The sequence below is a fragment of the Nicotiana tomentosiformis genome, chromosome 5 (genome assembly GCF_000390325.3).
Source record: "Nicotiana tomentosiformis chromosome 5, ASM39032v3, whole genome shotgun sequence".
In the NCBI taxonomy this organism is placed as follows: Eukaryota; Viridiplantae; Streptophyta; class Magnoliopsida; order Solanales; family Solanaceae; genus Nicotiana; species Nicotiana tomentosiformis.
In genome coordinates, this window is record NC_090816.1 from 45,743,547 (window position 1) to 45,815,635 (window position 72,089).

The window sequence follows — 72,089 nt, forward strand, 5'->3', positions numbered from 1 at the left end:
GAAAAGTCACCATCAATACTCGGAATCCGAACGAAGCAAAATTAGGACCAAATTGGGAAGGACCATACCAGGTGCTCGAGAACGTTGGAAAAGGATCATACAGGCTCGGCATCATAAATGGCAAACAGCTATCAAGCAGTTGGAATGTATCATATCTAAAATGGTACTACTGCTAAGGCACGACCTTTCCATATTCATCTAACTAATCCATGCAGAAGTCCGAACAAGAGCTGAAAAAGATCTTTCGATCAAGAGCACGCATTGCACTCTTTTTCCCTTAGACCGGTTTTCTCCCAAATGGGTTTTTCGGCAAGGTTTTTAATGAGGCAACCATCGATCGTGCTGCACTTTCAACAATATCCGAGGCCTCTTTCCGACAAACCTCGAATACCGGGGGAGTATCCGGGCCCTCAAATACATCGAGTTCAGATGCAAGATAGTCATCTCACAACAAGGTTCCAACAGGAAAAATTGTAAGAGCCAACTGGTCAAAATGAACCATGCTCATATAGATCGGCCCAAACATAAACACATGTGCAATGACTTGAGATTTATTATGGAACCAGAATTAAGATTCACTCGACTATTAAGCCTACGGGCTACTATTATTCTTAGTTTGAGCAAAGCACTCACTCTACAATTTAAGCCTACGGGCTACTTACATTTCGAGTTCGAAACATTCACTCGACTGTTAAGCCTACGGGCTACTGTTATTCTAAGTTCGAGCAAAGCACTCACTCTATCATTTAAGCCTACGGGCTACTTACATTTCGAGTTTGAAACATTCACTCGACTATTAAGCCTACGGGCTACTGTTATTCTGAGTTCGAGCAAAGCACTCACTCTACCATTTAAGCCTACGGGCTACATACATTTCGAGTTCGAAACATTCACTCGACTATTAAGCCTATGGGCTACTGTTACTCCGAGTTCGAGCAAAGCACTCACTCTACCATTTAAGCCTACAGGCTACTTAAATTTCGAGTTCGAAACATTCACTCGACTATTAAGCCTACGGGCTACTGTTATTCTGAGTTCGAGCAAAGCACTCACTCTACCATTTAAGCCTACGGGCTACTTAAATTTCGAGTTTGAAACATTCACTCGACTATTAAGCCTACGGGCTACTTACATTCCGAGTTCGAAATAATCACTCGAATATTAAGCCTACGGGCTACTGTTATTCTGAGTTCGAGCAAAGCACTCACTCTACCATTTAAGCCTACGGGCTACTTACATTTCGAGTACGAAATATTCACTCGACTATTAAGCCTACGGGCTACTGTTATTCCAAGTTCGAGCAAAGCACCCACTCTACCATTTAAGCCTACGGGCTACTTACATTTCGAGTTCGAAACATTCACTCGACTATTAAGCCTACGGGCTACTGTTATTCCGAGTTCTAGAAAAGCACTCACTCTACCATTTAAGCCTACGGGCTACTTATATTTCGAGTTCGAAACATTCACTCGACTATTAAGCCTACGGGCTACTGTTATTCCGAGTTCGAGCAAAGCACTCACTCTACCATTTAAGCCTACGGGCTACTTACATTTCGAGTTCGAAACATTCACTCGACTATTAAGCCTCCGAGCTACTGTTACTCCGAGTTCGAGCAAAGCACTCACTCTACCATTTAAGCCTACGGGCTACTTAAATTTCGAGTTCGAAACATTCACTCGACTATTAAGCCTACGGGCTACTTACATTCCGAGTTCGAAATAATCTCTCGAATATTAAGCCTACGGGCTACCTTTTTCTCAAGTTCGAGCAAGCACGCACTCGACCATTATGCCTACGGGCTACAATATTTCAAGTTCCAAACATTCACTAGACTATTAAGCCTACGGGCTACTGTTATTCCAAGTTCGAGCAAAGCACTCACTCTACCATTTAAGCCTACGGGCTACTTACATTTTGAGTTCGAAACATTCACTCGACTATTAAGCCTACGGGCTACTGTTATTCCGAGTTCGAGCAAAGTACTCACTTTACCATTTAAGCCTACGGGCTACTTACATTTTGAGTTCGAAACATTCACTCGACTATTAAGCCTACGGGCTACTGTTACTCCGAGTTCGAGCAAAGCACTCACTCTACCATTTAAGCCTACGGGCTACTTAAATTTCGAGTTCGAAACATTCACTCGACTATTAAGCCTACGGGCTACTGTTATTCTGAGTTCGAGCAAAGCACTCACTCTACCATTTAAGCCTACGGGCTACTTAAATTTCTAGTTCGAAACATTCACTCGACTATTAAGCCTACGGGCTACTGTTACTCCGAGTTCGAGCAAAGCACTCACTCTACCATTTAAGCCTACGGGCTACTTAAATTTCGAGTTCGAAACATTCACTCGACTATTAAGCCTACGGGCTACTGTTATTCTGAGTTCGAGCAAAGCACTCACTCTACCATTTAAGCCTACGGGCTACTTAAATTTCGAGTTCGAAACATTCACTTGACTATTAAGCCTACGGGCTACTTACATTTCGAGTTCGAAATAATCACTCGAATATTAAGCCTACGGGCTACCTTTATCTCAAGTTCGAGCAAGCACGCACTCGACCATTACGCCTACGGGCTACAATATTTCAAGTTCCCCTTCTTCACGGACCTTAGCCAAATCCGCTTGGAGGTCCTTTATGGCCTCGTCCTTTTGGCTGCAAAGAAGCCGCAGGGCATCTCTCTAACCTGAGACCTTCCGGAGCTCAGCCTCACACTGGCTAAGATCGAATCGAAACCTACTAATGGCCTGCACAGTAAGAAACACGAGTCAAGTATGGAAAAGAACAAATAAACGAAGTATGGAAGAATCATTACCTGAGTAATGAAACGCTGAGCCTCCTCTAATAAAAGAGAAGCGTCACCGATATCGGAACCATCGTCGACTCCAGTAAAACAATCCCTGAAAGGATCCCCTGCATCAGAGCATGCGCCGATATCGGGAGTCTTCAATTCTCGAGCTTCCTTCAGTGCCTCCTCAGAAAAAGATGGAAGAGAAGGAGAATCACCCATTGTCATAGCCCCGACCAAATAGCTCGGAGTACTCTGGTCGAGATTCTGGTCTTCGAGAATAACCCCGACAGGCACAACCGCCATCGGCTCGGGAGCTCTGGTAACCTCGATGGCCTCCATAGACCAGACTACCAAAGCCGAGGAGCTATTTTCTTCTTCTTCTCTCAGTCGTTGGACCGAGTCAATCGAAAGGGCAATTGTTTTTCTCTTCACCCTGCGAGTTTTGGGCTTGGGGTCCCCCGACCGAGAGGAAGCTTTTCGCTTCTTATCTTCCCCCTGTTTAGGGACCTGGGACTTGTTTCCTTCTTCGCTGCTCGAAGGCCTCGCGGCATCCCTGGTTATGCCTACACAAGAGGAAATCGGTAACGAATAGAATGCAAAGAATACTTCGAAGGAAACAAGAAGCAAACCTCACCATGGTTCTTGGCCTCCCATCTGCCTTTTTCCAAATCACGCCAAGCGCGCTCGGCATAAGAGGAGGTCGAGGCCAGCTTCCGAACCCAGTCCTCGAGGTCGGGCACCGCTTGTGGCATCCAAGGGGCAGCTGAACATCAGGGAAGGACATCAGAAAAAATCGGAAAAGCACCTAAAAAGTGAACAAAAATCACTTACGGTCAAAATTTCATTCTTCAGGGAACGACATCTTCTCCTCCGGAATGAGATCGCGGTTCCTCACTCGGATATAACGACCCATCCAACCTCGATCCTTATCTTCATCGATGCTCGACATCAACGCCTTCGATGCCCGATGATGAAGTCTGATTAGCCCTCGAAAGATCTGAGGCCGATACAGTCGTATGAGGTAGTTCAGAGAAAAATCCAACCCCCCGGCTTTGATGGAGAAGAAGCACAATAAGATCACTATACGCCATAAAGAGGGATGGATTTGGCCAAGGGTGACTTGATACCTTTTGCAGAAATCAATAATTACTGAGTCGACAGATCCCAGTGTGAAGGGATAAGTGTAAACACTTAAAAACCACTCCACGTAAGTGGTAACATCCTCATCGGAAGACAGAATTTGCAACACGATCTCGGAACCCCAGTTGCAGTCTTTTCGGACGGCCTCGAGGTGATCCTCCGTTATAGAGCATGTATACATCGATACGTGTTCGCATCGACCCGGAACGGAGGAAGGGTTCTCCACCTTAAAATCAGTTTTCAAAATGCATGGGCCAGGAACATAGTCATGAACTTACGGCTCCGCCGGCGCCTTATCATCAGACGGCCGTGAGGAAGAGGCTTTTTCCTTTTGAGGTACGGTTTTGGAAGTTTTCGCCATTGATATGAAAGGAAAGAGTGCAAAGGAGGAAATAGACAACACCAAAATTCTGGTATGGACGACCCATAATAGCGAAGTAAAGAGGATAAATAGGAAAGTCTGGAAGAGGAGAAGGCGCAAAAATGGTAAAAGTTGTGTGGAAAGATTATTTATAGACTAAGGCCTGACGATTCGGTATCAGCGGTGGCCGACCACCATCTGACACATATTAAATGCCTCGGTAAAACCGAGCCGATGGGACAGCTATCACATACGTCGAGATCGGGTTCAATAGAAACATCAACATAAATTTGATCGAGCCGCAGAAAAATCATATCGTTCCTCACCATATACTTTACGAGAAACGAGGGGACTATCTGTGTACGGTCAAAATCGATTCTCAGTCATAAAGACCGGTCGAGACAATGACGTTTCAATCGAAGGGTATCCGCATGGCGAGCTCGGACGAATTCCGAAGTAGAGACGTCGAGCTTCGAGCTATAAGATCAATCAACCGCAAAACTCGATATCATTATCGAGCCCGCGTCCGAATCGGACTACGGGGTAACGCCTATCGACACAGGCCCCGAATATCGATGCTCCAAGGCAGAACCGAGCTCGAACTAAGATTGGGGATTCGATCCAGCACCAAGCTCGAGTCAGTGCCAAGCTCGAAGACAAGAGCCGTTACAACCGCACCAAGGGAGAGAATCTTGGCGAGAATCAAGGGAGAGACAAACCATCATGGATTTTCCACTATATGTATTATTTTATGTTGTTATAGATAAAGTAGTGACCCTCTACTATAAAAAGGGAGATAGACTGCAATAGAGAGGTGAGGACATATTAAGATTTCATTGTGCTTGTTCTTCTAATATTTTTCAGTCTTCCCGTCCATCATTTCCCATTTCATAGCAAAAAATACATGTATCATCATTTTGTATCAAAGAAATTTGCATACCCTTAGAACCATATCTAAATTTAACGTTATCCGATTTTTCGGGTAAACACAGCTCAACCACCAAACACAGCACCTTTCTCTGCTGAAAAACAACCCGAAACTCCATGAAAATTAGTCACTAAAGTCACCAAAATCCAGCGGAAATCACTTCAAAAACCGTCCGAATCCCATCCCCTTTTCCCACAAAAAGAGCAGCTCCAAAAGGTTGAGTTCGGGCACCGTCGAGGTACCGATCGTTGGCTTCTTTTGTTGTTCAAGGTCCGTTCGGGTCTTCTGGATTTGTATGGTTGTTCAATTTCTCTTTGTATATAAAAGAAAGTGTTGCTCGCTAAAGGTCCATCTTTACTCTTCTTCATTACTATTTTATTCGGTGTTTGTAGTTTGACTCATGTCGGCAACTCTCGATTTATTTTTGGTAATTGTCTTTTTGTTAGCATGTTTTCTTAATTGAATTTCTCGTTTTCCTTGATATCTGTTGGTATGTTGCATTGAGTTATGATGATGGGAAACAAATTGCTAAACCTTTTTAACATAAGAATTAGGTGAGTAGAACTTCATTTTAATTGGACCTTGACTAAAGTTAATTGAGTGGGCCTCGAATGTTGCTCGTAAGTTAGAAGAGTCAGCCGTGGGCCAAGGCATTTAGGTTTTCAATAATATGATCCAAAAAAGGCATAATTCTGACGAGTTCAAAATCTTAAACCTATGTAGTATTTCTTCCAAAATAAGAATAGTTTCCATAATTCATGTGACCTCACAATAAATCTCAAAGTAGTAGGGAACAATACAAAAGTGTTACCGTGCTTTTTGGCACGCTTTTAATCAATTCATCGTGATTATGTATACGTTCGCGTGACATAATTACGATTTTCAAAATTAAAATCAAGGTATGGGTTCGCGCAACTTTGGGTGCAACAATCTTAATAATAAAGTATTCTTAATTGTGTACACGTACACATACGCTTGACATGATTTTGACACACCAAACAAAACGAATACATGTATGCGTTGTCACACCTCCTTTTTTCCGAGTGAATAAGGGATAGAGAGTTTTTCCAATTTAAGTAACATTATTCGAAATGAGATTATTTATTTATTCAGAGTCGCCACTTGAAATAATTTATGGTGTCCCAAGTCACCGATTTATTTTAGAATCCCAAATCGAGGAAAATTGACTCTTATTTATGGTCTGCGAACACAGAATACCGGGTAAGAAATTTTGTTAACCCGAGAGAAGGTGTGGGGCACTCCCGAGTTCCGTGGTTTTAGCACGGTCGCTCAACTATTAATAATTGGCCTATTTATCTGATTTAATACATGTTTTGAACCTATATGTGCATTTTTATTCATTTTACCGCTTTTATTACATTACTGCATTTTAAACTTTTATGGAATTAATATGAGACGAGTTACGTTGTCGTACACTCGTTGTTTATACATATCGCAAATCGCGTCACGAGAAACACACCCGCAATCTACAACGTGCTTAATTTTATTTATTATTGTTTGAAGTTGTGGTCGAGTCACGTGAAACGCACACTCGAATGGGGGATTACGTATCGTGACCATGCCACGGGAACCGTACCCACAGTCACGATGATTTATTATTAATCGCACCTAAAGCAAGCTACGATGTTCGAATATTATTCAATTACTAATTTTGAGATTATTGTAAGGTCATATGTAATTATTTGTGGAAGAATTGGATTTATTATTTATAGAAAAGTGGGCTAGTTTAGAGAAAGATGGGCCAGCTATGTTATTTATTACTTTGGGTCTGATGAGACTAAATCTTTTGGTCCAAAATTTTTTCTTCTCCAACAGCCCAAAAAAAAAATTTCCTTAGAAACAAATTGTGGCCGAAGCAAATTATCCAACACACTATCCCATATTCTGTACATTTTTAAACAAAACTAATGACACCGCAATCTCATGAAACAAGCCAAATTACGGTGATTCAATAGACCCTTTATCCGGTTATATCAACTCAAAACAAAATTTTGTAACTCTAAAATTAACATCATGGTCCAATAAACTTATGAACAAGGAAACAATCATATTCAAATGATCCAAATATTAATAGAGTGAACTACTACTTTATGCTACCCAATAATCACACCAATTGTCAATAGACAAGAAGGTAAATGGACAATTATAATTAGTGAAGAAAGGAAAATAACGGACCTTTGATATAAATTAACAGAGATGAAATTACAAGAGCGCTAAACAATTCGACGAGTGTTGACTGGAGCTTTCACCGGCCACGAAACCTCGAACAACAAATCGTGACTTGCAACCCCGATCGACCTTGTAAGACCGATGATTTAGTGGCTTGTTTTTTGCTAGGTTTAAGGCTATTTTTTGGGAGGGTGATTTTGTTGGATTTTTTGAAAGAAAGACGAAAAAAGAATGAAGTGAGTAGAAATTTCCTTATCCTAGAAGAAAAAAATAAAGTTCTCTCAATTCCTTCCTCCCTATTTTTTTTCTCTTTCTTTCCTCATTGTTTTCTTCACATTTCTCTTCTATTTATAGAAAACTTTTTCGGAATTTTCAGATTTTTTTATTTTTATTTTTATTTTTAATTAAAAAGAATTTTCACTTCCCATTTTTCTTATTTTTTAAAAAAAATAATTTCCCACTTTCCTTTACTTTTATTTTTTAAATTTCTTAGTTTTTTTACTTTTATTATATTTAAATTCTCACTTTTATACTTTTTTTTTATTTTTCACTTATTTAACTTTTCTTTTTTTATTTCCCACTTATTTTACTTTTTTTAAAAAATAATTCAGCTACCCTTACTTTTATTTTTTAAAATATTTCACTTTCTTTTACTTTTTTATTAAATAATTTCCACCTACTTTTACTTTTACTTTTTAATTTTATATTTCTACTTTTCCTATTTTTTAATTTCCATGCGAAATTTGTTTTAAAAAAAATAAATAATAACAATTAATTTTCGGTTTTTAATTCATTTTATTTAAAAATAATAATAAAAATAATACTAATAGTAATAATTGACATTTAATATATATATTTTTAGCTTTGTTACACTTATATATATATATATATATATATATATATATATATATATATATACAAAGCTAAAAATATATATATTAAATTTCTGAAAATATTTACATAGTAGAAGGTGATAAAAATTCAAATATAGTAAAAAAATTAGGTGCTCACAGCTGCCCCTCTTTGCTTGGAAACATGAAGTGTTTTCACGCAAAGACTAGGTGAGCCATGTGACTATTTTTTGACCAAACCATTATTCAAAAGGAAAAGAAATAAAAGATAGGGTGCAACCGAGTCTTGGTTTTGGACATCCTACATATCCCGGGTTATAGGGGAATCAGGTCGAGTGTAGTTCAAGGAGAATGGTGGAATGATGAGTTGAGGAGTCGAGTGAGGTTCCGTCGAGGCTCCGGTCCGCGATTCTGCTATAATATCAAAATAAAAAAGAAACTAAACAGGCCTATCAGTTACGAGTTACAAGATTCCTATCTATGAGTCTTCTGAAACTTGATCTTGAGTCTTGACTGGTTCTTCATGCATACTCTGATCTAAACCTTGATACTCGCTACCTGTAGGTTCTAGTTCATTGTTCTATAGCTTCTTTTAATCAAAACGGGACTCCAATGCTCGTGGCTTCAATCATGTCTTGAGCATTCCACATCTTTTCAACTGCTTTTGCATTTTGGATTCACTTATTTTTTATTTTATTTTATTTTAAATTGAGACTTCTTCTTTTGGTCATCTCGAACCTTGTGCCTCGAGGTAAAACCTACTCAGACACCAAAACAAACAAACGAACGAAATTTTTTCTGCCCCAGTTTTCACTAGGAAAATTTCGTGAGTTATTGTAACAAAATTCTAAACTACTTTTTTATTGAAAGCAATAAAAGGTCGGGAGTGGTGTACCCTGAAAAAGTCATGTTTTTATTTTTGGATGGTGTTCTTTTATTGTCAAAGGATATCTCAACTAAGAATTGGTGTACCTTATATTGGGAAAATGTGGCTAGGGAATGGGATACCCTATATTGGCAAAGATATCGGGGAGTGGTGTACCCTATATTTAAGATCAAATCAACTAGGGAGTGGAGGCCCTATGTCTAAAATAATATCAACTAGGGAGTGGAGACCCTATGTTGGAAAAGACGACTAGGGAGTGGAGACCATATATCTAAAATAACATCAACTAGGGAGTGGAGACCCTATGTTGCAAAAGCGACTACGGAGCGGAGACCCTATATCTAAAAACATCAACTAGGGAGTGGAGACCCTATGTTGGAAACGAAACTAGGGAGTGGAGTCCCTGTATCTAAAAATCATCAACTAGGGAGTGGAGACCCTATATTGAAATTCATCAACTAGGGAGTGGAGACCCTATGTTTGAAAAGAGACTAGGGAGTGGAGACCCTATGTCTAAAATATCAATAAACTAGGGAGTGGATACCCTATGTTAGAATAGCGACTAGGGAGTGAAGACCCTATGTTGGAAAAGGCGACTAGGGAGTGGAGACCCTATGTTTGAAAAGAGACTAGGGAGTGAAGACCCTATGTCTAAAATATCAATCAACTAGGGAGTGGATACCCTATGTTAGAAAAGCGACTAGGGAGTGGAGACCCTATATTGGAAAAGGCGACTAGGGAGTGGAGACCCTATGTCTAAAAATAAAATCAACTAGGAAGTGGAGACCCTATGTTGGAAAAGCGACTAGGGAGTGGAGACCCTATGTCTAAAAATCATCAACTAGGGAGTGCAGACCCTATGTTGGAAAAGACGACTAGGGAGTGGAGACACTATGTCCAAAATAACTTCAACTAGGGAGTGGAGACCCTATGTTGGAAAAGCGATTAGGGAGTGAAGACCCTATGTCTAAAAACATCAACTAGGGAGTGGAGACCCTAGGTTGGAAAAGCGACTAGGGAGTGGAGACCCTATATCTAAAATAAAATCAACTACGGAGTGGAGACCCTATGTTGGAAAAGGCGACTAGGGAGTAGAGACCTTATGTCTAAAATAAAATCAACTAGGGAGTGGAGACCCTATGTTGGAAAAGCGACTAGGGACTGGAGACCCTATGCCTAAAAATCATCAACTAGGGAGTGGAGACCCTATGTTGGAAAAGCGACTAGGGAGTGGAGACCCCATGTCTAAAAACATCAACTAGGGAGTGGAGACCCTATGTTGAAAAAGCAGACTAGGGAATAGAGACCATATGTCTAAAAATATCAACTAGGGAGTGGAGACCCTATGTTGGAAAAGAGACTAGGGAGTGGAGACCCTATGTCTAAGAATCATTAACTAGAGAGTGGAGACCCTATGTTGAAAAATCATCAACTAGAGAGTGGAGACCCTCTGTTGGAAAATCATCAACTAGGGAGTGGAGACCCTATGTTGAAAAATCATCAACTAGGGAGTGGAGACCCTATGTCTAAAAATATCAACTGAGGAGTGGAGACCCTATGTTAGAAAAGAGACTAGGGAATGGAGACCTATGTCTAAAATAAAATCAACTAGGGAGTGGAGACCCTATGTTGGAAAACGACTAGGGAGTGGAGACCCTATGTCTAAAATAAAATCAACTAGGGAGTGGAGACCCTATGTTGGAAAAGCGACTAAGGAGTGGAGACCCTATGTCTAAAAATCATCAACTAGGGAGGGAAGACCCTATGTTGGAAAACGCAGCTAGGGATTGGAGACCCTATACTACCATGATTTTATTTTATTTTGTTTTCTTTCTTTTTAATTTCATATATTTTTTTAAGATAATGAGTAAAATGCGGGAAAGAATTTGGAGAAGACTTCCCTTTTGCAGTAGTTACTGCAAAACTGTTTCTAGCCTTTGCGTAATTTCGTTTTGGTTGCACCTACTTCTTGCAAGGTTGCTTTTAGATTGCACTTGTTTCCCTATTTTTTTCAAACAAAGAACAATTTGTCAGTTTGAAATGGTGGTTGGTTTTGTGGCCTTAATTGTTTCAGTCACTTGGTCTCAGTTTTTTCAGTTATAACTGGTTGTATCCTGAATATCGATTGCATTTCTAACCTCGGAGAACCTCTGGCTTTTCCGGACTTTGCCATGATGGTTAGTCATGTGGGACTTAATCTTTTCAACTTTTATTTTGCCCTTGTGAGCATTTGACTTTGAATTTCCTCTTTCAACAGTTTCTGATTTCGAAACATCGGCCAACATAGCCAGTTGGAGTCAACTTGATGCCCCTGCCGAGATTGGGTGCCTTTTCTTTTGCATATTGGCTTGTATCAAGTGAGAACCCTATAAATCAGTCCTGCCTTCCCTTCTTTGTCTTAGTTTTGGAACAGAGTTAAACCAAAAAGTATTCAAAGAAAAGCAAATAATGGAATGGACAAATGAATTTAGACAAGAGGTATCCCTTTCGGGGAAAAGAAAGAAGGACTTATCTGGAGTGTATACAGACTTCAATGAACATGACATGCCTCTTGGACTAGATGTCTGATCTGTGTAAACCGTCCAACTCTCAGAAATTCATCACAACTCTTGCTTTGAAACTGAGAAACTTTGCCCAGGACTGTATCGATGCCAATGACTGTGAGGATCCTCTTTTCGATCAGTGGCGCCCTTTGCGGGTTTTCACCAACTGGCTTTTCTCATTTCTCTTCTCACAATCGCCTTATAGTGCTCTTTGTGAGTTTTCACTAACAAGACTCTCTCATTTTCGAATTTCTCTGCTTACCATCGCATTATGGTGCCCGTGAGGTTTTTACCAATAAGACTCTCTCATTTTATTTCTCTCATTTTGTTGTATCAGATCCGAGTAACTGTATCCTCTCATTTTGAATCTCTTTGCCGATTGATCGGAAGGACTTGAAAATGATTTAGGTAAAAAGGATTTGGATTGAATTACAACTTTGGAACCTTTCAGACAAAACCATCGCCAAACCATAATAATATCTGCCCCAGTTTCACTTTTGGGGGAATTTGGGTTTTTGTTTTGGTGTGACTGAACCGCAGAGAGAGGTTGCCTACGTATCCTTTCGAAATCAAGTCGAACGTAGTTCAAGGAACATGAACTTGTTTGGATTTTTGTTTTGTTTTGTTTTTATTCTTCTTTCTCTTTTTTTTTTCTTTTTTTTTCATCTTTGTTTTGTTTTTATTCTCTTTTTTCTTTCTTGTTTCTTTTTTTTAATAACATCTGCAGGTTCCAAAGATGGTAATCAAAAAAAGGTAACCGGCTCAAAATGGTTAGCAAAAGGGTTAATGATGTTTGGATAGCGAGAATGAAAGCATTCGTCATCCCCAATTAGAGAACATTAATGCCACATAGAGGGTCAAACATAGTACATTTTGACTACATCCACATTGACAGTTGTTTCAGGGACATTTCCTTTGTTGCTTCCCAGGTACAACACTTTCTTTTGCAGTACTCTCGTTACAATGTATAGACCTTTCCAATTTGGAGCTAATTTTCCTTTAGCTTCTTCATGAGGTGGGAGGATACGTCTCACAATGAGTTGTTCTATTTCAAATTTCATGGGCCGCACTTTCTTGTTATAGACACGGGCTATTCTTTGTTGGTACAACTGCCTGTGGCAAATTGTGGCCAATTATTTTTTATCAATTAGTGTCAATTGTTCCAATCAGTTCGTGACCCAATCCTTATCCTTAATCTTGGCTTCGACAATGACCCGGAGAGAGGGAATTTCAACTTCTGCATGTTTCAATCGAGCTTGGCATAGGCTTATTCTCATACTGTTCTGATTTTTTGTTTTATTTTCGTAACCTCATTTTCATTGCATTCTTCTTCTTGATTCATTATTTCAAAGTCTGGTAGAGTTTTAGGATCTAGTCATGAAATTCGCAAGCATGTCATGTTATAAAAATCTGCATGAATCAAAACTGAAAAGAGAATAAGAAAAGTGACAAGGTTAAAAAAAATAGACATTCATAGACAATGAAATATTAATTTCATTTGATTTTTTTATTCTTTTTTTTTTTTTGCTTTTTTTTTTTTGAATTTTGAAGATAGAAGGGTTTACATCGAAAAGTAAGACAATAAAGTAAAACATCCGGATCACACCCTGAGATAATTCGGACGCAGAAAAGATAGCAAGACTGGTTACCGAGACTCCCGTCTGATGAAAAACTTTCAGGCTTGGCAAACGTTTTTTTAGCTTTTCTTCTGTCTCGGCAATGGATGCAATGGCCTTCCGGGCCGGATCAAATTCTTTATCTTCATAAATCATTCCGACTAATGGCACATTAGTGTGAGTAGGCAGCGAATTGTTCATCATATTAGGGTCCTTTTCTTCCACTGCTCTTTTGAGAGTCCAACAATCTTCAGTATCATGTCCCACTGCTTCGGAGTGGTATTTACATCTAGCATCAGCTCGGTGCAAGGGGGACTCGGGGTTTGGCCTGTTCGGGGCTAATGGCTGCAGTAGACCTAGCCTGATCAACTTTTAGAATAAGCTCGAGAATGATTCACCAACAGGGGTGAACTGATTCCATCTCGGGAGACTCTTTTTTTTCTTTTCTTTTCTTTTTTTTTTTGATTTTTTTTTCATATCTTGATTTCTTTTTCTTTCTCTTTTTTTCTGTTATTTTTTTCTCACTCTTTTCTTTCTTTTTCACTCAATTTTTTTTTCGGTTTATTTTTTCACTCAATTTATATATGGCAATGATCGAATACAATAGGGATTGTCTATGTATCATGACGCCGCATGAATCAGATCTCGCGTAGTTCGGGAAGATTAGGAATAAAGTAAATAAGCTAACTCTTTTTTTTTCTGGATTTTGAATTTTTTTTTCTTTTTTTTTTTCGAAAGACTTATAAAGAAGAAATAATTTTTTTTTTGATTTCGATTTCTTTGTTTTTTTTTTTTGAGAATTTTTGAAAAGAAAGAAAATATTATTTTGGATTTTTTTTAATATTTTGGGAGAAAGACTTCTAAAAAAAAGGTAGAAAATATTTTTGGATTTTTAATTGATTTGTTTATTTTTTCAAATGAAAAACTTCTATAAAGAAATTTTTTTTTTTGGTTTTAAATTTTTTTTATTTGGAATTTTCTAAGAAAAAATGCTAAAGAATGAATTAAAGAAAAATATTTTTGGATTTTGACTCTTTCTTTTTTTGAAATTTCCAAAAGAAAAACTTCTACAATAGAAGGAAATTTTTTGGATTTTATGTGTTAAAGAAAAACTTATAAAGAAGAAATTAAAGGAAAATATTTTTGAATTTTTACAAATTGGGGCCGGAACCGATGAAGTTTGCCTACGTATCTTACATCCGATGAGAATCAGACCCGCATAGCTCGGTAGGTTTTGGAGCAATAGGAAAACACGACTTATTTTGAAAATGACTTTTTTTTTAAAGTTTCGGTACTTTTCAAATACCTGGATTTTCAAAATCGGGTAAATTCTTTTTTTCTCTCCTACCTCACTCTTTGTTTTTTCTTGGTTCCCTTTCCCTATTCTAGAAGCCGGTCAACATACAAGCCGAAACAAATATATGCACAAGTAGCACATAAAATGTATCAAGATAGTCCCATATATTGGGTACACGTGTCCTAGACGGACCCAACCCCTGTGTTGAGTACCCAAAGTCAAATACACGTGATGCAAATAAACGTTTCTACTAGGGATCTGGCATGAGGCTATGTTATTCTAGGTTTAGATCCTAGGTGTGTTGTTCTAGACCTGGCTTACCCGAGCAGACAACTCGAGCCGGAGGGGGGGGAGGGGTAGCGTACCGAGAATACAGAAGCTTCACCGACTTTACAACTTGTCCGATCTTCGTTCTAAAATTAGGGGTATGACTCTAACAGAAAAGAAGTCACGCGAAGCACACGCTTCCCAGAAGATTTAGAAGACTCAAAGAGAAGAAGGTTTCATAACAGTTTATATACAGCTCAAGCAATATCAAAGGGGTAAAAGGCGGCATTTAGCACATTAGGCTCAAACACGTAAAAATCAGATAATAAATAAAAGCCAAGTATAACAGCTATTCTAAGCTCGAATTCTGAACCCTGAACCAGAGATTCTGGGTTCTTAGTCCCCAGCAGAGTCGCCAGAGCTGTCACACCTCCTTTTTCCCGAGGGGATAAGGGATATGAAGTTTTTCCAATTTAAGTGACATTATTCGAAATGAGATTATTTATATATTCAGAGTCACCACTTGGAATAATTTATGGTGTCCCAAGTCACCGATTTATTTTAGAATCCCAAATCGAGGAAAATTGACTCTTATTTATGGTTTGTGAACACAGAAGACCGGGTAAGAAATTCTGTTAACCCGAGAGAAGGTGTGGAGTACTCCCGAGTTCCGTAGTTTTAGCACGGTCGCTCAACTATTAATAATTGGCCTATTTATCTGATTTAATACATGTTTTAAACCTATATGTGTATTTTTATTCATTTTACCGCTTTTATTACATTGCTGCATTTTAAACTTTTATGAAATTAATATGAGACGAGTTACGTTTGTCGTACACTCGTTGTTTATACATATCGCAAATCGCATCACGTGAAACGCACCCGCAATCTACAACGTGTTTAATTTTATTTATTATTGTTTGAAGTTGTGGTCGAGTCACGTGAAACGCACACTCGAATTGGGAATTACGTATCGTGACCATGCCATGGAAACCATACCCACAGTCACGATAATTTATTATTAATCGCGCCTAAAGCAAGCTACGATGTTCGAATATTATTCAATTACTAATTTTGAGATTATTGTAAGGTCGTGAAGTTTGTAATTATTTGTAGAAGAATTGAATTTATTATTTATAGAAAAGTGGGCTAGTTTAGAGAAAGATGGGCAAGCTATGTTATTTATTACTTTGGGTTTGATGAGACTAAATCTTTTAGCCCAAAATCTTTTCTTCTCCAACAACCCAAAAAAAATAATTTCCTTAGAAACAAATCGTGGCCCAAGCAAATTATCCAACACATTATCCCATATTCTGTACATTCTTTAAACAAAACTAATGACACCACAATCTCATGAAACAAGCCAAATTACAGTGATTCAATAGACCCTTTATCTGGTTATATCAACTCAAAATAAAACTTTGTAACTCTAAAATTAACATCATGGTCCAATAAACTTATGAACAAGGAAACAATCATATTCAAATGATCCAAATATCAATAGAGTGAACTACTACTTCATGCTACCCAATAATCACACCAATAGTCAATAGACAAGAAGGTAAATGGACAATTATAATCAGTGAAAAAAGTGAAATAACAGACCTTTGATATAAATTAACAGAGATAAAATTACAAGAGCGCTAAACAATTCGACGAGTGTTGACTGAAGCTTTCACCGGCCACGAAACCTCGAACAACAAATCGTGACTTGCAACCCCGATCGGCCTTGTAAGACCGATGATTTAGTGGCTTGTTTTTTGCTAGGTTAAAGGCTATTTTTTGGGAGGGTGATTTTGCTGGATTTTTTGAAAGAAAGACGAAAAAAGAATGAAGCGAGTAGAAATTTCCTTATCCTAGAAGAAAATAAATTTCTCTAAATTCCTTCCTCTCTATTTTTTTCTCTTTCTCTCCTCTTTGTTTTCTTCACATTTCTCTTCTATTTATAGAATAGTTTTTCGGAATTTTCAGATTTTTATTTTTTATTTATTTTTTTATTTTTAATTAAAAAGAATTTTCACTTCCCATTTTTCTCATTTTAAAAAAAAAATAATTTCTCACTTTTCTTTACTTTTATTTTTTAATTTCTTACTTTTTTTACTTTTATTATATTCAAATTTCCACTTTTATACTTTTCTTTTTTTATTTTCCACTTATTTTACTTTTCATTTTTTATTTCTCACTTATTTTACTTTAAAAAAAAATAAATTCAGTTACCCTACTTTTATTTTTTAATTCCAACTTTCTTTTACTTTTTATTTTTTTAAATGTACGCATTCTTTTACTTTTATTTTTTAAATTTTTTCACTTTCTTTTACTTTTTTTATTAAACAATTTCCACCTACTTTTAATTTTTAATTTTATATATCTACTTTTCCTATTTTATAATTCCCATCCGAAATTTGTTTTAAAATAATAATAATAATAATTAATTAATTTTCGGTTTTTAATTCATTTTATTTAAAAATAAAGATAAAAATAAAAATAAAAATAATATTAATAGTAATAATTGACATTTTTAATTTATTATTAATTTTTATCCTATATATATAAGTGTAACAAAGCTAAAAAATATATATTAAATTTCTGAAAATATTTACATAGTAGAAGGTGATAAAAATTTAAATATTTTAAAAGATTAGGTGCTCACACGCGTGACTCGTTTCAAGATAATTCTATAATCACGAATAATCAAGCATTTAAAAGCGGTAAAAAGCACAATGCACACAGGTTCTAAAAATATGTTTTTAATCAATTAATTAAGCCAAATATGATTAAAGCGACCGTGCTAAAACCACAAAATTCGAGAGTGCCTCACACCTTCTCCCGGGTTAACAGAATTTCTTACCCGGTCTTCTGTGTTCGCGAACCATAATTCGGAGTCAGTTTCCTCGATTTAAGATTTTAAAATAAATCGGTTACTTGGGACACCATAACAAATACTTCAAGTGGAGATTCTAATTAAATAAATAATCTCATTTCGAATAATGTCACTTTATTGGAAAAACTCCTTATTCTTCAGAAAAAGGTGGTGTGACAATTATAAATGGTAAATTAGCTAGTTAATAATTTCTCACAAAAAGGAAATTACCATAGTTGGATTCTCTTTTTCGTCCCAAAAGAAAAAAGAAGCAACAAAAAACAACAACAACCCAGTATAATCCCACTAGAGTATACGCAGACCTTACCCTTACTTATAATAAGGCATAGAGGCTACTTCCAGCAGACCTTCGACTCGAAAAAGAAAAAAGAAGGACAACAACAACCATATCAATAAACCGGAGCAAAAATACAAAACTAACAATAGGTATTGTAATCACAAAGCCGAAACCAAAGCAGCAACAAGTAATAACATAAGTCAAGGGATACGACAATACACACATAGTACAATGCTTGGCTACCTATCCTAACCCTTTACCTTTATTCTCAACCTCCATACTTTCCTATCAATGGCCATGTCCTCAGTAAGCTGGAGCAACGCCATATTCTGCCTAATCACCTTTTCTCAATACTTCTTCGGCCTGCCTCTATCTCTCCTCAGGCCCTCCAGGGCCAACCTCTCGCACCTCCTCATCGGAGCATATGCGCTCTCCTCATCACATGCCCGAACCATCTAAGTCTCGCCTCCCGTATCTTGTCCTCCACAGGGGCCACACTCACCGTATCCCGAATAACTTTATTTCTAATTCTATCTAACCTGGTATGCCCGCACATCCATCTCAACATCCTCATTTCAACTACCTTCAAAAGATAAAAGAAGGTAAATGAATAAGTAAATATCTATCTATATATTATTAAAAGGAGAGGAAAAAGCCCTCTGCTTAAGCCATTTGGCAGCCTAGAAAAAATTCATATGGCATGAGTAGTTAATAAATAGTTATTTAGTTAATAATTAGTTATTGGTTATTGTTTTTGAATTTAAATATCTATAAAATAATTAAAAAATATATTTTATAATTAAAAAATAAAAAGAAATCGTCCATTGAAATTGGAGAGTAGTTTCAAGTTGGAGTATTTAAATTATTTTAAAATAAAAAACTAGAATTACAAAAAAATAAAAAACTGCCAATTCAATTTTATTTTATTTTTTAAAATAAAAAGTTTATTTATTCAAAAATAAAATAAAAAATAAAAAATATATATCTTCTATATTATAAAAAGAAAGTAGCACACAAAAATTTAAATAAAGTAATATGCTAATAAAAATTTATATTAACATTGCAATAATACTAAATATTGGATAATATAATAAAGAAAAATACAGAACAAAAAAGTTATTCGATGCCTATATAAGTCTCTTTAATTTAATAGAGATTTTATTCATTAAATTTTAGATAATATTATTGGGAACAATAGGATAAAATTAAAAATAAAAAGATATTTCAAGAGTAATAAGATATATATCTTATATTATATTATAAAACGAAAGTAGTAGACAAAAATATTAAACAAAGTAATATGCTAATAAAAGTTTCTATTAACAATGCAATAATATTAAATATTGGATAATATGATAAAGAAAAATACAGAAAAAAAAAGTTATTCGATGACTGTACAACTCTCTTTAATTTACTAGAGATTTTATTCATTAAAATTCAGATAATATTATTGAGAACAATAGGATAAAATCTAAAATAAAAAATATATTTCAAGAGTAATAAAATATATATCTTCTATTATATTACAAAAAAAAAAAGTAGTAGACAAAAATATTAAACAAAGTAATATGATAATAAAAATTTCTATTAACAATACAATTATATTAAATATAATATAGAAAAATACATAACAACAAAAGTTATTCGATGACTATATAAGTCCCTTTAATTTAATAGAGATTTTATTCATTAAAATTCAGATAATATTATTGACAACAACATAATAAAATTTAAAATAAAAAATATTTCAAGATTAAAAAAATACATATCTTCTCTTATATTACAAAAAGAAAGCGAGCAGACAAAAATATTAAATAAAGTAATATACTAATAAAAATTTCTATTAACAGTGTAAAAATACTAAACATTGGATAATAGAATAAAGAAAAATATAAAACAAAAAAGTTATTCAACGACTATATAAGTCCCTTTAATTTAATAGAGATTTTATTATAGGGTATATCATATTGATAAAAAAGATGACAATTAAAATTTATTAAAGGAATACGATTTAATATGTTCAAACAAGTTCGATCATAATTTAATTTAATTAATATTTTTTAATATTGATCGTGCATGGCACGTGTATCACTACTAGTTACGTTTAAATGGTAAGGCATACTGCTGCAGCAGCGGCACCATCCAGTACTCACATGTTGCATGCTAAAATCATGGTATAAAATAGAATGAAGGTCTAAGAAAAGAACAACTTTGTCGTTGAAAACGTCGAAGTAAGCTGTGGCTTATAAATAGGAAGATAAGGCGTTAGCGGACCGACTTGACAGGACCTTCGTCTTTCGCCAGGGCTTATACTTCATCAATGTCCTTACTGCGTTTCACGCTTTTCAGGACCTCGATCCAAGCCCTCAGTCTCAAAAACTTCAGCATGACTTTTTTTAGTCCACTCTCCCTTAGAAAACGGAGCTGCTTGAAAGCAGATTTCGAAATTACATAGGTGAATGTAGAGATCACCGGTGTCCTACTCGAGACGAAGTACTTGTCGTCCCCAAACCAAAAGGGATGAGGGAAAAAGGCTCGAGAAAGCGTCCTTGGAAGGGGGAATATCTGAAAAAGTGTTAGCGGGATCTCCCCTTAAAAGATACGTAGAGCTCTTGAGAGATGGGATTCATACCCGGAAGCGGGGCAGACAAGGTTTAGAATCTCGGTGTCAGGTGCAGCCCAGAGAAAGCTGCTTGATAATCTAGTCCCGGCCAAGCAGAAAATAAGTGCTTTATCGGTTGAAGGTGCTCTCTTACAGCTTCTTTAATGGGAAGCCTAACACATCTAATTGGAAGTGGAAGAAGATAATGCGCTTTACTCTTTCATTTGTAGCTGGATTAGTCAGTCCTACTGTCTCTTTGGTTAAGAGGTGTAAATTTAACGTACAAACAAAGTCCTATGAAGAACGAATTTTAGTGTAGGGATGTTTACCTTCCTATACATTATTTGAAACTTTATTATCCTCTCCACTCAAGTTTTAATTTAATTACATATGCATATATAATTTACCAATTATATACACTTTAAGAATTAAATGAGTATCCTTTTATATTAGAAATTGAATAAGGAATCAATTATTTCTCATCCTTATTCTCCCTCCCTCATGCACTCTCTCTCTCTCTCCGCCTTTCTCTCTCATGCGCTCTCTCTCTCTCTCCGTCTCTCTGTGTCTCTCAATCTCTCATTCTTTGTTTTTTCCCCAATTTTTCTTCCTCTGATATCCTCTATTTTTTATCATTTCATGTTGTATATATTTTTAATGGAATTTATCAATGGATTTCAATCATTTTATTATAGAGTTTTAACTTAATAATTTTCTTTCATGTTGCACAATTGGTGTTCAAATTAAAATTGTCAATCAATAAATTTTGAAGGTGTTTGACTCTCCACCATTGACAGCCATTAAAAAGTTTTGAAGCTTTGAATTCGAATTTGGATTTTCAAAAACCATTATTTTTTTGGATTGGGTGTTGTTGCAAATAATTGGGAATATTATTTGGAGTTTATATCTCAATTTTAGGATATTTGGTGAAGATTAGACTTGATTTTGGCTGAATTTCAAATTGAAACTCGAAGAAGAAGAAGAAGAAGAAGAAGAAGAAGAAGAAGAAGAAGAAGAAGATATGACATATAATATACTTACGAAATTGTAATAAAGTTGTAGTATAAATGTATGTAAATTGTATTATGTTGTAATTATATATTTTTTTTATTTGAATGTTGTATGAAAGTTAAAAAATAGTTGTATAATGTATGAATCGTTGTATAGAATTTGTATTTAACTTATCAATACAATCTTTTTACATAAAGTTATTGATATGTATCAAAATTGTATTAAGAGAGAAAGTTTTGATTGGAAATTTTAGAGAGGAAGAAACACACCCCACATACAAAATATATACAAATCAGATACAAAATATACAAAAAGACATATTGTATAAAATTTGTATGAAAATTACATTTAAGTTGTATGATATTGTAGATATATTTTAATTGGGTAAAAATAATGTATGAAAGTTGTAGATAAGTGTATACTATATAATTAGGTGTGTAAAATTTATTTTTAGTATGTATGTTGTTGTAGATATATCAATTTGTATTAAATTTGCACGAAATTTGTTTTTAAATTTGTATGTTATTGTACCATCAAATTGTATAATATTAATTGTAAGTATGATGTATCAATTTTAGTGATGATTTAAATAAGTTTCGTTAATTTGTGATAGATTAGTGTATTGGGTAAGTTAACCAATCAAGTGAAGCAGAATACTTTACTAGCCCCGCACGATAGTTATTAAGCTCGTAAAATCTTTGGACAAATTTTGATACATATCAACAACTTTATGTAAAAAGATAGTATTAATAACTTAAATACAAATTTTATATAACAATTCATACATTATATAACTATTTTTCAACTTTCATACAACATTCAAATAAAAAATATATATAACTACAACATAATACAATTTACATACAATTATACTACAACTTTACGAAAATTTCGTAAGTATATGGTATGTCATGTGTTCTTCTTCTTCTTCTTCTTCTTCTTCTTCTTCTTCTTCTTCTTCTTTCAATCTGAAATTCAGCTAAAATCAAGTCTAATATTCACCAAATACCCTAAAAATTGAGATATAAACTCCAAACAATATTCCTAATTGTTTGCAACAACACTCAATCCAAACAAATAATAGTTTTTGATAACCCAAATTCGAATTCAAAGCTTCAAAACTTTTTAAAAGCTGTCATTGGTGGAGAGTCAAACACCTGAATACTAAAAACTCTTTACTGCTCATCGTCGAGGATGATTTTCATCCAACTCATTTCAGTAGTACAATGCTTCAACAGAGCCATTGTTGGAAAAGCCAATCACCTTCAAAGAGATCAATACCAAATTTAATTTGTGACTGGTTCAGGTATTTTGTAGTCAAAGTTTATCGTTCCGAGGCTCATAACCTACCTGATGTTCAAGCCAATCTTGCCAATCACTCAAACTATTCCAACAACTTAGCACGATCTAGAATTGTATACTTCGGGCCTACACTTTTCCGATGACGGGAGCTGCTATTGCCACCATCAGATACTCAAACGTGGTTAACACCATTGTTCCCTTCAGTTATGCCTTTTTCCAAGCAAATAATCCCCTAATTTAAGACACTAATAATGGATTGAGAGCCTTTTAAGGTGGAATGTATATAATTTGTAAGTAATTCTTATTTAGGGCGGGTAATATACAAAATTAGGATAATTTTAGTAAATAAGTTTCGAATATTGTATAGGAAGAAAAAAATTAAATAACGGTCCAGCGAGCGCCAGTTGACTTCTTTTCCTCCTCATTTACTTTGAAATTCCGTTGAACAGAACCACACTTTCGGAAATTTATCATCTGTTTTTATCTTTTATTCAATAAAACACTCCAATTCGTTCTTGTCTAAAAGTGATTTCATCAGTATAATGGTTGTACATTTTTTTAATCACAAACTAGGTACACTGAACTTCAAATTTAATAAAGTTTTAAATTATTAAAAGATATTTATTAACTCGAGATGGCGGAAAAATCATTAAAACTTCTAATCTACTACTACATACTACTATTACTAATAATAATTCACATATCTTCTGTCGTTTATTTGTTAAACCAAATCAATTCAAATCTTATCTAAGCCTTTGAATTGAGAAAAACAAAATTAATCAAATCTTATCCAAGCTTTTGAATAGGCCAAAAAAACTCCAAGGACGAAAACAATATCTTGAGATTTTGATGAAGTATAAAGTATTAATATATGCATTTCTATTTTTTTAAATCTACTATTGTATTAAACACTAAATGAAATGATTATATAAAATTTTTATTGTAGAAAAAAAATATAAAAAGAGAGGGATAGAGATAGTGTAAGAAACTATACTTTGAATTAAGTTTAAAATAAAATAAAGATAATAAATAAGTAATATTATTTTTAAATTTAAGCATATTAATCTGTGCATTAGAATAAAAGGATAAAAGTAAATGAAAATTTTATTACAAGAAATAAAAAAACTAAATTCATCTATAATATATTATAATGGGAGTAGCAGATAAGGATACGATAATTTTACGTTATCGGTAACCGCAATAACATGGATATATAATCAAACAAAAGGAGAAAAAAATATGTGAATAAATAATTTCAGTATATAGATATATAGAAGAATTAGACTTATTTGATTTTTGAGAATAATATTTTTTTTTTAAATTATAATGAGAGAAGTCATACTATATGGATAAGATACACATATTTAAAAATATTTTAATAGAGAAACTAAAATAAAAAACATAAAGAATTGACATAATTTTAAGAAACAAATTAAAAAATATAAAGACATAATTTAAATTCTTATATAGTTAATTTCAAAAGAAAATTAAAAGTCATTGGCATGCAGTTTGATTCTCTTGTAAATACCAAAGAGCTTCTCATTTTACCCCCAACTCAAATTTTCCGTTCCCTCGAGAGTATCATTAGCCCAATCCAAACTTAAAAATCAATAATGTTAGTACTTTTACCTTCTAGAACTGTAAGGAAAAAAGTAATTATGTAATATATAAAACCTAACATATAAATTTTCTGAAAATCTATTTCTTTACGGTGTGAAACCCAAATGGCAATCATAGAGTATAAAGAATAACAATGAATTTGATATTATTTTTTTCATTTAGGTCGTGTTCTTTTGGGATTATCATTACCATGATAAAGAATAAACTAAATACAAGTATTAAGCTCTTTAATTGCATTTGCAACCTTTTACAAATGCATTATATTTAGGATTTTCCTTTCAATTTTATCATGGCTATTGGCTTTAATAGCTTCTACCAAGTTTTTGATTTTGGAAGCAACGACGGTTGCAATTTTGTTAGTAATTTACCTAATTAATTATTTATTATTATCCATAAATAACAAATTCACAAGACCCTATATTTACTATCCGTCAATAATAAATTCAAGAGACCCCAATAATCCGAGTATGTCAAAACACAATATCATTGTCTTCTTCTAAATGAAAAATTACATGAACAAAAATTGATTTCTATCTATATGTATTTTAATTTTCAGCAAGGAAAAAGATGTTTAGCCAAGTTAAAACAAAAAATGCACCAAATTAAGGTAAATCGGTTAACGTTTGAAATAGGTAAAAAGTATAAAGTAAGTATTGTGAAAAGAAAAATTAGAAAGAAAAGTTCATGTTGCGAAAGAAATTATCTGCATACAGACAAAATTACTCCCATGCAGAAAGGTAAAATTTGATTCCCTCTTTTAACAGAAAGTTGAAAAGGGAAAAAATTCTCGCCCACTAATTTTACTATCCATATTTGCAAATGAAATAAGAAATTGAAGAAACCGTGAAAAATTAAAGTTGATTTTTGGAAGAATAATACACTACTAGAAATTCGGCAAAAACTGACCAAGGTCGACCCTCGGTCAAAAAATCGACCAAAGTCTGGTCGTTTTTCAAAATATTTTATTTTTTCATTTTTTTTACGAAACCGACCAACTTTGGTCGGTTTTCTTTGGCGCAAAAATGCGGGAAACTATTTTTGAGTCCCGCAAAATTTATTTTTCAAAAAATCGACCAACTTTGGCCGGTTTTTCAATTAAAATAAATAAAAATTAATATTAAAAAAATCGACCAAAATTGGTCGGTTAATTCGGCCGGTCATTTAAAAAAATCGACCAACTTTGGTCGGTAATTTTACTTTTTAATAAAACCGATCAGTTTGATCGGTTATTTTCATGCGAAAATTCAATTAAAGTGTATAAATCAAATAAAAGGCAGTCTTAAAACAAAATGCACCAATGATCTAGTGCTAAAATAGTATCATGCCGCTGTACAGACCCCGGTTCGATTCCCAGATGGTGAATCTTTTGATTACATAAAAACCGACCAATTTTGGTCGGTATTTTTTTGCAATTTTTGTTTTTTGAATTTAATTGACCGACCAAAGTTGGTCGGTAATTTTCGACCAACTTTGGTCGGTATTCCTTCCCGACCCCTAAAATACCGTCCACACGTAAATGGTCGTGTTTTGGTCGGTTACTGGCCATTACCGACCAACTTTGGTCCGTTTTTTTGGTCGATTTTTACCGAATTTCTAGTAATGATAAATCATAGATATTTAAAAGAGATTCTAGAATGATCTACATGATATTTATTTAGTAAACATATCTAGATGTTCTAGAGTAATGTGAGAAGATAAGCTTAACTAGATTTTTGTTGTACATGTTCTAGAATATTAAATAGAACCATCCCTAGAGAAGAACAAATAGGGGTGACCTTGGCATTTGTAACTAAACCAAAATCAACACAATCTTCTCCCATAAAAAAGTTCTCCTTTCCAAAATCTTCATTCTTCATTCAAACTTCCTCTTCTTTAATTGAATCTTTCTATTTTAGTTAACGATCTTGGGCTAGCTGAAGGTCTCCAATAATATTTTTCTTCGGCTATTTTTATAAAAACTACCAACTTATTCTAAATGAAATAAATATTAGGGTACTTTCACTTCTTTCTATAGAAGTTAACACTGATTGTTTTAGAAGAAAAATCACATAAATAGAAGCCTCTCTCTTACCACAAGTATCCATATTCAGTAATAAAAATCTCTACCATTCATTCCTATTATTTTATAAAATATCCGATACTCTGAAGATTCAATTGTAAAAAGTAGATTTAAAAAAAATACAAAAGATAGTATACTGTAGCTATTAAAACAGAAAAAACATATAAGGTAGTAATAGGCTATAGCTTTCTAACTTTAAGTAATATGTTATTATGTAAACAAACGAAATGTAAAAATCAGTTAATGAATCAAACGTAGTACAAAATGTACAATTTTTTGTTTAATATTATTTTAGAATAAATATGCCAAGTCCAACAAAATAAAGGTACTAGGATTGGATAAAGTACAAATATCTCGGATGGAGATTTAGGGCTTAGGATTCAAAAGTGTCTCCATTATGTAATGGGTATCTTATTTTGTTTGAAATTTAGAGGATGAAAAATCTAAGTTGGAACACACAATTCAAAAAGGAATCCATCCATCTTCATTGAGATAACAAATCATTATTACGCTTTTGATTATTCATAAAAGATCAGTAAATCCGAAGAGCTATAGAAAAATGGACGCTCAAACCAAAATATCTCCAAATGGGTATCTCATGCATCATATTTTCGGGTTGTGTGTGTTTATCCGATGATAATTAACAATCTTATTTGAATTTATTTTGCATACATAAGAAAAACCATTGTGATGACCCGATAGGTCATTTATAGTTTTACCCTTTATTTTTATGTTTCGATACCTCGAATAGCTCCGTGTCCTCTTTCCGGAAAGTTTTTATGAGAAAATTTATGAAAATATGAAATCAGGCCTTAAAACTCATTTGAGTTGACTACGGTCAACGTTTTGTGTAAACAGATCTGAATCAGTATTTTGACGGTCCTGGTGAGTCCGTATTGTGATTTGAGACTTGAGCATATGCCCGGAACCGAATTCAGAAGTCCCTAACTTGATCTAACGTAATTTGTTGAAAACTAATAATTTAAAAGTTTAAAAGATTCCTAAGTTTGAATGTAAGTTGACTTTGTTGCTACCGGGTTCAGATTTTGGTTCCGGAACTTGGTATAGGTTTATTTCAGTAATTATGACTTGTCTGCAAAATTTGGTACAAAATAGAGTTGATTCGACGTGATTCGGATATCCGGTTGTAAAATTTCATGTTCTTGAGTTTCTTTGAAAATTTTATTTGTTTTGGTATCCGATTCGTAGTTCTAGGTGTTATTTTGGTATTTTGATCGTGCGAGCGAGTTCGTATGGTGTTATTATACTTACGTGCATGTCTGATTTGGAGCCCGAGGGGCTCCCCTCGGGCTCAGGTGAGTTTCGGATAGGCTACGGATCAATTTTCGGACTTTGGAAATAACTGATGCATCTTTTGTTTTTGGTGTGATCTGCAGATCTCGCAATTGCGAGGTCTAGCTCGCAATTGCGAGGTCTAGCTCGCAAATGCGAGCCTCCTTTTTGCGAACAATGATTCGCATTTGCGAGTTGGGCTGGGTTGGGCACACTTTGCATTTGCCAGAATATTTGCGGACTCTGGATCTTTGCAATTGCGAAGGTTATGGTCGCAATTGCGACCACTAGCTACTGCTTTGCTTTTGCGAAGTATTTGTCGCATTTGCGAGGGACTTAGGTTCGTATTTGTGACCAAAAGTGTCGCATTTGCGACGACTGGCATTTTGAGAAGGGAGGATTGTCTTTGTACGGTGGGATCGGGTTGCGTGCCGCAATGGATTTGTGTTTTGTATCATTGTTACATTGTGTTAGTTTTCAGTGTTTTCATATGAGATTCTGAGGACTGATGTTTCTGGTTTTACTGATTTCGACGATTGAGTTTACTTTCATAAGTTAACTGTCTTATTTTTCTTGTGTTCCTTTCCTGCTATTATTATTATACTGCATACAGGTTATTGTGAGTGACCCGCCTTAACCTCGTCACTAATTCGTCGAGGTTAGGCTCGACACTTACAGAGTACATGGGGTCGGTTATACTCATACTACACTCTGCAGTTCTTGTGCATATTTTAGAGTCGGTCCTAGCGGCGGTCAGTCGATTGCTCGGATTGATTTCCTAACGGAGACTTGAGGTACAACTGCACGGCGTTCGCAGCCCTGAAGTTGCCTTCTACCTTATTTTAGCTGTTCAGTTCATTTGAGACAGTTATACTTTTATTCAGACCATTATTTGTATTATTCTAGTCACTCGTGCACTTGTGACACTAGTTCTGGGATTGTATCTAGATATTGCTGCTATAATGGATTTCTCACTCTATTTCAGTTTATTCAGTTTACTCAGTATCAGTTAATTTAAATTGTTGAAAATAGCTAAAAACTATTCTAACGTTGGCTTGCCTAGCAAGTGCATTGTTAGGCGCCATCATGGTCCCGAGGGTGAGGATTCCGGGTCGTGACAAGTTGGTATCAGAGTACTAGGTTGCCTAGGTCTCATGAGTCACGAGCAAGCTTAGTAGAGTCTGGAGGATCGGTACGGAGACGTCTGTACTTATCTTCTAGAGGCTATGGAGTTTAGGAAAAATTTCACTTCTTTCCTTCTTTATCGTGCGATTTCATTCTATCTCTCGCAGATGGAGAGAACACACACTGCATCTATAGCCGGACAAAAGCCGGAGCCCTCTGTGGAAGCTACTACCAGGGGCAGAGGTCGAGCTAGAGGTCGAGGCACAGGCAGAGCTTAGCCTAGATCTCGAGCAGCAGCACCCGCAGTGGAGCCTCAGATTAATCACGAGCAGGAGGTTCCAGCTCAAACTGTACCCGCCAGACCAGCTCAAGTTCCTGAGGGGTTCATAGCCACTCCAGGGCTTCAAGACGCTCTAGTCCGATTGGTGGGCCTTATGGAGACTGTGGCCCAGACCGGTGCATTCCCAGTGGCACCAGCCATCTCTCAAACCGGGGGAGGAGCACAGACTCCCGCTACTCACACCCCGGAGCAGGTAGCTCCCTAGTATCAGACTCCAGTAGCCCCGCTAGTTGGGGTGGTTCGGTCAGTTATTGCGGCACAAGCCGGTGATAGGCATGTTATGTCTTCTGAGGCTTTGTTGAGGTTGGATAAGTTCACCAAGCTCTTTTCTGTTCATTTCAGTGGTACATCTTCTGAGGACCCACAAGATTATCTAGACCGCTGCCATGAGGTATTGCTGGACATGGGTATAGTTGAGACCAACGGGGTCTACTTTGCAGTGTTTCAGATCACTGGTTCCGCCAAGAGGTGGTGGAGAGATTATATGTTGACTAGACCAGCTGGGTCGCCTGCACTTACTTGGGATAAGTTCTCACAACTATTTCTAGAGAAGTTCATTCCTGTCACTCCGAGAGAGGATTACTGTAGGCAATTTGAGCGTCTTCAATAGGGTAGTATGACTATTACGCAGTACGAGACTCGATTTGTGGACCTAGCTCACCATGCCATTATTTTGCTCCCTACTGAGAGGTAGAGAGTGAGGAGATTCATTGATAGGCTCACTTTCACTATCAGGCTACAAATGCCCAAGGAGATTGGAGATGATATTACTTTTCAGAGGGCTGTAGATATTGCTAGACGGATCGAGATGGTTCGTGCTTAGGAGAGGGGGCCGGTGTCTAATAAAAGGCCTCGCCGTTTCAGTAGTTTCAGTGGTGCCTCATCTGGAGGCAGGGGTACTTTTGGTAGAGGCCATCCTCCCAGGCCATTTCAGTCAGCGCTTCAGGCATCTCACAATGCTTCAGGCAATCGTGGTCCTTATGTGCCTCATTCTGGGCAGCCATCCTATAGTACACCATCAACTCTTATCAGTGCGCCTCCGATTCAGATATATTACCGTGGTTATTTGGCCCGTTCGGGTCAACTTCAGCTTCAGCAGCCACAACAGCAGGATAGGTGTTTTGAGTGTGGAGGTACTGGTCACATCAAGAGGTTCTGTCTGAGATTAGAGTTCTCGTGCCATAGTCTCAGCACCAGTTTCTCCACCGCCCGCTTAGCCAGCTGGAGGTAGGGGTTAGACAGCCAGAGGTGGAGGTCTGGCCGTTAGAGGTGGAGGCCAACTAGTTAGAGGCCGTCCTAGAGACGCAGGTCAGAGTGGTAGGGCCCAGCCCTGATTTTATGCTTTCCCAGCTAGACCCAAGGCTGAGTCATCTGACGTCGTTATCACAGGTATTGTTCCAGTTTGCCATAGAGGACCTTCAATTCTATTTGATTCGGGCTCTACTTATTCCTACGTGTCATCATATTTTGCTTCTTACCTGGTTGTGCCTCGTGATTCTTTGAGTGCTCCTATGTATGTGTCCACGCCTATGGGAGATTCTATTATTGTAGATCGTGTCTATCGCTCATGTGTGATTACTATTAGGAGTTTTGAGACTAGCATAGATCTTCTACTTCTTGATATGGTAGATTTTGATGTTATCTTGGATATGGATTGGCTGTCACTTTATCATGCTATATTGGACTGTCACACCAAGACAATGACCTTAGCTATGCCGGGGTTGCCTCAATTAGAGTGGAGGGGGACTCCTGGACATTCTACCAGCAGGGTTATTTCTTACGTGAAGGCTCTACGTATGGTCGAGAAGGGATGTCTAGCTTATTTGGCCTATGTTTGTGATTCGAGTGCGGAGGTTCCTTCCATGGATTCAATACCTGTTGTGCGTGAGTTTCCAGAGGTGTTTCCTGTAGATCTGCTGGGGATGCCACCCAACAGGGATATTGACTTCTGTATTGATTTGGCTCCGGACACTCAGCCCATTTCTATTCCACCATACCGTATGGCCCCGTCGGAGTTAAAGGAATTGAAGGAGCAGTTACAAGATTTTCTTGATAATGGATTCATTAGACCTAGTATCTCACCTTGGGGTGCACCAATGTTGTTCGTGAAGAAAAAAGATGGGTCGATGAGGATGTTTATAGACTATTGGCAGTTGAACAAAGTCACTATCAAGAACAAGTATCCGTTGCCGAGGATCGATGACTTATTTGATCAGCTTCAAAGTGCCAGGGTGTTTTCGAAGATCGATTTGAGGTCTGGCTACCATCAGTTGAATATTAGGGCATATGATGTCCCTAAGACAACTTTTCAGTCTCGGTATGGGCATTATGAGTTCCTAGTGATGTCATTTGGGTTGGCAAATTCCCCTGCAACATTTATGGATTTGATGAACCGGGTGTTCAAGCCCTATTTGGATTATTTTGTGATTGTATTCATTGATGATCTTGATCTACTCCCGCAGTCGAGAGGAGCATGAGCAGTATCTTCAGATTGTACTTCAGACTCTAAGAGATATCACTTATATGCCATGTTTTCAAAATGAGAGTTTTGTTTAGACTCAATAACCTTTTTTGGGGCATGTTGTATCGGCAGAGGGCATAAAGGTGGATCCTAAGAAGATTGAGGCAGTCCAGAACTAGCCTAGACCTACTTCAGCTATAGAGATCCGGAGTTTCCTGGGTTTGGCGGGCTATTATCGCCGGTTCGTGGAGGGGTTTTCATCCATAGAAGCCCCATTAACTAGATTGACCCAGAAGGGTGCCCCATTCAGATGGTCGGATGAGTGTGAGCTAAACTTTAAGAAGCTCAAGACTGCTTTGACTATGACGCCAGTGTTGGTGTTGCCCATAGGTTCAGGATCCTACACTGTGTATTGTGATGCATCTCGTATCGGGCTCGGTACTGTATTGATGCAGGATGGCAGGGGGATTGCATAAGCATCACGGCAGTTGAAGGTTAATGAGAAGAATTACCTTGTTCATGATTTAGAGTTGGAAGCCATTATTTACACACTGAAGATTTGGAGGCACTATCTTTACGGCGCGTTGTGTGAGGTATTCACGGATCATCGGAGTCTACAGTATTTGTTCAAGAAGAAGGATCTCAACTTGAGGCAGATGAGGTGGTTGGAGCTGTTGAAAGACTATGATATCTCCATTTTGTATCACCCCGGGAAGGCCAATGTGGTGGCCTATGCCTTGAGTAGAAAGAATGTGAGTATGGGTAGCCTTGCGTATATCCCAGTTGGTGAGAGGCCGCTTGCATCAGATGTTCAAGCTTTGGCCAATCAACTCGTGAGGTTAGATGTTTTGGATCCCAATCATATTCTAGCTTGCACAGTCTCTTGGTCTTCCTTGTATGAGCGCATCAGAGAACGTCAATATGAAAATCCCCATTTACTTGTCCTTAAGGACACGATGCGGCACGATGGTCCCAAGTAGGTTACTGTTGGAGATGATGGGGTTATACGAATGCAGGGTCATATTTGTGTGCCTAATGTGGATGGGCTTCGTGAGTTGATTCTTAAGGAGGCCCGCAGTTGCTAGTATATATTCTATTCATCCAGGTACTGCCAAGATGTATCAGGACTTGCGGAAATATTATTGATGGAGGAGGATAAAGAAGGATATAGTTACATATGTAGCTCGTTGTCTAAATTGCCAGCAAGTAAAGTACGATCATCAGAGGCCTGGTGGTTTGCTTCAGAGGCTAGAGATTCCTGAGTGGAAGTGAGAGCGTATCGCTATGGATTTTGTTGTTGGACTCCCATGAACTCAGAAGAAGTTCGATGCTATATGGGTCATTGTGGACAAGTTGACCAAGTCAACACATTTGTTTCTAGTGGCAGTTACCTATTCTTCAGAGGGGTTAGCTGATATCTACATCAGCGAGATCATCTGCCTTCACGGTGTGCCTATGTCTATCATTTCTAATCGAGATACGCAGTTTATCTCGCACTTCTGGAGGGCCGTACAACTTGAGTTAGGCACGCTGGTTGAATTGAGTACAACATTTCACCCCGAGACGGACGGACAGTCTGAGCGCACTATTCATATATTAGAGGATATACTTCGCACTTGCATTATGGATTTCAGGGGTTCTTGGGATCAGCTCTTGCCGCTTGAAGAGTTTGCCTACAACAACAGCTACCAGTCAAACATTTAGATGGCTCCTTATGAGGCATTATACGAGAGGCGGTGTCGTACGCCAGTTGGATGGTTCGAGCCCGGAGAGGCTCGGTTGTTGGGTACCAATTTGGTTCAGGATGCCTTGGATAAGGTCAAGATTATTCAGGATCGACTCTGCACCGCTCAGTCTAGGTAGAAGAGTTATGCTGATCGTAGAGTTGGTGATGTTGCATTCATGGTTGGAGAGAGGGTATTGCTCCGGGTTTCACCCAGAAAGGTTTTAATGAGGCTCGGAAAGAATGGCAAGTTAAGCCCTAGGTATATCATACCCTTTGAGATTCTTGAGAGAGTGGTTGAGGTGGCCTACAGGCTGGCATTGCCACCTAGTTTATCAGCAGTCCATCCGGTGTTCCATGTGTCCATGCTCCGAAAGTATAACGGTGATCCGTCCCATATGTTAGATTTCAGCTCAGTCCAATTGGACAAGGATTTGACTTGTGAGGAGGAGTCGGTGGCTATTTTAGCCCGGCAGGTCCAGCAGTTGAGGTCTAAGAGTTATCCTTCAGATCAAGTGCAGTGGAGAGGTCAGCCGATCGAGGCAGCCATGTGGGAGTCCGAGTAGGACATGTGGTGTAGATATCCCCACCTTTTCACCAGTCCAAGTACCTTTCTATGTCCATTCGAGGATGAACGTTTGTTTTAGAGGTGGAGAATGAGATGACCCGATAGGTCATTTATAGTTTTACCCTTCATTTATGTGTTCCGAGACCTCGAATAACTCCATTTAGACTTTCTCGATTTTCGTGCCCAGTCCGTGTCCTCTTCCCAGAAAGTTTTTATGAGAAAATTTATAAAAATATAAAATCGTGCCTTAAAACTCATTTGAGTTGACTACAGTTAGTTCCCTTCTCTCGTTTTGGATAAACAATGGCATGTGGCTTGTGAGAAAATTGAAAAGCTCAAGCCTAGAATTAATATTCAATGCATCAGATGGAAGCCAACAACTATGACTCTTAAATTGAACACAAATAGGTGTAGCAAAGGGAATCCAGGCAGTGTAGGTGGTGGAGGTATTCTTAGAAACTACAATGGTCAACTGATCATGGCATATGCATCTTATTTTAGGACATGTTGTAACAATGTAGCTGAGGCAAAAGCTATTTTGATTGGGATGCAATGGTGTATTTCTAATGGTCATCTCAATGTTATCATGGAATAGGATTCTTTGGTTGTTATTGGGATGATTAATGGATCATACAAACTATCCTGGCAAGTTAAGTGCATTATTAAGAAGATAATGGAGTTGATGGTTCGCGCAACTTTTCGTTTCAGCATTGTTATTAGAAGCTAATTATATAACTGACTTTCTTGCTAACATGGGAGAGCATACAAAGCAGGATTTATTCTTCACATGGGATTTAGCTCTTCCTTTGGTAGCTAAAAACTTTTTGAAGAATGATATTGATGAACTACCTAACTTTCGGATCAAAGCACAAACAACGAATTTCACTTTTGATCATGGATAGTTATAACATGATAGTTGTACAATGTATAGTTCACTTTTTTCAAATTGTAAAGGAGAAGTTCTCCTCAACAAGTTTCCTTTTGGTACAACTATCCAGTAGAACTACCATCACTTTGTATTGGAAGCAAAGGTTTATGTCCTCTTCCATGTTCTCTTCTTTTGTGATATATATAGGTCGGGGTCAAACCTGACCGCACACCGATAAGGTGGTTCTTTTAAAAAACAAAGTTGACTATGGTCAATATTTTGTGTAAACGGACTCGGATCAATATTTTGACGGTTCCGGTAGGTCCGTATCGTGATTTGAAACTTTGGAGTATGCCCGAAACCGAATTCAAAAGTCCCTAGCGTGATCTAACATAATTTGTTGAAAACTAGTAATTTAAAAGTTTAATGGATTTCTAAGTTTGAACGTAGGTTGACTTTATTGCTACCGGGTTCAGATTTAGGTTCCGGAACTTGGTATAGGTTCATTTAAGTAATTATGACTTGTCTGCAAATTTGATGCAAAACGGAGTTGATTTTACGTGATTCGAACGTCCGGTTGTAAAATTTCATATTCTTGAGTTTCTTTGAAAATTTTATTTGTTTTAGTGTCCGATTCGTAGTTCTAGGTGTTATTTTGCTATTTTGATCACGCGAGCGAGTTCGTATGATATTATTACACTTGTATTCATGTTTGGTTTGGATCCCGATGGGCTCGGGTAAGTTTCAGATATGCTACAGATCGATTTTTAGACTTTGGAAACATATGATGCATCTTTTGTTTCTGGTGTGATCTGCAGATCTCGCAATTGTGAGATCTAGCTCGCAAATGCGAGCCTTGATTTTGCGAACAATGATTCACATTTTCGAGCATAGGCTGGGTTGGGTACACTTCGCATTTGCGAGAATATTTTTGCATTTGCGGACTCTAGATCTTCGCAATTGCGAAGGTTATGGTCGCAATTACGACCACTAGCTACTGAGTACTGCTTTGCTTTTGCGAAGTGTTGGTCGTATTTACGATGACTGGATTTCTTAGAAGGGTTCGCATTTGCGACCTATTCTCTACATTTGCGATGTTTGCAATTGCGAACAAGATATCGTAATTGCGACATCCGTAGCTGGGTAAAAGAGGGGAAAACGGGACTTAACGCATTTCTCACATTTTCTCAATCCTAAATACCGTAGAGACAATGTTTCCAAGAGATTTTCTTTCTAAATTCATTGGTAAGTGACTTTAACATATTTCTTTTTAATTACCCATTACATTTCACAAGATTTCAGCATCAAATATAGGATTTTCATGGTAGAAATTAGGGATTTAGGTGGAATTAGAGATCTTTGTAAATTTGGGATTTAAACCTCGAACTGAGGTCGAATTTCGAAACTAATTACATAACCGGACTCAGGGGTGAATGGGTAATCGTATTTTATTTCGAATCTCGAGTTCTGACCAAGCGAGCCAGGGGTTGACCTTTGTTGACTTTTTGGGAAAAGTGTAAAGATCTTAACTTTATGTAGTGTAATTGATTTCCTTAGCATTGTTTGATGTTCTTGATTCGAATTTTGGTTAGATTCGATTGGTTTGGAGGCGGATTTTTGAGGAAAGGCCCTGGTTGAGCTTTGATTTATTTGCGGAGCGAGGTAACTGTTGGGTCTAACTTTGATTTGAGGGAATATGAACCCTTGCGCTATGTGTTATGTGAATTACATGTGTAGCGATGTATATGCGAGGTGACAAGTGTATATACGCCGTCAAAATAATTGTTTCCATGCTTTTCCGTAGTCCATTAATTATTTTATTCTATGTCTTAATTGTTACATGCTTTAATTGTTTCCTATGACTTAACTTGCTATTTTTCACTTATTATTCTCGTATTAAAATGTTAGTTTCTTCCATTCTTCCATGATTAATTGCTACTTGCCTTAATTGTCTTACTTATATACTTTAATTGTCAAATATTTGGCTTGTCTTGTTGCTTTGTATTAATTGTAGCATTCCTTGATTTGATACAGAGTTCCTTATTGCTTTGCTTTCATATTCTTTAGTCGTAGAAATTTTTGTGAATTGAGTTGTTGAATTGATCACATTTATTGATTTTGTTTATGGATCGGGTTACACGCCGTAGCAGGTGGAATGAGGGAGGATTGATATTGATATGGTGGGATTGGGTTGCACGTCGCAACGGAGTTTATATGTGATTTTGATATGGTGAAATAAGGGATGATTGTGATAATGATTCTGATTATATGGTGGGATCGAGTTGCGCGCCGCAACGAATTTTATATGTTATTCTTGTTATTGATATGGTGAAATAAGGGAGGATTGCATTTGTACGGTGGGATCGGGTTGCGCGCCGCAACAGATTTGTGTTTTGTATTCATTGTTGCATTGAATTAGTTTTCAGTGTTTTCATATGAGATTCTGAGGACTTATGTTTCTGGTTTTACTGATTTCGAGAATTGAGTTTACTTTCATAAGTTAATTGCCTTAATTTTCATGTGTTCCTTTCCTGCTATTATTATTATACTGCGTACAGGTTATTGTGAGTGACCCGCCTTAGTCTCGTCACTACTTCATCCAGGTTAGGCTCGGCGCTTACAAAATACATGGGGTCGGTTGTACTCATACTACACTCTGCACTTCTTGTGTAGATTTTGGAGTCAGTCCTAGCGGCGGTCAGTAATTGCTTAGATTGATTGCCTCACAGAAACTTGAGGTACAACTGCACGGCGTTCATAACCTCGGAAGTCCCATTCTACCATATTTTAGTTGTTCATTTTATTTCAGACAGTTATGCTTTCATTCAGACCATTATTTGTATTATTCTAGTCGCTCGTGCACTTGTGACACCAGTTCTGGAATTGTATATTTCTCACTCTATTTTAATTTTATTTTATTTTATTCAGTTTACTCGGTATCAGTTAATTTAAATTATTAAAAATGGCTAAAAACTATTCTAACATTGACTTGCCTAGCAAGTGAAATGTTAGGCGCCATCACGATCCCAAGGGTGGGGATTCCCGATCGTGACAACCACATTTTTAAAACATTGAGTTGGGCCTGTGCTAGCACAGGCTTAACCACGTCTAGTATACACACAGTCCAAACTGAAAGCTATGAGTTAGGTAAACTCTGCCATAGATTCGTCTTTGCCGCCTGTCAACTTGTGTTGTAACCATTCAATTTTAATACACATCTGACATCACACACAACCATTTGATTTAGGTCACACCACAAGGAACATACTGGGCACCATTTGTTTCATCAAATTCACAACTTAAGAGCCACACACTAGACTTCCATTCATTTGTAAACCAGAAACAAGTGTTAACAACTATAGTTGCATCTAATTATGAAGTCTCCAACGCCTAAGAGATAGTTACTTTATTACTAAGATATTTCTTAAGCATTACTTTAAGCTCTCCTGCAAAGGAGTCTCATTTTGCTGTTCTGAAAAAGTTTGCATCTCTGATTTTTTCTTCTCCTTGAGAATCACCTGTCTCGGCATCACTTCTAATAGAAAATTTCCTCCATTCCATACAGATGCTGAGACCTTGAACATCTGGTATACCAAATGCAGCTCTGGTCGCCAAGCAGACCACTTAAGTTGTTTGCCGTCTTTGCTTTCTTTGAGAGCCCCCTGTCAAAATAACAAGTTTCCAAGATTAACACTAATGTTGTTGACGATGCAGTCCAACACAGGCCCAATAATGAGACGACCCAATATCAACCTCCCTGATAGTCTTAGATGTAACAGACTTGGGTCCCTTTTTTATTTATAGATACGTGGCCCATTTGTGTAAATATATATATGGGTTGTACATCATTTTATATCTGGACTGTACAGAACATTTCATTCTATTCGATTATATAATCAAAAGCTTTCACATTTTCTCTCTCTAAATATTCTCCAAAATTAGGTTTTCCATTTGTTCCAAATAACTGATGAATTCATTAGTTAACATGGTATCAGAGCCCAGATAATATTAGATATGGGCAATTTCTTCTACATTTTTAGTTAAATTTTTGGTTGATTCGAATTTTGTTACGACGGTATTGGTGTTAATTATTTCGACGGTTCCTGCGAGGTTTTGTGGTAATATGCGGCGTGTTTATTTTTTCTGTCTTTGCTTCTGCTGGTGTTGGACGAGATTGACCGAACATTTTATCTCTTCGAATGTTTGGAGAAGTCTGGTAATACCGTTTTCTTAAAACCCTAATTTCTATTATTCTGTGTGATATGGCTCCGACATCTGAGGAAAGTTCTAGTGCTAGTGATAATTCTACTGTTGCACCTTCATCTCCCCTGTATCTCCTTCCCTCTGATTCTCCTGGCACAATTTTAGTTACTACAAATTTTAATGGGACAAGATATGGGAGCTAGAGAAGGGGAATATTGTTAGGTTTGTCCTGTAAAAATAAATTGGGGATGATCAAGGGTACTATTACAAAACCTAGGCCTACTTCTCCTGATTTTGATGCATGGATTAGATTTAATGACAGGGTTGTGGCTTGGATCCTTAATAGTCTAGATAAGGAAATTAGAGAAACTGTCATGTACACAGAATCTGCTGAGAAGCTTTGGAAGGAAATTGAGTGGAGATTTGGACAGGCGAGTGGAATAAAGATTTACCAAATCGGTAAAGAGATCTCCTCTATCTCTCAGGATTCTTCTAGTATCGCCTCATATTTCAACAGGATTAAGAAATTATGGGATGTGCTTTCTTTTTTTGTTGCATATCCAGACTACGTTTGTGGTTGCAAAGAGAATTTTCAGCGTTTGGATGAGGAACAGAAAGTTCATCAATTTTTGATGGGGATTAACGAGTCATACTCCACTATTAGAAGAAATATATTGATGATGAAGCCTTTGCCTGATCTTGACAATGTTTACTCTATGCTCATAAATGATGAGAGTCAATCTGAAGTCCAAGCCATTGTCCCATCCTTCAGTTCTAATTCTGTAGCTTTCTCTACTGGAACACAAAAACCTTATCCTCAAAATTATCCTCAAAAGTATTTCCCTCATAATTACACTCAGCAAATACAATTTGACTCCTCGAGGAAGCCCAATGCAAATCTAGTTTGCAGGTATTGTAAAAAGCCGGGTCATGTCATAGAGAAATGCTTCAAGCTGCATGGTTTTCCTTCTGGATTTCAGCCAAAGTTCAACAACCCTGCTTTTCAGAACAAGTATAAGAGGACAGTTGCATGTGCTCAGGCATCTAAAGCTCAGCCCATGGTGTATGCTGATGGTACTGATTCAAGTAACATTGTTGCTCAATCTACTACTGGGAGTCATAACTTGACAAAGGAGCAGTATGACCATCTTGTTTCCCTGCTTTAGCAATCTAGAATTACTCCAGCACCTCAGGAGTTTGCCTCTGGGTCTGCCAATTTTGCAGGTTTTGTTAGAGCTCCTGATTATAGTCATTCTAGTTTCATTGTTTGCAATTTCTCTAGGAGAGAAGATAGTCCTTGGATTATAGACTCAGGTGCAACTCACCATATGACCCCACATAAATCTTTACTACTTAACATAAAACCACTAATTTTACCTTATCTGGTGACCTTACCAAATAGATATAAGGTTAAGGTCACATGTACTGGATCCTTACCCTTGTTTTCTGATGTCTTACTTCCTGATGTTCTTTTTGTTCCTGCTTTTCAGTATAATCTGATTTTCCTATCTCAATTACTTACTCATCTGAAGTGTGATGCTCTTTTCACTTCTTCTTCTTGTGCTTTGCAGTGCCCTTCTCTGAAGAAGCCATTGGAAATTGGTAAAATTCAGAAGGGCCTGTGGATCCTCTATCCTGATTACCTTGCTTCTTCTACTTCTACAGTTCCTCTTGTAAATACCATTACTGCCAGTAATCTGACTAATACAAATAAGTGTAGTTCTATACTTTCTGATTCTGTGCAAAGTTCTGATTGTGAAGCTAATTTTTCTGCTCATGTTCCAAACTCTATTTTATCTGTTGATCATGCTTGGCATTTGAGGATAGGACACATGCCTTTTGCTAAAATGAAAAATATTTCCTTTTTACATGATCACCTACCTAAGAACAAACGTTTTTGTGCTCTATTTGTCCTATGGCTAGGCAGCAAAGACTCTCTTTCCCTAAAAGTTCAATTCATTCTACTTCTTCTTTCCAACTAGTTCATGTCGATCTCTGGGGGCTTATCACACTCAGACTTATAATGGCTTTAGGTATTTCATTACTATTGTAGATGATTTTTCTAGAGCTACATGGACACATTTATTATCATCTAAAGCTAATGCATTCACTGTCTTACAATCTTTCATCTTTATGGTTCAGATTCAGTTCACTACCGTTGTTAAAATAGTTAGATCAGATAATGCATTTGAGTTAGGATCTAGTATTGAAGCCATTTTTTTCTTTTCTTTCCAAGGTATTCTGCATCAGACTTCTTTTCCACACACACTCCAACAAAATGGTGTAGTGGAAAGGAAGCATAAACACCTACTCGAGATTAATAGGGCATTGTTGTTTCAGTCCAAACTTCCTCTTAAGTATTGGGGAGAATGTGTCATGACTGCCACTTACTTGATTAATAGGTTTCCTTCACCTTTACTCAAACACAAATCACCATTTGAACTTTTGCATGGTTCTGCTCCTTCTTTTTCTCATTTGAGGACCTTTAGTTGCTTGTGCTTTGCTGTTGTGCCTAAGCCCTATAGGGACAAACTCACATCTAGAACCACTACATCTATATTTCTTGGTTATAGCATTGGGAAGAAGGGTTACAAGTTGTTAAATCTTTCTAATCATAGTATTTTTTATTCCAGGGATGTAAGTTTTTGTGAGCATGTATTTCCTTATTGTTCATCTTCCTCTCCACAACTGTTTTCTCCTTTTGTCCCTTCAGATCTAGTTTCTTCCTTCTCTCATATCCCAACTTCTCCTCATTCTTCTACTCATTCTGGTCCTTCCTCCCCTTCCATCCCTACTTCTTATGTTTCTCCTACTCCCATTGCACAACCTTCTTCTTCTATTCCAGTTCTCAGAAAATCTCTTAGGACCAGTACTCCCCCACCTTACCTTTCTGATTATGTCTGCACCTCTGTCTCTACTCCTAGGGTCCCTTCCTTATCTTCTGAGAGTTGTTTGTAAGAACCTCACTTATTTTATCAGGCTGCTTCAAACCATGCTTGGCAGGAGGCAATGCTGAAAGCATTTCAGGCTTTAGAGGCGAATCTTACTTGGGACATTGTCCCTCTACCTTGTGGCAAGAAAGCAATTCCTTGTAAATGGGTCTACAAAGTGAAACAGAGGGCTGATGATTCTATAGAAAGATACAAGATTCGATTAGTCATTAGAGGGGACACTCAACAAGAAGGGATAGATTTCAATGAGACTTTCTCTCATGTGGTTAAAATGACCACCTTTAAGTGTCTATTGACTGTGGATGTTAAGAGAAATTGGGATGTTTTTCAACTTGATGTAAATAGTGCTTTTTTACATGGTGACTTAGATGAAGAATCTATATGAAAATCCCCCCCGGTCTCTCTGTTCAATCTGCTGCTCCTAACTCTTGCTCTACACTAGTTTGTAAGCTTAACAAATCTCTTTATGGTTTGCGTCAAGCCTCAAGGCAATGGTATGCCAAGTTGTCCTCGGCTCTTCAGTCCAAAGGTTTTCATCCCAGTTTGAATGACTACTCTTTGTTCACTAAGCTTTCCAACTCAAAGTTGACTGTGGTTGCTATTTATGTTGATGACATTTTAGTGGCTGGTGATGATCTTTCTGAAATTACTGCTCTTAAAGCCTTTTTGGATGCCCAATTTAGAATTAAAGATCTTGGTGAGATTCACTATTTTCTTGGACTTGAGATAGTGAAACACCCTCAGGGGTTCCTGGTTTGCCAACACAAGTTTACCATGGATTTGCTTTCCGAGTTTGATTGTACTGTTGTTCATCCTGTGGTCTCTCCTTTAGCTTCTCATGTGAAGCTTTCTGCTGATATTGGTGCTCCCTTATCTGACCCTTCCTTATATAGAAAACTAGTTGGCAAGCTAAATGTTTTGCAACACACTCGGCCTGATCTCTCTTTCACTGTGCTACACCTCAGCCAGTTCATGTCTTCCCCTAGAGTGCCTCATCTTGAAGCCGCTTATCATGTTCTATGTTCTCTGATATGTTGCTGGTACTCCTGATATGGGGCTTTTACTTACTGCTGCTCCTGATTTCTCTTTAACGAGGTATTGTGACTCCGATTGGACTGGTTGTACTGCTTCGAGGAAGTCTGTTAGTGGTTATGTTCTTTTTCTTGGTGGCTGCCCTGTTTCTTGGAAATCCAAGAAGCAGCCCACTATTGCTCTTCTTCTGCTGAGGCAGAGTATATAGCTTTGCGTTTAGAAATTGTTTGGTTGCTTCATTTGTAGCAGCAGACACAGAACAACCTAGGAAGAACTTAATTTACTCTGTGACAGGATTGGCGCTTAAAATTAGGAAACATACTTTTCACCTAGATGTAAAGGACACAAGAACCTGAAATCCAGTTCAACAATCAAGTACCATACAGCAAACTTGGAAAAAGAACAATAACTTTGCAAAGAAATAGTCCTAAAAAAGCAATCTTAACTTCCACAAAACAGCTTTAATTATGTAATGAAAGATCTCGCCAAGATAATATTCTGGGACAAAACCGTGAGAAAAAAATTAAATGCCAAAATGGACAGTCCAACATGAACTCTGACAGAGCTATACTCGACTCATATCCCTGATTTTTACTCACTCTCAAACCACAGCCAAAATGGGAAGACATGAGGGGACTCAATGAACTGTAAGCATGACTACTTCAAAACAATGCACTGTCTTTAACAGCACTGACAGTGCTTTTTGTCCATACAACCGTACATTGACTTCTGTAGTTAAGAGGCTAAATTTCTACGATAGCAACAGTCAGATAGAAGGACCGTCCACTTACCAGGTAAAAGATGTATGAAGACACTGCCAGTTTTATCAACTGAACTAAAAACTAAGCTACAGCGCCAAACGATCAATGCCCATGCTAGTCGACCCTGCAGTTGTATTTAGAGAATTAATCTTCAAAAGTGAAGTTAAACTTAAAATAAACCTTCGTATAAGATGCTTACTTCTGCAAACGAGAAACAAACCATGAAAAACCTCTCATTTGTAGGAAAAGCCAGAAGCATGATTAAGAAAATTGTGTTTGCATAATAACACAAGTCCTGCAAAACAAGAATAAAAAATAAAACTACTTCCAGGAATCAGTTATGCTACAGTACATAGATTGAAAATCGTGCAATTCAGGGAGAGATCTGAACAAATGTAGAGCAGAAATCAATAGCATAAAGTTCAGCAAGAACAAAACCAAACTCAAATTACACAATATAGAAGCAAATTATCTAGTGATGGCATAGTTATTGTCCTTTCTCCTAGTTGGAACCATTATGTTTCATTTGAGACATTGTGGGCTTCCCTACTTGTTATGGCGCTTACACTTTTGTCCAATTTAAAAAATTTGGCAGATTGATGATTGGGTTAGCAGAAGATAGTAATGCCATTTCTTGAATCAGTAGTAAATCCATAGAAGAGGAACAAAGGTGACGTAGAAAAAACAGTAAACATATCGAATATCCTGTGGCCCTGTGCAGCCAATAAAGTTGTGTCTGTCAATATGGCTAAAACAAGCAAAATGACTGATTCCATAAGCAAATAAAATAATATACTCACTTGCACCCAAAATAAAGCAAAACGCCCCAAACATAAGAACTCCCATGAGATGAGAAACCTGCAAATTACATCATTAGTACAACCACTATAACTTCAAAACACTTTCAAGAAATAATTCAATTAGCCAGAAAGGAAACACAAGCAATCAGTAATGCACAATAATCTTGATTAGGACCACTACCAACATAACCTAAAGGCAGGGTGGACGCAGTGTATAAGCAATAGTTTCATCAGAATCTGTTGCTTTCAGCACCGACCTTGTATGTGTGTGTATACACTATACACTGCTTCTGCTAATGTAAAGAGGTAAAAGTTACTTACAAGTTTTTTACAGGTTATCAATTAATGCTTATCATACAGATTTAACTGTAATTAATTAACTCATAATTCACATGATTGTATAAATATTTTTATACTGGCATTGAACTCCATACAGTAGAAGGGTGTGCAAGTGTTGGGTAGGAGTGAAGTTACGTTGTAGAGGTGCAAATTACCTTGTTAGTAAATCGTTCATGTTCCTCGGCACGTTTGGCGATCTGATCTTAACGGCTTGTTTGTACAATATCTGCGTTGTTTGAGCCATTTTCTACACAAAAACCAAACATGAGTTGCCACCAAATCAAGAAACCCTTGGTTTACCCTAAAAAAACGGATAACAATTAAATATTTTAGTGGTTTTAAGGATACGTGGATTAATTCAATACAAACGGTAAATATTGCTAGATTGAATAGATAAAAGATGTAATAAATTGCCAAACCACTCGAAAACAAGGGGAAGGGGATGATTCTGGACTCGACAACAGCCTCAATGAGATATCCGTCCTCGATCCCAGACTTATAGTAATGGAACACTAATCAACAAGTGTAAGAACTTTGAATAACAGAAAAATAATAGTATATTGCCTTTGTATGCGTGTTACAATCTATTTAATGAACAATCTGTTAGTCCCGCCAATATTGCTGTATTTGTAAATAATAATTCTGGGAAATATAAGTTATCGTAATGAAACAGTAATTAATTCGAGCCCACTGAATTCACAGTGTTTCTTTAAGGAATTTAATCCCCTCCTAGTACCCAAGGTTATGGATTATTTTCTCCCAGGATAGAACGAATCACACACTGGTGTAGCGGTACTTCAAACCCCAGTGTTTCAGCGAACACAAAAATTTACTATTAACAAATAAATTTGAAAGCCGAAGCCGAAGCCGAAGCCGAGCCGAGCAGAGCGAGCGACGACGACGGCGCAAGGCTTGCTTTCTTCTTAACTCTTTAAAAGCTACAAGAAGAGCAATTATATATATACCTATCAAAAATCTTTTCTTCTTCCAATATGGGACAATGTCTCATTGTCAAGAGGGGGAAACTTAAAATTTTACTCAAAAATTTCATTTTTCCCTCTATTTCCCATTCACCCTCATTTTAAGACTATTTCATCTTAAATAACAAAAACCTCAACACAATCAAACTCCCTTTATATAGTAGGGGAGTCCTACTCTAGTTACAATTCCATAAAAGATAAAAAAAAACCTTCCGTTTAACTAATCACCGGATTTTCGCCGGTACGTGCCGAGTTCTACGCCGTGATACCCGGCTGGTCACGGATATCATGGCCCTCTGTTAATCGTGTTCGGTTGCCCGATGATGTTCTCTGATGTCTTTTGGGATTTGGACCGATCCCGGGGTCATGGCCCCGATATTTCCGAAGGTGGGCGTCGTGCCCCCGGACCCTATCTAGACCCTTGCCTCAATTCCGCTCCTTATCATCACACCTCTTGCTTGATTTACCTTATCGGAAACCGTGGCGTCCCGTAGGCCCGATTTCACCCATATACACCCTTCGTGCATAAAATCAAACCACGGAAATGAAGGAAAAGTAGACGGAAGCTTCATAAATCATTGGCAATGCACTCTCACACGCACGTCGTATTTACGCTAAATCGATAAATGCACGTCGTGTTATTCATTCATTTAGTAAAATGAAAATGCATTCATCTTGTTGTGCAGATATATTTGAGTACCTTGGATCGATCTTTGAAGCGCGCTTGACTTTTCCAAATGAATCTCCATTGCCTCCATGGGTTCTAATTCGTTGTTAGACATTTCTTTGAGTTTCTTTTTCTTCAATCGTAGTGGTTACATTTTCGGACGAGTTGTATATAAATATGGCCTCTGCATTCTCTGTGCGTCTTTCATTGTGAAATGCTTCGCTATGGAATACGACACTTTATCTCGTGATTGATTATGTCGCTAATCGTCATTAAGCATCATCTGGATTACAATATTCTTTTATGATATAAAGGTGTACTTGTTCCGTTGTCCGAATGCACATTGCCCACTTATCTTTTAATTTTATTTATTTTTTCACATTCTTTTTATTAATATTAATATTCCTTTTTTGTTATCCTTCTTCCATTTTTTCATACATCAAACAAAAGAACTTCAATAATTGTAATATATATAGTTTAACTTGACTTAAAAGCACCTTAATCACATTCTTAAAAATGATGACCATTTTTTTATAATCGAATGTCCCCGAAGGGACAAAATGATGATGACAATCTTTTACGTGTGAGAAAAATGTCGTACCAAATTAAATCGAACTGAGATTGAAATTACAGTATACTGATTATAATTTCTTCTACATTTAAGCAATGAAATGTTCAAATAATGACTTTCTTTTCTTCTTGTCTTTCTTTCCGCCTATCCGAAGATATACATGTTTCCCAAACTTACTTTTATGATGAGAAATAAAAATAGGATCAAAGAAATTACAAGTTGTTTGCCTTTTTAGCAAAAAATACTCCGTATATATTAGTTGATTTTTTGCATTTCATTACCACCGTTCGCCCTAAAAAACGGATAATAATTAAATTTGTTAGTGGTTTTAAGATTCGTATATTAATTCAATATAAACGGTAAATATTGCTAGATTGAACAGATAAAAAATATAATAAATTGCCAAACCACTCGAAAACAAGGGGAAGAGGATGATTCTGGACTCGACGGCAGCCTTAATGAGATATCCATCCTAGATCCCAGACTTATAGTAATGGAACACTAATCAACAAGTGTAAGAACTTTGAATAACAGAAAAATAATAGTATATTGCCTTGGTATGAGTGTTACAATCTATTCAACGAATAATCAGACCCCCTTTATATAGTAGGGAAGTCCTAATCTAAGTATAATTACATAAAAGGTAAAAAAATCATCCGTTTAACTAATCACCGGATTTTCGCCAGTACGTACCGATATCTACGCCGTGATACCCGGCTGGTCACGGATATCACGACCCTCTGTTAATCGTGTTCGGTTGCCCGATAATGTTCTCTGAAGTCTTTTGGGATTTTGACCGATCTCGTGATCATGGACTTGATATTCCCGAAGGCGGGCGTCGTGCCCCCGGACCCTGTCTCGATGAGACCCTTGCCTCGATTCCAGCTCCTTATCATCACGCCTCTTGCTTGATTTACCTTATCGGAAACCGGGGTGTCCTGTAGGCCCGGTTTCACCCGTATACAGATAGTCGCCTCATTTCTCGGAGAGTAAGTTTTACGGAAACGACGAGGAACGACATGAGTTATTTGATCCCTTCTTCAACACGTCTTGACCCAAAACGACAAAGAAACTGAAAAGTCCCGTCAGTCGCGTCATAATGACCACAAGCCATCGGCAGGTCGTTCCTGGATGCGAAACGGCTCAAAGCCTCTATAAATACTCCTTCATTCGTTTATTTTTTACTTGTGACCAAGCTTCTACCTTCGATCCTTCAAGATATTAGTGCCTCCCTTCATTTTTCAATATTCTTACCTTCGTTTTTCAAATTGCAATCTTTCATTTACCCTTCACTTAAACCATCGTGCTTGCGTTTCTCAGCAAGTTTGACTCTTTATATCCTCATCTTCCTTCACACTATCAAACCTTTTACCCAAATAAAAATGGCAAAGACTTCCAAAATCGTTTCCTAGAAAGGCACTTCTTTCGCCTCACAGCCGACCACTGAGGTCGAGGAAACTGTCCTTGATGTGGTTGTCCTCGAGAGGTCTGCTCCGGACACGGCCACTGATGAACCGGCAGTCGAACCCCTCTTGAAAATGTTAGTCCCCGGGGGGTGTTCGATTAATGACAACTTCAAGGTTGAAAAGTCCTCTTTGGTTCAAGGCCGTTGCGAGGCGGTGTCACGGTACATCTGCTCCATTACTGAGGATGTTCTTCCTGTGGTTCGAAAGGACTGCGGCTGGACGGATAAGGACATAGTGATTTCCGGGCCTGACGAAGATATTACTACCCATGTTGAGGGATATGTGAGTGTTTACACTTATCCCTTTACATAGGGCCCGGTGGACCTGGTCAGCTTGGACTTATGTAGGAGGTATGAAATATGCCTCGGCCAGATCCACCCATCACTGTGGAGTATCGTGATTCTCCTCTGATTCTTTGTGAACAAAATCGACTAATGCACGTTCACCATCGATCACCTACTCCGCTTGTATAGTCCCCGAATCTTCCGGGGGGGAGGGGGGACTGATAAAGCTTGTGCGTCGGGCCAGCAAAGCTCAATTTTCAAGTATCGACAAGGACCGAGATCGGGGCTGGCAGGGACGCTTTGTCCAGGTGAGGATCGGAGACTTGATCCCTGCCGAGTGGAGGCCATTCCCCGATAAGCGGAACGTATCACGTAAGTATAACTCCCTTTTAAATATCAATTTTATGTTTTATCTTCCTTCTTCTCATCAGTATTTGGTGTGGTGCAGCCCTCACTCAAGTCCTAAACGTCATTCCTCGGCTCAAGGAGCGGATTGGGGGCATTTGTTCGCAAATGCCTTATGCCGAGCGCTCGTGGAACGAGCTCTGGAAGGGCCGATGGGAGGCCCGTTCCCACGGTAAGATTCCTTTTCTTCAATAAGTAGCACTAGACTTTCTTTTTCAACACTACGTCTTCATTGCTTCTCTTCTCTTTTTTGAAAGCTTACCTAAGATGAGAGAGCTTAGGCCCTTGGTAGCGGGCGAAGATCTGCCTGCTGGTCCTTCTGATTTGGGGTTGCCTGGATCAGGAGAGAAGAAAAGGAGGAGGGCTCCGAGTTCCCCGAGCTCAGAGAAAAAGAAACTGAGGAGAAGGTTGGCTCGTAAGCCAAAGGAAAGCTCCAGCTCCCGAGTGCTTGACTCGGACTTACTCTACCGGCTCAGGGACGAGCCCGATGAGGACGAACATTTGGTGGCCTTTGAGCCGCCTGTCCTTGAGGAATGGGTGACAGCCGAGGAGGAAACAACTGAGGCTAATCCCTCTCAAGTTCATGAGGCTGATCCAGAGGTGAGGGGCGAGACCCCTCAAGACATCGGCTCCAACCCGCCTGGATTTATAGAAATTTTGGTATCTCCCGCGTTTACAGAGTCCATATTAGATGAAGCCCGAGCGACGAAGGATCGATCAACCGAAAGGGTTCATGGAGCGGACGATCCCCTTCACTTCTTCTTTGATGGTGTGGACTCAACTGCCTTGGAATACTTCTCCGGGTTGGGTGACTTAGAGGTGCCGAGGAAAAGTCCATCCTCGGAGGTTGGTAGGCCGAACTCGAGCCCAAGGTTGATCAACCGCTTCCCCGCTCCAAGCATGGATCCTGGTCGGAAGCGATCGGTTGTTATCACCATCCCGGAAGATGCCCGAGTTATTTCCGCCCCTGTCGGGGTAGCTAGCTACCTCTGGTGCCTGGTAACTGAAGAAGACCAGGCAAAAATGAATGTGGTAGACGTTCCATGCTTGTTCAACGAAGCACAACAGGCGCTGAACCGGCTAATGGGTTATTACACTCTTCATCTTCGAATTTAGTTTTTGATAACTCTAATGCCTTTTCTTTTCCACATTTTGTAGGCCTCGGTACTCCGCCATGAAACCTTTCTCCGGTACTGGGCTGAGCTTAGCCAACTCAAGCCTGATGTCAAAGAGCTTGCTGAGAAGAGGGACATATATTAGCTTCTCAGCGAGCAATGCGAAGGAGAAGTCAAGAATATCCGGCTGAGTTAGACGCGGTTCAGAAAGAACATCTCGACTTGCTGGAACATGTAAAGATATTTGAAGTTAATGATGAGGAGTTAGACATGGCGACTAATGGTTAAAACCCGCAGGTCTAGTAGAAGCTTGACTAGATCGACCAGCTTCGAGCCGAGATGAACGAGGTTAAGGTCATGGACGAAGAGTGGAAGGTCAAAATGGACCGATTGGCTTCAGAGAAGGAGACTGCCCGGGAGTAGTTGGCCTCAGCGGAGGCTTAACTCCGAGCGGCGAGCGAGAAAGATGAGGCACGGTCCCAAAAAATTGAAGACCTCCAGTCTCAACTGGGCTCGATTGTCGCTGAACGGGATGCCCTTAGCAAGTAGCTTAAATTATCTAAATCAATGACCGAAACAACCAGGGCCGATGTTGAAGAGATGGTGGCCCAGTACAGAGCTGACGCTGAGGCATCCTAGGACCGCCTGAAAGTCATTGTCGAGTATGTGAAGTAGCAATCTCGAAGAGAGGCTCTCGAGGAGGTCCATGCCCTGGGTTTCGACCTATCGTCCAAGATCGATAATGCTAAGAGGCTCGAGGCCGAGGCCAAGAAGTTGGCTGATCCCGAGGATGAAGAAGGCTCTGAGGGATCCGGCAAATCCGAGGACGGAGAAGACCCCGATGGCCCTGGTGACGAGGCGGGCTCCGGCGAAGATCAGGCTTAGGTGTCTTGTATATTTTTCTTTGTTTCTGTATTTTTATATATTTTGTTGAGGCCGTTTGGCCTTTGTAAAGATCTTTATCGGAATATTTATATATAAGGCTTTTTTCCTTTGGCAATTTTCGAGTACGTTTCTTTCGGCTCCTTCTTTATGATTGCAAATATTTCGAATGCCTTAGCACGGAATAAATCATAGTAATAGGGTCTTGTTCGGAGGTTTGAACAAGGCTCGTTCTTGATGTAACTTTTTTTAATGCTCGTGGGGGTCTGGTATGACCGGAAGCTTTCCCCAAAGTGTTTACTTAGATGTTTTTAGATTATAATTTTGCCGAGGGTAGCCTTTGAACCAGTTTGGAATTTTTGAAGGCCTTACGTTTTGGTTATGGGCTTCGGATGTCTCTGAGCTGTTTCTAGGATGGCCGTAGCCTCTTAAGTTCGGGTTATGCCTAATAGGCTTTGTACCCCAGGCTTCGATACCCGAGCCGTCCGGGCTTGCCTAGGACAACAGTCCCCGAGTGGGGGTGGCTGTAGCTTTTAAAGTTTAGGCACTGCGTAATAGGTTTTTGTACCCCCGGGCTTCGATAGACCGAGCCGTCTGAGTTTGCCTTGGATGACAGTTCTCGAGTGGGGGTCCTTAGGGAGCAAAATGTTATAGTCTTAAGGGACAAAATTATATATCCGCAAGGTAGAAACTTTCTTTCATTTATGTGCGCAACATACAAGATTGCAAATGTGTACAAGCTTCGTGTTATGGCTCAAGTGGTCTATGTGGGCACGGTTCATTTGAATGTTCGAGCACATAGTTTCGTTTCTTGCTAAAATCATTATCCGAGGGTGATGGCCCCCATTATTCGAGGCCGATCGTAGAGAGGTTTAGGATACTGTTGATGTGATCCTCGACTCCGGTTCATAACCGGTCTTCAATTCTAAGTTAGCACGATCCACCGTTTCTCATTAAAAACCTTGCCAAAAAAACCATTTGGGACAAAATCGGTTCAAGGGAAAAAGAGTGCAACGCGTGCTTTCAAGCCCTAAAGCCGCATCATTCTTTGGCCGTTGCCTACAAGCTGTAGTCCAATTCGTAATATATGTAAAGAAAAGAATGAATGGTGTCATACCTTAGCAGTAGTATTATTTTAAGTGTGTTACCTTCTAGTTGTTCGGTAGTCGTTCACCGTTCACTACTTCGAGTTTGTATGATCCTTTACCGGTGATCTCGATAATTCGATATGAACCTTCCCAATTTGGTCCCAACTTCCCTTCATTCGGGTTCCGGGTGTTTAGTGTCACCTTTCTTAACACCAAGTCCCCGATATTAAAGTGACGGAGGTTGGCTCTCTGGTTATAATACCTTTCGATCCGTTATTTTTGGGTGGCCAACTGGACGAGGGTGGCTTCGTGCCTCTCGTCCAATAGTCCTAGGCTCGTGCTCACAGCCTCATCGTTTGTCTCTTCGGTCGCATATCGAAACCTGAGACTCAGTTTTCCTACTTCGACCGGTAATAGCACTTCGGAACCGTAGACCAACGAGAACGGGGTGGCTCGGTACTAGATTTTGAGGTTGTATAATACGCCCACAGGACTTCAGGCAAAATTTCCTTCCATTTTTCTTTGGCGTCGGTCAACCTCTTCTTAAGATTTTGGAGTATGATTTTGTTCGTAGACTTCGCCTACTCGTTCCTACTAGGGTGATAAGGTGTTTATAGGATCCTTTTGATCTTATGGTCCTCGAAATATTTACTCACCTTACGGCCGATGAACTGCTTCCCATTGTCGTACACGATCTCGGCCGGTATTCCGAACTGGCATATTATGTGGTTCCAAATAAAATTAATATTTTCTTTCTCCCTGACTTTCTCAAATGCCTGGGCTTCCACCCATTTAGAAAAATAGTCAGTCATAAATAATATAAATTGAGTCTTACCGGGTGCCAATGACAGGGGACCGACGGTGTCCATTCCCCATTTCATGAATGGCCAGGGTGACAAGACCGAATGTAGTAGCTTCACGGGCTGATGAATCATTGGTGCATTCCTCTGACACCCATTGCATTTTCGTACGAACTCCTTTGCGTCTTTCTCCATGTCGATCCAGTAGTAGCCGGCTTTGATTACCTTACGAACCAACGATTCGGCAACCGAATGGTTCTTGCAGGTGCCTTCATGAACTTCCCTCAAAACATATTCGGTATCTCCCGGTCCCAGACATATGGCGAGTGGGCCATCGAACGTTCTCCTGAATAGGGTGTTGTCTTCAAACAGGCCGAACCTGGCCGCCTTTGTGCGCAGAGCTCTCGATTCTTTTGGATCCAAGGGCATCTTTCCGATCTTCAGGTGATTAATCTATGTACTTGTTTATCCAATCCCAAGTTAAGCTTGTCGAGTTTATCTCGGCGTGACCCTCTTCCACTACCGATTTTATGAGTTGTACGACCATTCCCGAACTGAATTCATCTTCATCAACCGATGATCCCCAGTTAGAAAGAGCATCAGCTTCGCTATTTTGGTCCTGAGGTATATGTTTCAAGGTCCACTCCTTGAACCGATGTAGCGTTACCTATAGTTTATCCAGGTACCTTCGCATTCGTTCCTCTTTGACTTCAAACGTCCCATTCACTTGGTTTACCACAAGGAAGGAATCACACTTAGCTTTGATCACCTCAGCCCCCAGGCTTTTAGACAGTTCGAGACATGCAATCATGGCCTCATACTCGGCCTCATTGTTAGTCAATTTTACAGTTATAATATATTGCATAACTACATTACCCGTTGGTGGTTTGAACACGATGCCAAGACTGGACCCCTTTGCGTTCGAGGCACCGTCCGTAAAGAGGGTCCATATTTTGGAGGAAGTCCCCGAGTTCAACAACAATTCCCTTTCGACCTTGGGTATTAGGGCCGATGTGAAGTCGGCCACGAAGTATTCCAAAATTTAAGATTTGATGGCGATTCGGGGTTGATATTCGATATCGTACCCGCTGATTTCTACAGCCCATTTGGACAATCGTTCCGAGAGCTCTGGTTTATGCATTATGTTCCTTAACGGGTAAGTAGTCATGACACATATCAGATGGCATTGAAAGTACTATTTTAACTTCCTAGAGGCGCTTAGCAAAGCGAGCGCCAATTTTTCCAGGTGAGGATACCTAGTTTCGGTATCTCCTAGAGTCCTGATAACATAATAGATAGGAAATTGCGCACCTTCCTCTTCCTGGACTAGGACTCCACTTACCGCTATCTCGGATACCGTTAAGTACAGGTACAACTGTTCATCTACCTTCAGAGTATGAAGCAAAGGCGGGCTCGAAATCTACCGCTTGAGTTCTTCCAAGGCTCGTTGGCAGTCTGGGGTCCATGAGAAGTTATTCTTTTTATTCAACAACGAGAAGAACCGATGGCTCTTGTCGGAGGAACTTGAATGAATCGACCCAAGGCGGCTATGCGCCCGGTTAACCTTTGAATGGCCTTGACATTGTCCACCACGGTAATGTCCTCTATGGCCTTGATTTTATCGGGATTGATCTTGATTCCCCGGTTAGACACCATAAATTTGAGAAATTTTCCGGACCCGACTCCGAATGCGTATTTCTCCGGGTTCAACTTCATATTGTATTTCTTCAATATGTTGAAGGTTTCCTGCAAATGTTTCAAATGGTCCTCTGCTCGCAGGGACTTAACTAACATGTCGGTAATGTAAACCTCCATTGATTTTTCTATTTGCTCTTCGAACATCCGATTTACTATGCGTTGGTATGTGGCACCGGTATTTTTTAGTCTGAATGGTATTCCGTTATAATAGTAGGTATTTTATTTAGTGATGAAGGACGTATTTTCCTGGTCGCCCGGGTCCATTTGAATTTGGTTGTACCCGGAATAGGCATCGAGAAAGTTGAGGATCTCGTGGCCGGTCATCGCATCGATGATGCGATCGATGTTGGGCAAAGGAAAAGAGTCCTTGGGGCATGCCTTGTTCAAGTATTTGCAGTCTACACACATTCTTAACTTATTCCCATTTTTAGGGACTACTACTATGTTTGCTAACCAATCCGGGTACTTAACTTCCTAAATGGATCCTATTTTAAGGAGCTTAGATACCTCGTTTTTAATGAATGCATGCTTGACTTCGGACTAGGGCTTCCTTTTTTGTTTGACCGGGTGGAACTTTGGATCCAGGCTCAGCTTGTGAGTAGTTATTTCCGGAGGGATCCATGTCATGTCAAGGTGGGACCAAGCGAAACAATATGTGTTAGCTATAAGGAATTTAATGAGTTTTTTTTTAGCTCAGAACTTAACCTCGTGCCCTGGTATACCTTACGATCGGGCATTGTCACACCTCCTTTTTCCCGAGGGGATAGGGGATAGGGAGTTTTTCCAATTTAAGTGACATTATTCGAAATGAGATTATTTATTTATTCAGAGTCGCCACTTGGAAAAATTTATGGTGTCCTAAGTCACCGATTTATTTTAAAATCCAAATCAAGGAAATTGACTCTATTTATGGTCCGCGAACACAGAAGACGGGGTAAGGAATTCTGTTAAATCGGGAGAAGGTATGAGGCACTCCTGAGTTTCGTGGTTTTAGCACGGTCGCTTAACAATTAATACTTGGCCTAATTATCTGATTTTTTTATTAATTTTTTTTTACTTTTTAATTATCTGATTTATTACATGTTTTAAACCTATTGTGCATTTTACCTTTGACCGCTTTTAATTATGTATTTAAATCAATTTTTAGTATTTATGAAGTTATTTCTTGAACAAGTTACGATGTCATACACTTATCGTTTGGTACACATTGCAAAATGCGCCACAAACGCACCCGCGATTTATAACATGTTTATTATTATTATTTGAAGTTATGGTCAAGTCGCGTGAAACGCACACTCGAATTAAGATTTACGTATCGTGACCATGCCATGGGAACCGTACCCATGGCCACGATAATTTATTAATCGTGCCTAAAGCAAGCTATGAAGTTTATGAATTATTTGTCTTAAACTAATTTGAGATTTGTAAAGCCATAAGAGTATGTCATTGTACAAAAGCATGGAATAGATTAAATTAATTATTCAAGAACTACAAAAGGGGGCCATTGTATGAGATTAGTGGGCCTAGCAGATTTCAAGTTTTGGCCCAAAAATAAAATAACTTTCTTCATTAGCTTATACTAACCTCATAACTCCACTTCCTTTAACAACCCACGTGTCTAGGCCCAAACATTGGATCTTCACTGGTGACACAATTCTAGTTAAACTTGTTTAACAATTTAACTCTATACTTTAGACAATTGACAGCTTAGTTTAAAATAAAGATGGAACTACTAAAGCTCATTTATTAACACATGAATGACTAAATAATCAAATAGAGACATAAAATTACTTGAGCTTCCATTTCAATAAGAAAATATTATTTTTTATTTTATAAATAATCACAACTCACTTATCAATTAACAAATTTCATTAAACCATTCATGGATGAACCCTTTTTTAAGAGAACATGCTAATGAACTAAAATAAATAGACAAAGAGGAAGCTCAAAAATTGGCATGTTTAACAGAGAATAGTTTCATTCATTCAAGATATAAATGAACAACAAAGAACACCAAAAGAAAAAGAAGCAACTCATATCATTAATCAAAACAAGATAAGAAGTGGGCCTCAAAAGTTGAATTTAAACTTTACGGTTTTACAACTTTGAATCTTAAACTCATTCAGACCGCACGCAAGACCTCAAACGGAGCATCGAAACTCGCCGACGACCTCAACTAAAAACCTCACTGTTTCGACTGGGTTTGGATGGTAGTCTATGGTATTAAAAGGGTTGTTCTATGGAGGTTTAAAGGTTATTTTTGGGTGGTGAAGCTGCTGGGTTTTTCGAAAGAAAGACGAAGAGAGAATGACACAAGTAGAAATTTCCTTATCCTAAAAGAAGAAAATAAATTTCTCTCAATTCTTTCCTCCCTCTTTTCTCTCTCTCTCTCTCTCTCCTTTTTTTCATCACATTTCTCTTCTATTTATAGAAAAAAAAATTCGGAATTTTCAGATTTTTTATTTTTTTATTTTTTTATTTTTAATTAAAAAGAATTTTCACTTCCCATTTTTATTATTTTTTTTAAAAAATAATTCCCCACTTTCCTTTACTTTTATTTTTTAATTTCTCACTTTTTTTACTTTTAAGATATTTAAAATCCCACTTTTTTACTTTTTTTTTATTTTCCACTTATTTTACTTTTCTTTTTTTATTTCCCACTTACTTTTACTTTTTTTTAAAATAAAAAAAAATCAGATACCCTTACTTTTATTTTTTAATTCCAACTTTATTTTAATTTTAATTTTTTTAAATTTCCACATTCTTTTACTTTTATATTTTTAATTTTCCACTTTCTTTTACTTTTTTTATTAAACAATTTCTACCTACTTTTACTTTTTTTTTTAATTTTATATTTCTACTTTTCCTATTTTTTAATTCCCATCCGAAATTTGTTTTAAAAAATAAATAATAATTATTAATTTTTATTTATTTTCGATTTTTAATTCATTTTATTTAAAAATAAAGATAAAAATAATAATAAAAATAATACTAATAGTAATAATTGACCTTTTAAATTATTAATAATTTTTCTATATATATATATATAAATAATTTTTCTATATATATATATATATATAAGTGTAACAAAGCTAAAAAAATATATATTAAATTTCTGAAATTATTTACATAGTAGAAGGTGATAAAAATTCAAATATAGTAAAAAATTAGATGCTCACAGCTGCCCCTCTTTGCTTGGAAACATGAAGAGTTTTCAGGCAAAGACTAGGTGAGCCACGCGACTAATTTTTGACAAACCATTATTCAAAAGGAAAAGAAATAAAAGATAGGGTGCAACCGAGTCCTGGTTTTGGACAGCCTACATATCTCGGGTTATAGGGGAATCATGTCGCGTGTAGTTCAAGGAGAATGGTGGAATGATGAGTTGAGGAGCCGAGTGAGGTTCCGTCGAGGCTCCAGTCCGCGGTCCTGCTATTATATCAAAAATGTTAAAAGAAACTAAACAAGCCTATCAATTATGAGTTACAAGATTCCTATCTATGAGTCTTCAGAAACTTGATCTTGAGTCTTGACTGGTTCTTCATGCAGACTCTGATCTAAACCTTGATGCTCGCTAGTTGTAGGTTCTAGTTCATTGTTCTATATCTTCTTCTAATCAAAACAGGACTCCAACGCTCGTGACTTCAGTCATGTCTTAGCATTCCGCATCTTTTCAATTGCTTTTGCATTTTGGATTCACTTATTTTTTTCTTTTTTTTTAATTCTGAATTGAGACTTCTTCTTTTGGTCATCTCGAACCCTGTGCCTCGAGGTAAAACCTACTCAGACACCAAAACAAACAATCGAACAAAAATTTTCTGCCCTAGTTTGCACTAGGAAAATTTCGTGAGTTATTGTAACAAAATTCTAAACTACTTCTTTATTGAAAGCAATAAAAGGTCGGGAGTGGTGTACCCTGTTTTTTATTTTTTTCGGATTGTGTTCTTTTATTGTCAAATGGATGTCTCAACTAAGGATTTGTGTACCTTATGTTGGGAAAATGTGGCCAGGGAATGGGATACCCTATATGGCAAAGATATCGGGGAATGGTGTACCCTGCATTTAAGATCAAATCAACTAGGGAGTGGAGACCCTATGTTAGAAAAAGCGACTAGGTAGTGGAGACCCTATGTCAAAAATAAAATCAACTAGGGAGTGAAGACCGTATGTTGGAAAATACGACTAGGGAGTGGAGACCCTATGTCTACAATAACATCAACTAGGGAGTGGAGACACTATGTTGCAAAAGCGACTAGGGAGTGGAGACCCTATGTCTAAAAATATCAACTAGGGAGTGGAGACCCTATGTTGAAAAAAAAACTAGGGAGTGGAGACTCTATGTCTAAAAATCATCAACTAGGGAGTGGGGACCCTATGTTGGAAAATCATCAACTATGGAGTGGAGACCCTATGTTTGAAAAGAGACTAGGGAGTGGAGACCCTATGTCTAAAATATCATCAACTAGGGAGTGGAGACCCTATGTCTAAAATATCAATCAACTAGGGAGTGGATACCCTATGTTGGAAAAGCAACTAGGGAGTGGAGACCCTATGTCTAAAATAAAATCAACTAGAGAGTGGAGACCCTATGTTGGAAAAGGCGACTAGGGAGTGGAGACCCTATGTCTAAAAATAAAATCAACTAGGGAGTGGATACCCTATGTTGGAAAAGACGACTAGGGAGTGGAGACCCTATGTCTAAAAATCATCAACTAGGGAGTGGAGACCCTATGTTGGAAAATGCAGCTAGGGATTGGAGACCCTATACTACCATGATTTTTTTTTTCTTTCTTTTTAATTTCATATATTTTTTTAAGATAATGAGTAAAATGCGGGAAAAAGTTTGGAGAAGACCTTCCTTTTGCAGTAGTTGCTACAAAACTGTTTCTAGCCTTTGCGTAATTTCATTTTGGTTGCACTTGCTTCTTGCAAGGTTGCTTTTGGATTGCACCTGTTTCCCTTTTTTTTCAAACAAAGAAAAATTTGTCAGTTTGAAGCGGTGGTTGGTTTTGTGGCCTTGATTGTTTCAGTCACTTGGCCTCAGTCCTTTCAGTTGCAACTGGTTGTTTCCTGAATATCGATTGCATTTCTAACCTCAAAGAACCTCTGGCTTTTCCGGACTTTGCCATGATGGTTAGTCACGTGGGACTTAACCTTTTCAACTTTTATTTTGCCCTTGTGGGCATTTGACTTTGAATTTCCGCTTTCAACAGTTTTTGATTTCGAAACATCGGCCAACATGGCCAGTTGGAGTCAACTTGATGCCCTTGCGGAGATTGGCCTTTTCGTTTGCATATTGGCTTGTACAAGTGAGAACCCTGTAAATCAGTCCTGCCTTCCCTTCTTTGTCTTAGTTTCAGAACAGAGTTAAACCGAAAAGGATTCAAAGAAAAGCAAATAATAGAATGGACAAATGAATTTAGACAAGAAGTATACCTTTCGGGGAAAAGAAAGAAGAACTTATCTGGAGTGTATACAGACTTCAATGAACATAACATGCCTCTTGGACTAGATGCCTGATCTATGTAAACCGTCCAACTCTTAGAAATTCATCACAACTCTTGCTTTGAGACTGAGAAACTTTGCCCAGGACTGTGTCGATGCCAGTGACTGTGAGGATCCTCTTTTCGATCAGTGGTGCCCTTTGCGGGTTTTCACCAGCTGGCCTCTCTCATTTCTCTTCTCACCATCGCCTTATAGTGCTCTTTGTGAGTTTTCACTAACAAGAATCTCTCATTTTCGAATTTCTCTGCTTACCATCGCCTTATGGTGCCCGTGAGGTTTTCACCAATAAGACTCTCTCATTTTATTTCTCTCATTTTGTTGTATCAGATCCGAGTAACTGTATCCTCCCATTTTGAATCTCTTTGCCGATTGATCGGAAGGACTTGAAAAGGATTTGGGTAAAAAGGATTTGGATTGAATTACAAACTTTAGAACCTTTCAGACAAAACCATCGCCAAACCATTATAACATCTGCCCGAGTTTCACTTTTGAGGGAATTTGGATTTTTATTTTGGTGTGACTGAACCCCAGAGAGAGGTTGCCTACGTATCCTTTCGGAATCAAGTCAAACGTAGTTCAAGGACGAGAACTTTGTTTTTTATTTCTCTTTTGTTTTGGTTTTCTTTTCTGTTTTGGTTTCTTCTCTTTCTTTTTCCTTTCCTTTTTTCTCTCTTTTTTTAATTTATTTTTCATTTCATTTTCTTTGTATTTTCTTCCTTTTTTTATATTTCTTTTTTCTTCTCTTTTCATTTTTTTTTCATTCATTTTTTTTAATGACTTCCGATTTCCAATGAGGGTAATCAAAGAATGGGAGCCGGCTCAAAAGGGTTTGCAAAGGGTTAAATATTTGGATAGTGAGAAAGAAAGCCTTCTTCATCCCAACCAGAGAACATTAATGTTATATAGAGGATCCAACATAGTACCTTTTGACTGCACCTGTGTTGACAGTTGTTTCAGGGATATTTTCTTCGATGTGTCCCAAGTACAACACTCTCTTTTGGCAGTACTCTTGTGCAATGTATGGACCTTTCCAACCTGAAGCCAATTTTCCTTTAGCTATTCTGATTCTTTGTTTTATTTCCTTAAACCTATCTTCATTGCATTTTGATTCTTGATTTATTATTTCGAAGTCTGACAGCGTTTTAGGATCGGGGCATGAAGTCCACAAGCATGTCGTGTTATTGAAATCTGCATTTAACAGAACTGAAGAAAAAAAATGACAAAATTAATAAAAGAGACATTCCTGGACAATAAAATATTAATTTCATTTGATTTTTTTTTATTTCGATTGATTTGTTTTGAATTTTAAAGATAGAAGGGTTTACACCGGAAAGTAAGATAATAAAATAAAACATCCGGATCATACCCTGAGATAATCCGGAGGCAGAAAGGATAGCAAGACTGGCTACTGAGACTCCCGTCTGATAGGGAACTTTCAGGCTTGGCGATCATTTTTGGCTTTTCCTTTGTCTCGGCAAGGGCTGTAAGGGCCTTCAGTGCCAGATCAAATTCCTCATCTCTCTAATTTTTGTTCATCAAACCTACTGAACCACTCTGAACGGCTTGCGATGTGGCCATAAAGGCAGCATGACTCAAGATTTGGCCCCTTTTTGAACCATTTTCAACCATCTCCCCAATTTTGATAGCCTCGGCGAACGGATTACCCATTGCAGACATCATGTTCTGGAGGTAGTTCGCCTCTTGGGCCTGTAGGAAGACCGTAACCATTTCTGTTTCGTCCATTGAAGGCTTTCCCTTGGCGGCTTGCTCGCGCCATATGACAGCATATTCACAAAAATATTCCGCGGTTTTCTTTGTCAATCTTGACACAGAGTTCTCTTTTTGGATTTTTCACTCTTGCTTTTTTTTTCGCTCTTTTTTTTCGCTTTTTTTTTTTGGTTATTTTTGTCACTTTTTTCTTTCTTCTCTTTTTTTTTTCACTCAACTTATTTGATGTCAATGATCGAATCCGATAGGGATTGCCTACGTATCATGACACCGCATGAATCAGATCTTGCGTAGTTCAGAAAGATTAGGAATAAAGTAAATAAACTAACTCTTTTTTTTTTTCTGGATTTTGATTTATTTATTTTTTAATTTTCGAAAGACTTATAAAGAAGAAAGATTTTTTTTTTGATTTCGATTTCTTTGTTTTTTTTTGAGAATTTTTGAAAAGAAAGAAAATATTATTTTGGATTTTTTAAATATTTTGGGAGAAAGACTTCTAAAAAAAGGTAGAAAATTTTTTTGGATTTTGAATTGATTTGTTTTTTTTTTCAAATAAAAGACTTCTATAAAGAAATATTTTTTTTTTTTGGTTTTAATTTTTTTTTTTAAAGAAGGAATCAAAGAAAAATATTTTTGAATTTTTGAAAATTGGGGCCAGAACCGATGACGTTTGTCTACGTATCTCACATCCGGTGAGAATCAGACCCGCGTAGTTCGGTCAGAAACGCATGACCTTTTTTTTTGAAAATATTTGGCATATTTTGAATTATTATTTTTTTTTCAAAAATGTTGGCAGAGTTTTGGGATTTTCAAATACCTGAATTTTCAGAAATCGGGTAAATTTCTCTCTCTTGCCTCACTCTTGATTTTTCTTAATTTTCTTTCCCCATTATAGAAGATGGTCAACATGCAAGCCGAAACAAATAAATGTACAAGTAGCACGTAATCGCTTTTAATTATGTATTTAAATTTATTTCTTGAAAACGTTACGATGTCGTACACTTATCGTTTGGTACACATTGCAAAACGCGCCACGTGAAACGCACCCGCGATTTACAACATATTTATTATTATTATTTGAAGTTATAGTCAAGTCGCGTGAAACGCACACTCGAATTAAGATTTGCTTATCGTGACCATGCCACGGGAACCGTACCCATGGCCACGATAATTTATTAATCGTGCCTAAAGCAAGCTACGAAATTTATGAATTATTTGTCTTAAACTAATTTGAGATTTGTAAAGCCATAAGAGTATGTCATTGTAGAAAAGCATGGAATAGATTAAATTAATTATTCAAGAACTACAAAAGGGGGCCATTGTATGAGATTAATGGGCCTAGCAGATTTCAAGTTTTGGCCCAAAAATAAAATAACTTTCTTCCTTAGCTTATAGTAACCTCACAACTCCACTTCCTTCAACAACCCACGCGTCTAGGCCCAAATATTGGATCTTCACCAGTGACACAATTCTAGTTAAACTTGTTTAACAATTTAACTCTATACTTTAGACAATTGACAGCTTAGTTTAAAACAAAGATGAAACTACTAAAGCTCATTTATTAACACATGAATGACTAAATAACCAAATAGAGACATAAAATTGCTTGAGCTTCCATTTCAATAAGAAAATATTTTTTTTACAATCACAACTCACTTATCAATTAGCAAATTTTATTAAACCATTCATGGATGAACCCTTTTTTAAGAGAACATGCTAATGAACTAAAATAAATAGACAAAGAGGAAGCTCAAAAATTGGCATGTTTAACGGAGAATAGTTTCATTCATTCAAGATATAAATGAACACCAAAGAACACCAAAAGAAAAAGAAGCAACTCATATCATTAATCAAAACAAGATAAGAAGTGGACCTCAAAAGTTGAATCTAAACTTTACGGTTTTACAACTTTGAATCTTAAACTCATTCAGACCGCACGCAAGACCTCAAACGGAGCATCGAAACTCGCCGACGACCTCAACTAAAAACCTCATTGTTTCGACTGGGTTTGGATGGTAGTCTATGGTATTAAAAAGGCTGTTCTATGGAGGTTTAAAGGTTATTTTTGGGTGGTGAAACTGCTGGTTTTTTCGAAAGAAAGACGAAGAAAGAATGACACAAGTAGAAATTCCCTTATCCTAAGAGAAGAAAATAAATTTCTCTCATTTCTCTACTTCCTCTTTTTTCTTTCTCTCTCTCTCCTTTTTTTCATCACATTTTTCTTCTATTTATAGAAAATAAATTCAGAATTTTTAGATTTTTTATTTTTTTATTTTTTTTATTTTTAATTAAAAAGAATTTTCACTTCCCATTTTTCTTATTTTTTAAAAAAAAATAATTCCCCACTTTCCTTTACTTTTATTTTTTAATTTCTCACTTTTTTTACTTTTAATATATTTAAAATCCCACTTTTTTACTTTTTTTTTATTTCCCACTTATTTTACTTTTCTTTTTTTATTTCCCACTTACTTTTACTTTTTAAAAAATAAAATCAGATACCCTTACTTTTATTTTTTAATTCCAACTTTATTTTATTTTTAATTTTTTAAATTTTCACATTCTTTTACTTTTATTTTTTTAATTTTTCACTTTCTTTTACTTTTTTTATTAAATAATTTCTACATACTTTTACTTTTTCTTTTTAATTTTATATTTATACTTTCCCTATTTTTTAATTCCCATCTAAAATTTGTTTTAAAAAAAATATAATAATTATTATTTTTTATTTATTTTCGGTTTTTAATTCATTTTATTTAAAAATAAAGATAAAAATAATAATAAAAATAATACTAATAGTAATAATTGACCTTTTAAATTATTAATAATTTCTCTCTCTCTCTCTCTCTCTCTCTCTCTCTCTCATATATATATATATAAGTGTAACAAAGCTAAAACAATATATATTAAATTTCTGAAATTATTTACATAGTAGAAGGTGATAAAAATTCAAATATAGTGAAAAATTAGATGCTCACAAGCATGTGTTAGATAAATATGACTTGCTCCAGTTCCTCGACCGTTGATTTGGTGGTGTCGGAATCGTTAGGGTCTACGAAAAACCTGGGAACTTCGTAGTCGTTGTCCTCGCTCGTCCCCTCCTTTTCTGGTTCGGTAGGGACTAGTGATTGCTATTTGGTTTTGGTGACCGAGCTCGGATCCTATGGTGTCAAAAGTGCGGATATAGGGACTACCACGTCGACCGCGAACATCTCCTTTGCGGCCAGTTGTTCTCCATAAATTGTTTTAATCCCCCTTCTCGTTGGGAATTTCAGCACGTGGTGCAGTGTCGAGGGTACTGCCCACATGTTGTGAATCCATGGCCTCTTGAACAGAGCATTGTATCTCATATCTCCTTCGATCACGTAGAACTTTATTTCCTGGATGGTTCTGACGGTGTTCACTAGTAGTGTTATCTCCCCTTTAGTGGTCTCACATGCCATATTGAATCCGTTTAGAACTCAGACTGCAGGCACAATTTGGTCTTGTAGACCCAGCTGTTCTATGACCCTCGATCTGATGATATTGGACGAGCTACCTAGATTAATCAACACACTCTTAACTCGAGATGTATTTATGAGCACAAATATTACCAGTGCATCATTGTGCGGTTGTACGACGACTTTAGCGTCCTCGTCGTTGAAAGATACGGTTCCTTCTAGCATGTAATCCTGAGTCTGTTTTTCCCTTGTGATGGACACTTTGGTGCGTTTTAGCATCGATCCCTGGGGGACGTCGACCCCACCGATAATCATATTGATGACGTGACGAGATTCCTCTTGCTCGGTCTGCTTATTGGAGTCCCTATTCCTGAAGTGATTTTTGGCTCTATCGCTCAGGAACTCCCGGAGATGTCCGTCATTGAATAACCGGGCTACTTCCTCTCTTAGTTGTCGCCAATCTTCAGGTCTATGGCCCTGAGTGCCATGATATTTGCATATTAGGTTGGGGTCCCTTTGAGTAGGGTCAAGCTGTAGAGGTCGAGGCCACTTCGTGTCTTTGATGCGTCCAATGGCAGATACGATGGCAGCAGTATTGACGTTGAAGTTGTACTCCGATAGTCTTGGCGCTTCCTTAGGCCTGGCGGATCTGTCAAAATCGCTTTTGCTCATGAGACCCCAGTTATTTTGACTTCGGTAGCTTCTCCTTACACTTCTCATGAGGTTTCATCCAGACTCATTACCTCCCCGATCTCCATTGTATGGCTGATACCGGTCCCTATTCGATCTTGGTTCACGATCAATGTCTCTTTTGGATTTGTCACCAGCTCTGAAGGGGTAAACGGACCCGGAAGGGGCCCCAAGATGATCATCTTCGACCCTAATTTTTGATTGGTACCGGTTATAGACGTCGGCCCATGTTACCACCGGATATTCTATCCAATTTTGCTTCAACTGTTGTGAAGCCAATGAGCTTTGAGTATTGAGTCCTTGGGTGAAGGCCTGAATGGCCCAATCGTCCACGACCGGAGGCAGGTCCATTCGTTCCATTTGAAACCGGGACACGAATTCCCTGAGCATCTCATTATCTCTCTATTTCACTTTGAAAAGGTCTGACTTCCTGGTCTCGACCTTGATGGACCCGGCGTGTGCTTTCACGAAAGAGTCTGCAAGCATAGCAAACGAGTCAATAGAATTAAGGAGTAAGTTGTGATACCATATCATAGCTACATTTGACAAAGTTTCCCCGAACTTTTTCAGCAGGACAGACTCGATCTCATCATCCTCCAAGTCGTTCCCTTTGATGGGGCACATATAGGAGGTCACATGCTCATTGGGGTCAGTTGTTCCGTTGTACTTAGGAATCTCGGGCATGCAGAACTTCTTTGGGATTGGCTTCGGAGCTGCGCTTGGAGGAAAAGGTTTTTGAACAAACTTCTTGGAATCCAGACCCTTCAATATCGGTGGTGCTCCTAGGATTTGGTTGACCCTGGAATTGTAGGTTTCTACCTTTTTGTCATTGGCTTCGATTTTCTTTTCTCCCGATTCCACTCGTTTTGTCAGTTCCTCAAGCATCTTTATAATTTCGAGGTTGGTCACGGGTTCGGCTTCACTCGGCCTTTCTACGATCGGTTTGTTTCTGCGAGTGTTCTCCCGGGATAGTTCGGGCTCGACTGTGTTGGGGGCGCGACTCTGGTTCTGCAACTAGGCTATCGTTGCTTGTTGAGCCTCCAACATTTCGAAGATTACTCGCAAGTTGATTCTATCTCCTTCACCGTCGTGTGTATTTTGTGCTACCGAACGGACTCCCCCGCGGATGCTGTGCTCAGGATCGGTAGGCAAATTCGCATTGATGGCCCCATGTGAGTTAGCGTCGACCGGGTTTACGACCGGAACTCCATTGGGGTCGACAGGGGGCACCTCGTTACTGAGTGCCATATTATTGTTCTCGCCATGGTGGCCAGACTCAGCATCCACGTTCTGAGGAGCAGATTGGGAATTCGACATTTTCAACTTTGACCTGAAATTAAAAACACTAAAAAGAATAAGTGTAAAACAGGGTGTGTTAAGGAGATTTGTATCAAATTACCACTATTATCCTTAGCCCCACGGTGGGCGCCAAACTGTTTACCCTAAAAATGGATAACAATTAAATTTGTTAGTGGTTTTAAAGATACGTGGATTAATTCAATACAAACGGTAAATATTGCTAGATTGAACAGATAAAAGATGTAATAAATTGCCAAACCACTCGAAAACAAGGGGAAGATGATGATTCTGGACTCGATGGCAGCCTCAATGAGATATCTGTCCTCGATCTCAGATTTATAGTAATGGAACACTGATCAACAAGTGTAAGAACTTTGAATAACAGAAAAATAATAGCATATTGTCTTGGTATGCGTGTTACAATCTATTCAACGAACAATCATACCCCTATTTATATAGTAGGGGAGTCCTACTCTAGGTACAATTTCATAAAAGGTACAAAAAACCTTATGTTTAACTAATCACCGGATTTTCGCCGGTACGTGCCGAGATCTACGTCGTGATACCCTGCTGGTCACAGATAGCACGTCCCTTTGTTAATCGTGTTCGGTTGCCCGATAATATTCTTTGAAGTCTTTTGGGATTTGGATCGATCTCGGGGTCATGGCCCCCGATATTCCTGAAGGTGGGCGTCGTGTCCCCGGACCCTGTCTCGATGAGACCCTTGCCTCGATTCCGACTCCTTATCATCAGGCCTCTTGCTTGATTTACCTTATCGGGAATCGGGACGTCCCGTAAGCCCAATTTCACCCCGATTTCACCCGTGTACAAACACATTACAAATTCTTCTGATACCTATATGACTTGAACATAAAGATATTTTAAGAATTCTTTTGTCTAGCGCATCCGTGAAATGAATTGCATATGAAAACTCTTTATGTGTATGAAATTAGTTTGATAAGAGTACTAGACTTTATTTAACATTTCGAGTGTAGGATTTTCAAAAGATATATGTCGATACTTTTTTTTGTTCAGTGTCCGGTACGAGTATTAGGATTTAATTTCGTGTTGAAACTTCTTTGGAGGTAAACGCAAACTTTTCTCAAATTCAAATTAATAATTAAAAATTAATAATTAAGAATTAAGAATTGGGAACACGATTGTCATAATACTGATGTCGATATTTTTATTTTATTTTTTAATGTCGGGATAGATCCAAAGTGATGGCCGCCGCTGGTGTGTGTACTCAGTACACGTGTAAAGTTGTATAACCTGTAGCTAACACTTGTGCAGAGGACGTGCTTTCTTGAAAAAGCCACACGTGAACTATGCAAAGCAGGGGGCAGTAATAAATAGGGGTGTAAATGGGGCGGGCAGGTTAGGGCTGGACGGGCAAGTCTTGACCTACTAAGAGTTTTTGACTGCCTTGCCCTATTTAGCCTTTCAACTTTTGCCTTGCCCCACCATGTCTCGTTTAGACTCTCTTCTGTTTTTTTCTTTATTTTTTATTTTCTTAGTATTGTGTTTAACTTTTTAAAAACTTTTTGGATTTTTTACTGAACTTTTTTAAAATTGACATGTGAATAGAAGTTGCCTATGTATATCCGTTGAATAAAATACGAGTAAGACGCTTTGGGGTCGTTTGGTAGGATGTATTAGAGAAAATAATGTATGTATTAACTTTTGATATTATTATTTTTTTGTTTGATACACTTTTTCAACATATGTATTACTAATGCAAGTATTAGTTATACAACCTATTTGGTATTATCCTATGTATAACTAATACATACCAAACTATGGTATTAGCAATATCAAGGCTATTAATGCATGCATTAGCATGGTTAAAGACAAAATTGTCCTTAAAATCCCTTAAAACTAAAGAATATGGAGAGCATTTTTGTAAACAACTAATTTTCTTAAAAATTAGGCAACACATTTTAAGTTTTAATACACCACACTAAGCAGTGGATAAAAAATTATCTGCATAACTAATGCTTGCATTACTAATTTTCTTAAAAATTAGGCAACGCATTTTAAGTTTTAATACACCACACTAAGCAGTGGATAAAAAATTATCTGCATAACTAATGCTTGTATTGCCAATACACTTTATTCAACACTATTCTTATAGACCCTACCAAACGACCCCTTAATATTTTACACCAACTTAAGCTCTTATATCAGGGGTGAACGTGAAAATTCAGATCAAATGAAGTCTCACTCTTGGGTTTTTGATGTGATTAGTAGTTAAAAGAAAGTTGTTTCAATTTCAGTTAAGAATACTGCACCCCACACTTAGGGTTTGTATGGAAAGCCACGTGCAATTATACAATATAGTAATTATTATGATCTATTTATTTGTCAGAAAGTAATTATAGTATAATTTTTATTGTCATATTTGGTTGAACAAGCGTAATTATATAATTAAATAAAAAAAATTAGATTAATCTATCGAAATATATTAAATAATTATAAACTAATAAATAATATCTTAAAAGTAGTAAATATCTTTCAAATGAATAACATTATTACTTTAATTAATTAATTAATATTAAAATCATCATTTAATTTTTTACTAACTTATTAATGTGTGATAAATACATGTATATATAAGAAATTCCAGATATTATTTATTATCAAGTATTTAAATTATTATTTTTTAAAAGAAAAATATTAAATAATTATAAATCAATAAATATATCGTAAAGAATTATCGATTCTTGACTATCTTTAAAATAAATAATCTTCACTTAAAATAGTTGAAAACAATTTATTTATGAAATTAAAATTTGCACCAGCTCATATGAGTAAAATCTAAAATTTATGATTTGTTGTATTTTTTAAATAATAAAAAGAAAAATATGAGTCTAGATTAATAATTATTTTATAATTGAATCGAAACAAAGCTAGTAATATATGAAATTGTATTTAAAAATAAAGAAACAAAAAAATAGAAAATAAAGAAGCAAAATGTGAGAAGTTGCAAAATTATATGGAAGCACACCATAAGCAACATGTTACAAGGTTAAAAATGAGAATAAGAGAAATAAAAAAGAAATATTATAAAACAATAGTACTTAATATATTTAAAAAAGAAAAATAATTTTTTTAGAAAAGTTACATTACCTTGTAATTGAATTGTGTGATTACCATAAATTCTCACCTCCCCCTTGAGAATTAAAGAGTGACCAGACAAATATGTCAAACTGTATAATTATCAATTACATCCAAATCCAATTCCAAGTAACTTTCCAAACAAGCTATTAAGAATCCAATACAATCAGTAAGATGTCATTGAATCAAGTCATTACGCACAGAACAAAGCACATTCAGTTGAGGGTAGGCTAGGAGAAACACATCAAGATTATATAGCCCCTGCTTAAAGCACCAATGACAGGATACTGAACAAGTTTGACAAGTGCCACCCCGCACTAAGTACCTTAATACAATACAATCAGTTTTGAAAAAAATGTAGGCAAATCAGCACCAAGGTTTATAGAAGCAGTCATGAACCGGTGAACGACTTAATAATCTAGGACTATAAGTAACAAGGTACTCAGATTTACCTCTTTGAAGCTAATCAACCAACACAATTTATCACCAAGACTTCATACAATTCACCCAAACAATGCAACAAGATCAAGTAAACCAATGGAAGTAGTTTCCTCCTATGCAAAAGTTACAATCAGTTGTGCCCAAGCAAGGTGTATGGGGTAAAATTGGTTAGTGACAGTTGGACGAATGACATAATGACATGTGGAACTAAATTCAGGTGGGACGTGAGTCAGCAAACAGTTGGCACCAGATGCAAATATGTGACTGATGCTGAATGAATTCTGAAGATAGAGTAGCCAATAATAAAGATTCAAAATTTTAACATCGGATAACATTCAATGAGTGACCGTTATAGAGAATATCTGCATTTATAGCCAAGTGTTATGCAACCATCAACGATGGTTTTATTCGCATTCAAGAGGAGTTTGATTTGGGAATCTTGTCTCACTAAATAAAGCTATAAATAGGGGAATTAGCATCATTGGTAGACACGAAACATTCTGTAGGAAAAAAGCTATAATCTGCCCTCATTCTAGAGAATTGCTTTATTTATTTTATTCTTAATTTTGTTCTTGCCACTGCTACCGGATAAGCTAAACACTTAGCCGGGCTTGTATTTCCTTTAATTTTATCTCACAGTCTTATTTCTGTTCTTATTCATTTCGTATTTTTGGGTCAAATTGATTCATTTGTCTATAAACCGCGTTACAAATTCAACTGTACATTTTTACATGTAAAATTTTGGCGCCCACCGTGGGGCATAGATAATTGTGTAATTGCTTTGATCGATTCATTTGTTACTAACAATTTTTGATTCCTTCC

The 72,089-nt window shown here is 37.5% G+C and overlaps 1 protein-coding gene across 3 annotated transcripts; it reads right to left on the reverse strand.

Moving 5' to 3' along the window:
• Positions 1-22,477: 22,477 nt before the first annotated feature.
• Positions 22,478-47,056, reverse strand: LOC104116649 (glycerophosphocholine acyltransferase 1-like). 3 transcript variants are annotated; one of them, XM_033661415.2, is made up of 6 exons: positions 46,775-47,056; positions 45,250-45,341; positions 44,756-44,813; positions 44,155-44,250; positions 43,986-44,079; positions 22,478-22,617 (listed from the first exon to the last, which is right to left on the reverse strand). In XM_033661415.2, exons 2-6 carry the CDS (start codon positions 45,336-45,338, stop codon positions 22,613-22,615), a joined length of 342 nt encoding a protein of 113 aa, XP_033517306.1. In that variant the 5' UTR covers positions 45,339-45,341; positions 46,775-47,056; the 3' UTR covers positions 22,478-22,612. The 3 variants fall into 3 exon arrangements, with proteins under 3 accessions (XP_033517306.1, XP_009625843.1, XP_009625842.1); XM_009627548.3 differs by lacking the exon at positions 22,478-22,617 and adding an exon at positions 38,188-38,670; XM_009627547.3 differs by lacking the exon at positions 22,478-22,617 and having other exon boundaries at positions 43,641-44,079.
• Between the last annotated feature and the right edge of the window lie 25,033 nt (positions 47,057-72,089).

Bases quoted from the DNA above. Each gene is read 5' to 3' on its own strand.
- LOC104116649 (XM_009627547.3), bottom strand. From the start codon at position 45,338: ATGGCTCAAACAACGCAGATATTGTACAAACAAGCCGTTAAGATCAGA. The intron at 44,251-44,755 runs GTGAGTATATTA...CTTGTTTTGCAG, and splicing joins TTGCTTTATTTTGGGTGCAA to GACTTGTGTTATTATGCAAA. The intron at 44,080-44,154 runs GTAAGCATCTTA...ATACAACTGCAG, and splicing joins TTTGTTTCTCGTTTGCAGAA to GGTCGACTAGCATGGGCATT.